Source organism: Pan troglodytes, chromosome 20, assembly GCF_028858775.2.
Source record: "Pan troglodytes isolate AG18354 chromosome 20, NHGRI_mPanTro3-v2.0_pri, whole genome shotgun sequence".
Lineage (NCBI taxonomy): Eukaryota > Metazoa > Chordata > Mammalia > Primates > Hominidae > Pan > Pan troglodytes.
The window spans coordinates 46281058-46351869 of NC_072418.2; the positions used below are offsets into that span (position 1 = coordinate 46281058).

Genomic DNA, 70812 nt, shown 5'->3' on the forward strand with positions numbered 1-70812 from the left:
TGCTTGGGAAGGTGGGATGATGCCCAGCAGGAAGGTGACAGAGGTGGCTCTGGGGGATAGAAAGGAGCTCACTGGGGGATGACTGGGGAGAGACCAGCCCTCTGACTCCAGTGTCACCAGCCTGGCCTCTGACCCAAAGAGACCCAGGCTGGACTCAGGTGGAGCTCCAGCTCCAGGGTGTGGAGGAAGTTGTCCTGTGTGTCCTGGGTAGAGAGGACTGTGGTGGAGGGAGGTGGGTGGCTCTGAGCCCTGCTGTCCTTGGGGAAGGCTTCATGGAGACCCTCCCTTTCTGTGTCTGTTGGCTGAGCTGTGGCTCAGGGCCTGTCCATGTTCTCCCTATGTTCACCCCTTAACCTTGCAGGTGGTTGGGGGGGTGGGAGAGAAAGAAAGACTCTTTGTGTGTGTGTGTGTGTGTGTGTGTGTGTGTGTGTGTGTGTGTGTCCTGTGGCTACCACACCTTCCCCATGGGTGATGCCAGGAGGGAGTGGGGAGCTGCACAAAAACCCTTGGCAGAGCAGGCACCACGAAGGAGCAGGCACATGGCAGGGACCAGAAGGGTCATCTGGGGCAAGGGCTGGAAACCAGGCTCCACCTCTACCTCCTTAGCAAAGCCAGGTTCCTGTCCAGGGGAATCCATTTCCTGAGTGTTATCTGTGTGTGATGTCGCCCCCTGGAGGGCAAGAGGAGACTTGTGGCCTTGTCAGGGGCTGCCCCAGGGACACTGACCAGGGTCTGCATGGTATGAGCTGGCCCGACCCCTGGGCAGAAGTGGGCTCTGACCTCCAGACTGCAGGGTCAGGTCACCCCAGGTCCTGTTCACTGCAGGTCCCCAGGCTGCCCAACTCCATGCGGTGCAAGATGAGCCCAGGGAGAGGACAGGAGTTATCCAGAGAACAGCAGGTCGAGATTCAAAAGAACTGTCCACCAGGAGGATGGGCTGCCTCAGAAGGAGCCACCTGTCCCCAAGGTTTCAAAGGAAGGGCACAGGGAGGTATCTCTGGGGGCTTTACAGAGAGGATGCAGCCTGGGAGGGAGGTGGTCCCCAGAGTGCCCTGTGTTCCTCCATCACAGCACTGGGGGTGCTGCCTCCAGGTCAACTGTGTCCCTGCCTGATGCCCACTGTCACTGCTGTTACTCAATATTTTACTGGAGGCATTGGCCAATGAAATTGGGGTACAGATACGAATGGAGATATAAGACTTAGAAAGAGGGAGAATAAGCTATACCAATTCACAATCAATATGTGATTATGTATCTAGGAAATTCCAGACATAGTGAAAAACTACTACAATCAATGCAAGAATTTAATAGAAAGATGTAAAGTTAACATAAGGAGGTTAATAACTTTTATACACACAATACTCAGAAGGTGTAATATAAGAGCTCTTTTATTATGACAATATAAAGATAAAACACCTGGGCATACCCTTAACAAGAAATTTGTAAAACCTATACGAGAAAACTCTTAAAACACTCCTAAAGGACACAAAATTCATCTTCAAAAGATGAAGAGACACATTTAGTTTCTTTTCCATCACTTTATTATGAAAATGTTCAAGCACACAAACAAATTGAAAAAGTTGTACAGCCAACAATTACATACTCATCATGTAGACTCTGTAATTGTTAATATTTTGTAGTATTTGCTTGATTAAATATTCTTACATCCATGAAAATAAATCCATCCTATTTCTTCATGTATGTCAGAGTGAGTTGCGGATCTCAGTACCCTTAAGCCCTAAATACCCCAGCACTAATGTCATTAACTAGAGTTTAATATTTGTTTCTATCTTAGGTGAAATTTACATAAAGTAAAATGCACAAAGTTGTAGTGTACCTTTTGATGAGTTTTGACAAATAAGTGCATACACCCATGCAACCCCTTCCAAGACACACACAGTTCCTGTTGCCCCAGTGAGTTCCTTCCCAGCCAATCCTCATGCCCAGTCCCACCTCCAGAGGCAACCATCATGCTGAGTTTTCATCATAAATTAATGTTGTCTGTAGAAGAATTCCATATAAATAGAATCATACAATGTGTACGTTTTCCTGTGGGTTAAATTTTCTTTTGCTCAGCAAAATGTTTTTGAGAATGAAGTATTTTGTTGCCTCTATCAGTAGTTTATTACTTTTTTTTTTTTTTTTTTTTGAGACAGAGTCTCGCTCTGTCGCCTAGGCTGGAGTGCAGTGGCACGATCTCTGCTCACTGCAAGCTCCGCCTCCCGGGTTCATGCCATTCTCCTGTCTCAGCCTCCCAAGTAGCTGGGACCACAAGCACCCACCACCACACCTGGCTAAATTTTTTTTTTTTTAATATTTTTAGTAGAGATGGGATTTCACCTTGTTAGCCAGGATGGTCTCAATCTCCTGACCTCGTGGTCCACCCGCCTCGGCCTGCCAAAGTGCTGGGATTACAGGCATAAGCCACCGGGCCCGGCCTTGTTTATTACTTTTTATAGCCACATAATATTCAGCAGTGTGAATATGCCACATCTGGCTTATTCATCCTCCTATTGATGGGTATTTTGTTTTAATATTTCCTCAGTTTTGGACCATTATTATTATGAATAAATCTGCTTTTAAAAATAACTTTGTGTATGTTTTGGATGGGCACAGTGGCTCATGCCTGTAATCCCAGCACTTTGGGAGGCCAAGGAGGCACTGATCCCTTAAGGCCAAGAGTTCAAGACCAGCCTGGGAGACATGATGAAATCTCATCTCTACAAAATAATAATAATAAAACAAAATAACATCTTTGTATGTGTCTTGTTATGATCACATGTTTCATTTATTTTGGGTAAAATACCTAGGAATGAAATTGCTGGGTTATGGAGTAGGTATATGTTTACTTGTATAAGAAATGGACAGACCTTTTCCCAAAGTGGTTGCATCATTTTACATTCTCAACAACAGTATATGAGAGTTCTGGTTGCTCCATATATCCTCATCAACATTTGGGGTCTTGTCAGTCTTTCTACTTTCAGGAATTTGGTTGGTGGGTTGCAACATTTGATTGTGATTTTAATTTGCATTTCCCTGATGACTGAGGATGTGGAGTAGTTTTTTTCTGTGCATATTAGCTATTCGTATATCCTATTTTGTGAAGTTTCCATGAAAATCTTTTAGTCATCATTGCATTCAGAACAAAGGATTAAAAAAATGTATCGCTTGAACCCGCGAGGCGGAGGTTGCAGTGAGCCGAGATCGTGCCACTGCACTCCAGCCTGGGCGACAGAGTGAGACTCCATCTCAAAAAACAAAAACAAACAAACAAACAAACAAAAAATGCATGTGGAACTTTAGCATGAGTTGACTTCACTTTGGGCATGCTGTCTTTAGCAGTCACAAAAAAATGAATAGGGGGGTGAACTATTGTAGAATGTAAGAGATATAATAACCAAATATAAGGCGTAAGTCTTGATTGGATTCCAGTTTTAAAAATACACATGGATAGCCAGGCGTGGTGGCACACACCTATAGTCCCAGCTACTCTAAAGACTGAGGCAGGAAGATCAGTTGAGCCTGGGAGGTGGAGGTTGCAGTAAGCTGAGATCCTGTCACTGCACTCCAGCCTGGATGACAGAACAAGATTCTGTCTCAAAATAAATTAAATAAATAAATACAGATGGAAAAATCATTTTGGAGACCAAAGGGGAAGACTGAAAAAGGACTATATATTAGATACGGTTAGGGAGTTATTGTTTATTTTCTCAGGTGTGATCATGGGATTGTGGGCCAGTCACTCTGGGGAGAGGCACGCTAAAGCACTCAAGGACATAGCGTCACTCAAGGACACAGTGTCTTGATGCCTGTAATTTACTCTGACACCGTTCAGAAAAAAACAAGAGGAAATATGGCAAAATGTTAAACTTGAATATAAGGAGAGGATGCGGGTATTCTTGGTATTATTTTTTCAACTTTTCTGGATGTTTGAAATTTTCATAATAAAAAGTTGAAAACAAAGGATGATGTGTAAGAAAGTAACTTGGTGGCATCAGAGGTCATGGATGGTGGCATTGGCGCAAAGACATCAAGGATGGGATGGGTCTAGTTATACAAAGAGTAGATGAAAGACACCCCAGGCACAGGAACAGCAAGTGCAAAGGCCCTGAGGTAGGAACTAGCCAGCATCACATTGTCAGCCATGTGAGTGACCTTCCTAGAAAGCAGACTCTTCAGGCCCAGTAAAGCTGCAGATGACTGCACCCTGACTGGCTTCTTTACTCCAACCTCATGAGACTCACCAAGTCACAATCACCCAGCTTCATAATAAAAAGCTGAAAACAAACACTCTTCAATTCCTGCCCCACAGAATTTGAGAGGTAACAAATATCTGTTGCTGTTTTAAGTCCTGAAGTCCTGGGGTAATTTGCTAGGCAGCAATGGATAACTAATGCAGCTTCTGTCGCATCTTCTAGGAAACTTCTTAACCTGCTCTCTCAGTACAAAATCCCCTTTCTCCATTTGGTTCCATGTAAACCTCTGTTCATCCTTCAAAATTCACCTAAAGGAGTGTTTCCCAAAATAGGGTTCAGGTGTCAGTGGCTGAGGGCATGTGAGATGATTCTAAGGGGTTACACACGACAGTTGTTAAAAAGCATTACAGGCTATGCTTGTGATTAAGCGCCTATTAGAGAAAAATAATTGAAAATAGCATATTAATCACATGATTGGATAAACATTATTGTTTTAAGATGAGGCCAAAGAAAAACAGTGAGTTGCTTTAAGGAAAATTTTTGAGTAAATAGCAGTGCAAGGGCTATTCAGATCGTTAAAGTGGAACACGACTAAAATTTGGAAGCTCAATGAGGAATAGCAGCAATTCCTCTAGGAAACCTTCCCTGTCGCTCCAGGTGGGCCAGTTTGCCCCTCACTCAGACCCCTAAATACCTAAATATCTCTCCACTTGGCGCTGGTGGAATCTGTCAGGATCCCATCTCTGGCTGATGGAAGTCTGTGAGGCTGTGGGCTCTGCATCTGACCTGAGCTCCAAGTCTGCAGGGCAGGCCCTGGGGAAGGGGAGATGGATGGAAAGCGGGGAGTAAGGACAAGCCAGGAGCCCACACAAGGTGGAAGGTTTCGGGACCCACAGAACCTACCTCTGTTCTTGCTGCCTCATCTTGGTGGTGCAGGGGACCTGCAGGAGTGAACTTTGTCACAGAGCTCAACGCACACCTGGCTCAGGAGGTGGAGAAACTGAAGGAGGATTGGGGTAAAGGTGGAATAGTTTTAGGTCCTGCTGCTGCTCCAGGCTGACCAGCCGAGCTAGCAGATGAGCAACACCTGGACCTGAGCCACGGAAGCTCCTGCCTGGATTTCCCCAGCATGAAATGCACAATGGCGGCTGCTTTGGGCAGGTGTGTCCCGCTCCCACCCTAACAGGAACCTACAGGGAAGGGAGTTCTGAGAGGTGTCGTTCAGCCTAGCCACAGTCATTGTCACCACACCCTCTTATGGGCCTGAGCACCCTGTTCTGTCTGCCCTTCCTGGGAATGAGAAGTCCCTGAGAGCGGGGATGGGTCTCATTCATTTTGGGGTCTTAGTATCATTCAGCATAGGGCTTGGCACAGAGCAGGAGCTCAGGGAGTGCACAGTGAATTAATGAATGATTCTTAAAGAGCCCCTACATTTAAGTAAGAAATCCATCCATTGAATAAGAAATCCATCCATCACAGGTTCTTCCTGTGTCCACCTGGGTGGGGAAAGATGGACTCATCAGTGGCCTGAAAGGGATCAAGTTAAGTCACCCCAAAATGTGCCACGTTGCTATAAGGATTGTTTTGAGCTGAAGGCCATTGAGAATCAACAGATGCCGGAAGAGCACTGCCCTCTCCTTATCTACCTAGAAGCAGGGCATATATTTCCTTTTGGGAAGGTGTTTCCTCCCCAGACCATTAAGAAAAGCAACTCATCCTGCAGATGGCGAGTCCACACTGAGATGAGTATGCATAGACAGACCTCACTAACAGAACCTGCATCTCCATCAGTTCCCCAGGTATTTCCGGGTCACTGTCCCATGATGTATCACCCTTTGAAAAACAAGCCCCTTTCCTTTGTTAAAATGGTATATAAGCCCCACAAGTCTAGCCGTTTCATTTTTTCTTTTCTGTGAACTCCCATGCATGTAATAAAAATTCTCTGCCCTTTCTGTTGTTAATTGGTCTTTTGTTAGTTTAATTCACAGGCCTCCAGATACTGAACCTAAGTGGGTAGAGGAAAAGCATTCCCTCCCTGAAAGGCAGTTTTCCAGACTAACAAACAAATGTCATAAGTATGTACATCTTCCAGAAAACGGAGTTGTCTAGTTACATAGTATGCCCTGGGCAATGGATTAATACATGTAACTTAGGCAATTCATCTGAATTTCAGATTTTTGAAGGCTAAGAGCTACCTTCACAGGACCAAGTGATGGTCTCTGGAGTCTGGGTGTTTTACAGAGCTCCATTGATAGAAATAATCTTTGCAAGAACATTGTAGGATGCTGAATAGGATCTGCTTATATCTCAAGTTGTCTGGGAAGCGGGGACATTTGCTCCTTCTTATCTTGCTGGGATTTCTGTCACCAGCAGTTGGAAGGGACTCCGGTTTTAAGACAAAGGTTTACAGTTTCTTTGGCACCAAGAGCAAAAGAAGCATAAAACTAGGCAGAAAGGGGTATAATATTATCATGTTGAGAAAAGGAATATGGAAAATGTAATCTTTTGCATCTCTGAGTTAATTAATCTGTACTCTGAGAAGGGCAGAAATGAGAACCACCTCCCCATCTCTGCAATAAATTCCCTAGAAGGTTTGGATTTTAGCCAAGAAGTTTCTGCTTTCCTGGAGAATGTCTCTGAATTCAAACGCTAAACCCCAAAGCCAGAAAAGGCAAACTTTACCTTGTCTGGGCTTTAATCCAAGTTTTCAGTGGCTGGAAACACTGTTACCCTCCTGGAGACAAGGTGGCCTTGGACACCCAGGAAGAGCCCTGCTCCCGGGCACACCTGGCCCTGGAGCCAGACCACCTGGGTTTGAACCCCACCTCCACACCTTACCAGCAGAGCTTCCTCTCTGGAAAGTGGAGATGATCGTGATATCACTGACCTCAGACTGTGGTTGTCTCAATTAAATTACTAACCCATGTTATGAACATACAAGCACTGGGCACAGAGCATCGACCCAATTAATACTGATCTGTAATGAATGGGGATTCATGCCAAGTGCTGATGATGTGCGTGACATTAATGCTGACTGCTGTAAGAACTGGAAGCCGTCATGATAATGAACAGTGACTTTCATCACAGTTCAGGGGGTCCTTTGTGAAACATGAGGGGGCATTAAGCAGAAACAGCCAGCCCAGCCCTCTCCACCACCCTTTGAGGAGGTGTATCTATGCCTGGTTTACAGTGTGGAAACTGAGGCTCAGAGACGGGGACTGGATTGTGCACGGTCACCCAGTCACAAAGGCCAAGAAATGATGGATGGGATGCAGGCTGTGTGCTCAGCCCCCTCCCTGCGGAGCAGCTCAGGGGCATGGGGCATCCAGTCGCCCTGAAGATGCTGCTCTTGTCTGTCTGCCTCTCTCTCTTTCCATCACACTGGGTCTCTGTTTCTGGCTCTGTCTCCTCCTGACTGTGTGTCTGTGGCTCACTTTGTGTCTTTTCATCTCTGTGTCTCCCTGTCTGTCTCTGTCTTTGTCTCTCTACCAATGGGTACCTTCTGTCTTTCCTTCCTTCTTTCCTTCCTTCTTTTCATTTCTCTTCTCTTCCTTTCTTCCTTCCTTCCTTTCTTCCTTCCTTCCCTCCTTCCTTTTCTTTCCAGAGTCTCACTCTGTCACCCAGGCTGGAGTGCAGTGTCATGATCTTGGCTCACTGCAACCTCTGCCCCCTGGGTTCAAGTGACTCTCCTGCCTCAGCCTCCTGAGTAGCTGGGATTACAGGTGTGTGCCACCACATCCGGCTAATTTTTGTATTTTTAGTAGAGACAGGGTATCACCATGTTGGCCAGGCTAGTGTCAAACTCCTAATCGCAAATGATCCACCCGTTTCAGCCTCCCAAAGTGCTGGGATTACAGGTGTGCGCCACCACTCCAGCCTCTTCCTTCTGTTTCTGTGTATTTATGAGTGTCCTTCCTCCTGCACACTCTCTGTCTCTCACTCTGTATCTCTCCAGCTCTGTCCGTCTCTTTTTCTGGGTCTCTTTCCCTCTGTGTCTTTCTGTGCCTCCCTCTTTGTCTCTGTTCTGATTTTGTGTGGCCCCATCAGCTTGACTATAGCGGTGTCTCCATGTCCCTCCTCCTCCTCTCAGATGCTCTTTTGGTTCTGCGTTTTCCTTCTGTCTCTGTGTCCCTGTGGGGGTCTCAGGACCAGGACGAGGGTGAGGTAAGTGAGGTGTCTCTGCTGCAAAATCTAAGGAGACACCTAAATCCGGGGTTGCACAAGTGACCCCTTAATTTTTAGTCCTAGGCCCTTTCTCTCTCCCCCCACTCTCTCTCTTTTCTGGATTACAACACCATTGATTTTTAATCAAGAATCCACAAGCCTGGGTCCTCTCTTGTCTCACCCTAGTCCTGCCCTGCATCTCTCTATGGCTCACCTTCTACTTCTCCGGCTCTGGCTTTTGAGTTCTCCCTCTCTCCATGCCTCTCCTCTCCCTCCATCTCTCTACGTTAGTGTCTCTGTCCCCTTCACTCTCTGTCTCTCTCTGTAATTCCCCTCTCCACCCCCGTATTTCTCTGACTCTGTCTCTCTCTGGGTCTTTATCATTTTCTCTTTCTCTCTCCATCCCTGCCCCAACTCTCTCTGTGTGTTTCTCAGTCTCTCTGTTTTCCCCTAAGCCAGGGGCTTCATGTTGTCCATCTGTATTGAGGTCTTGGGTGGCCAGCAGGGTTCTGTGCTTAGTGGGGGCTTCCCCTCAGTGCTTTCCATATGCTGTCCAGACTGGGGGTGCTGCAGCTAGAAAGGGAAGAAGGTTTCCATATTTCCTGAGACTGCAGTCACATCCTCTCACCAATGCACTCACCTGCTGACTAACCAGTGTACTTCTGGGAATTGCAAATGCATGAAATGGCACCCATTCTAGACTAGTCACGGCAGTGTTGGCGATGGCCACAGACCGGGAACGACCCTGACGTTTATCCATAGAGAACTGGGTCACGAGCCATGATCCACACTATGGATACTGTGCAGCTGTGGCAAAGAATGAAGTATCCTTCTGTCTGCACACTTGGAAAGGTTTCCAAGATACACCACACAGTGAGAAAAACAAGAAGCAGAACAATGCACGGTGTGCTACCTCTTGCATTACAAAGGAGGAAATGTAAAATTAATTTACAAGTGGCCAAGAAGCACATATAAAGATGCTCAACATCACTAATCATTAGGAAAATAAAAATCACAAGTACAGTGGGATACCACCTTACATCCATTACGATGGTTGTTCTCAAAAAAAAAAAAAAAAACAGAAAAGAACAAGTGTTGGCGAGGAGGAATAGGAACGCTTGTGTAGTGTTTGTGGGTATGTAATATGGCGCAACCACTGTGGTCATTTCAGAAAAATTAATCATAGACTTACCACAAGATGCAGCAATTCAGCTTCTGGTGTATTCCAAAAAGAACGGAAAGCAGGGGCCCCAGCAGATATTTGCATGTCTTTGTTCATAGCAGCATTATTCACAATAGCTAGAAGTTGGAAACAAGCCCAGTGTCCATCCGTCCGTGAATGAATAAACAAAACGTGGTCTATACGTACAAATGAATGGGATTCAGCCATAAGAAGAAGGGTGGTTCTGATGGTGCTTCAACATGAATGAGCCTTGAGTTCTTTCTGCTAAGTGAAATAATCAGACTCAAAAAGACAAATTTGCATGATTCCACTTAACAGAGGCGCCTAACGTCATGAAATGCATAGACAGAAAATGAAAAGGTGGTTGTCAGTGGCTGGAGGGAGGGGGAAAGAGGAGTTGGTGTTTAATGGGCACAGAATTCCAGTTGGGGAATATGAAAAAGTTCTGGGTGGGGATGGACAGTGGTGGTGGTTGAACAACAACCTAAATGTACTTCCTGCCCCTGGATGTACACTTAAAAGTGGTTAAAATGGGCCGAGCGAGGTGGCTTACGTCTAGTCCCAGTACTTTGGGAGGTTGTGGCGGGCGGATAACGAGGTCAGGAGATCGAGACCATGCTGGCTAACATGACGAAATCCCCTCTCGATCTCTACTAAAAATACAAAAAATTAGCCGGGCGTGGTGGCATGCACCTGTAGTCCCAGCTACTCAGGAGGCTGAAGCAGGAGAATCGGTTGAACCCGGGAGGTGAAGGTTGCAGTGAGCCAAGATCGTGCCATTGCATTCTAGCCTGGGTGACAGAACGAGACCCCTTCTCAAAAAAAAAAAAAAGAAAGAAAGAAAAGAAAAGAAAAAAAGTGGTTAAAATGGTGAATTCTATGTTATATATATTTTACCATAATTTACAATAACTCCTATTGTTTTGCATAAAACAGCTGTAGAAAGCTTTGCCGGTCATGAACAGCACAGCTGGCCACTGGGGCTGGTGTGGGGCTAGGACCTGGGTGCACAGGGAACAGGGATGAGACACAGGCTCTTCATGCCTGCACACACATATGGATACACAAGGATGCAAATTTCTGAGCCATCTAATTACAACACCTATTCAAAAAATCAAACAGAAAAAGGAAATGAATGGAGCTGAAGGATGAGGGCAGGTGGGGCGTCTGCTCAGGAGGACTCTGGAGGCCACTTCACCTAACATTCGAGGTGTCTCTTAAAAGCTGGAGCTCATCCGGGGGACTTAGGAGCTCTGGAAAGAGAAGCAGGAGAGGGCCATAGCTGGAGGAGGCCTGAAAAAGATCATCTCTGACACAGAGAAGAAGCTGGCTCGGATACTGCTGGCCCCTGTGGAGGCAGGGAGACCCGGGGAGACAACTGTATTCATTCAAGGAGGAATGGGTGGTGATGCAAACTTCAGTGGAGGCCACAGGGTGCAGAAGACAGGACACAGCAGAGAGAGATGTAGGACATGGAAGGGACAGAAAGGAGTGACCACCGGACGTAAAGGGGCAAGGAAAGTGGAAGCATGAGAACATCTGCTGGGCATCCAGCTGAGGGGTCAGGTGCCCAGGGTGCCCTTCCCTAAGGGAGAACCCAGGACAGGAGCAGATTCAGAGAAAACCACCCAGCTCACTCCAGCAAGAAGCAGAAAAGGGACTGGTTAAAGGACAGGGTAGGAAGGTCACCAAGCTCCAAGGGCCCTCATGAAGCCGGCTTGGAGGCCACAGGGCCCAGGGCAAGGACCAAACCACAGGTACAGGACAGCTCCGGTCAAGATCTTCTGGCTACTGCAGGAGGCAGAAACCACACCGTGCACCCTGCACTGCTGAGGCTGGCCCTGGGGTCCAGAAGCTTCTACACCAGAAGCTTCTGTCCCCCATCCCCACTCAAAAAATTAAAACAAAAACAAAAAGCAAATCGGTGCCATGCACCCTCTGCTTCCTGGTGCTGTTCGGGATCCTGAGACTTTCACGGGAGCACCTGATGGGGAAAGCCTGGACCCGTGTCGGTGTCCCTCCTGCAAAGAGTGCTGGGAAAATGAACTTTCCGGCTTCCTCCTTGGGAAGGCAGAACATTCCCCATGTGTACTGGTGGCATTTAAAAACTGCAGGGCAGCCAGAGAACATGCACCGTGTTCCACCAGGAGAGTTCCTGGAGGGATGTCCCGGTGCAGATGCCCAGCCCAAAGTGGGTATTTGAGCTGAGGAACTGAGAAGCCGGTTTCTGCCTAGAGTTAGAGATCCGAGAGGCATCAGCACATGGAAGGGAGGGAAGCTACGATGCCTCGAGGGTGGGAGACCAGATGAACCAGGAGAGGCAGGGCCCGGGAGGAACCCCGGGGAGCAGCCTCCTTTAAAGCCTGGGGGAAGTAGCTTCAGAGAAGGTGGGGTAGCTTGGGTGGGGGGTGCTGGAAAAATATAATTAAGAAACAAATTTCTGCTCAGCCCAGAAACCCCCGTCATATCCGTAGAAGTAAAAGAAACCTGTCTTATGATTGAGTAAGCATTAAGCCAAAATGTGATGCAATCTGCTAAGAGATGACAAAGACAGAAAGAAATCCCACCTTTGTATCCAGCCAAGCAGGTGCAACCCATTACACACGTCGTCTCCAGATAGACGGTGACTCGTTCCCAGTTGAGAGGACTCAACGGCACCATTTGTCACACATAGTTCATCCTAAATTCACCCAGTAACTGTGTTGATTCTCTGTGTGGTTAATTGGCTTTATCCACAGGAAAAACAAACCTCTCATCTATGACAGGAGGTAGTTTTGCAACTGGGAGTGAGATGCCCCCAGAACTGAGGTTCCTTCCTTCTCACAGAAACTGGGAGGCAGGGGCGCTTTCTGCCCGGATGCCTGCCTTTCAAAGAGAGGGCTCCTATGGCCTTGAGGAGGACAGTTCTGGGTTGTGAGGCAGGCAAGATGCTTATGTATGCTTTAGAAAGCTTTACATACATCTTCAAGGGACAGAGAAAGAATTTTCAATTACACCTCTTCTAAAAAATAAATGCTCTCAAAGTCCAGCCTAGGCAACATAGCAAGATCCAATCTCCACACACACAATAATAATAATCAATTTGCTGGGCACAGTGGGATGTGCGTGTAGTCCCAGCTACTCAGGAGGCTAAGGAGGGAGGATCACCTGAGCCCAGGAGGTTAAGGCTGCAGTAAGCTTGGATGGCACCACTGCACTCCAGCCTGGGTGACAGAGGGAGACTCTATCAATGAATGAATGAATGAATGAATAAATGAATGAAGAGAAAATGATCTGAGTGAAAAGAGGAGAGTCTCTTTATCTTTTTGCAACAGGCTAAACAAAATTTTTTAAAATGTATATTTGCCTCACAGAGATTATTCCAGGAAAAGAAGTGGCCCTCAGTGTCAAAGGATGCAAAACTAACCTGTGAGTTCCTGGCAGGTTTAGCAATAAAGCAGGATGTTGTTGATCTCAGTACAAGCAATGTTAGAGAAAGGGGAAGATGGAAGTGGACATGGACGAGTGAGTGGAAGGTGACAAATGGAAGCAAAGAAACGTATCCAGACCATTGAAGATGCTTGACCGAGAAAAAAGAGGTGGTGGAGGGAATGGAAGCCCGAGGAAGTCATTTGTTGCAATAAGAGGCCTCAGAGCACGTGTAGGGTGCGGCGCAGAGCCCATGCAGAGGGGCTGTGGAAGGCTGGTAGGGTGCAGGTGGCCCCACTTTCCGTCACCCTGAGGAGTATGTGGTCAGAGTTAAAGCTCAGTCTGTTTCTGGGATCAGGTAAGAGGTCAGCGTCCGGAGAAGAGAGGTGGCTCTTCAGATCCTGCAGACCTCCACCGCGCCGCGCCCTCTGTCCTTCTTGACTGCTTCTTCTCCATCTCTGTTGTCTGGCTCACATTCCTGTCACATCTTCCTTTCTCCCTACCCCTCTTTTCTCTTTTCTCCTCTCTTTTTCTTAACGCTTGTACCTTTGGAATTCCCACTAATAGAATTTAAACAGCTTTTCAAGTTGGTTTTTTGTTCCCTGAAATTGACTTTAGACTCTCCATGAATAATGTGGAAATCAAACGAGTATAAGCTGGTTCATGTCTCTGCAATTAAACAAATAAAATCAACATTCCAATGCTTTCTTCTTCCAGAGTAGCCCACATTTGATTTTTTTTTTTTTTAATTACTGTCACTTGCAATAGATTTTTAAATCTTGTAACCTGGTTACACAAATACCATGGGGCAAAAGCCTTACTTCCTGTAAGAGGAAATCAGGCTTGACTAGCCTCATGCTGGCTTTGAAGAAGTAAAATCAGGGGTTGATAAATTTGCATAGGATAAATATCAAAAGTCGAAAGTCAACAATAGGTGGTAGAGGGAATACCCCAAATTATAAAAGAACAAACTGTTTAAGCCACAATAGAATTATCGTAGAAATAAACCACGGTCCTTCCCACTAAAATATTCCACTTAGAATTGTAAAATATTTTCCTCAATAACTCCTGGAAGGGCCTATTAAGACATTAACGAGGCTGGGCGTGGTGGCTCACACCCCTAATTCCAGCACTTTGGAAGGCCGAGATGGGCGGATCACTTGAAGTTAGGAGTTTGAGACCAGTCTGGCCAATATGGTGAAACCCCATCTCTGCTAAAAATACAAAAATTACCCAGGCGTGGTGGCAGGCGCCTGTAATCCCAGCTACTCGGGAGGCTGAGGCAGGAGAATCACTTGAACCTGGGAGGCAGAAGTTACAGTGAGCCAAGATTGTGCCATTGCACTCCAGCCTGGGGGACAAGAGCAAGACTTCATCTCAAAAAAAAAAAGAGTCAAACTTGAGCCAGGCATGGTGGCTCACGCCTTTAATCTCAGCACTTTGGGAAGCTGATGAAGTCAGGAGTTCGAGACCAGCCTGGGCAACATGCTAATACCCTGTCTCTACCAAAAATTAAAAAATTAGCTGGGTATGGTGGCTCATGCCTGTAATCCCAGCTATTTGGGAGGCTGAGGCACAAGGATGGCTTGAACCCGGGAGGTGGAGCTTGCATTGAGCCAAGATTGTGCCATTCCACTCCAGTCTGGAGTGAAAAAAAAATACATCTCAAAAAAATCACAAAAAGAATAAATATGGGGCCTCATGACTGTATATTACTGGGCTTCTGACCTAGACTGAAAGATCAGGGAAGACTTTCCTGAAGAGAAAGTGAGCTATGATGGGCCCACTGTACTCTAGCCTGGGCAACGTAGTGAGGCTCTGTCTCAATAAAAACACGCAGAATAAAACCACAATAAGAAAATAAGACAATAAAACCACTACAGAACTATTAGAATGGCTAAGACTAAAAGAGTGACCATGCCAAGTGTTGGCAAGGATGTGGAGGCACTGGAACGCTCACGCTGCTGGTGGGAATGTAAGATGGTACAACCACTATGGAAAGCAGTCTGGCAGCTTCTAAAAATTTCAGCATACACCCACCATGCCACTCGGCAATTCCATTCCATTCCCACATGATTTTTACTTAAAGGAAAATCAAGTGGAATGATCTTTAAAGCATTTTTGCCTGACGAATAGATGAAATGTGGGTACGCCCAACACTCCCTGGTCAGTCTTCACAGGGCATATGTGGCCTTGTGGCCCCCAGGAAATACGGCTCTTTCCACAAGTGCTATGTCCACTCTCTTCACCAATCCTAAGATGTTAGTTCCACAGCACTGCTAGCATTGGGCTTTGTCTATTTCTTTCTTTCTTTGTCTTTTTTGAGAGGGGTTCTTGCTCTCTCATCCAGGCTGAAGTGCAGTGATGCAATTTTGGCTCACTGCAACCTCCACTTCCCAGGCTCAAGAGATCATTCCACCTCAGCCTCCCAAGTACCTGGGACTACAGGTGCACACCACCATGCCTGGCTACTTTTTTATATTTTTGGTAGGGACAGGGTTTCTCTATGTTGCCCAGGCTGTCCTGGAACTCCTGAGCTCATGCGATCCGCCCGCCTCAGCCTCCCAGAGTGTTGGGACAGCAGGCGTGAGCCACTGCTCCTGGAGTGGGCTTTGTTTATTTCTATTTCTATTTCCTTTCCCTGTACGGTGAAGAGATTGAAAAACATGCCTTATTTTGCAGGAAGAGATGGAAGGCTAGAAAGAGGAAGTAAATTGTTCAGGTCATAGTGAAACGTTAGCAGGTCTAGAATATCAGCCTCTTTACTCAAAGCCCACAATTTCCAAATATCACAACTTCCTTTCTCTTTACACACTTTAGGGATTTTATTTATTTATTTATTTATTATTTTTTGCCAAAGTGGAACTCCAGGTCAAAGGACTTTGTTGGTCTAGTGTCAAATTAGCTTCCAAGGTGTTGATCTAATCCATGGGGCCACCAGCACTCAAGGATATAGGCGCACAGCAATGCCAGCCTCGTGTTGTAATCCTTTTGCTCATTTTTGCTCCTCTGGTCAGTACACGAAGGCCTGTAAAGATCTTTTCTTTTATTTTTGAGATGGAGTCTCACTCTGTCGCCCAGGCTGGAGTGCAATGGCACAATCTTGGCTCACTGCAACCTCCGCCCCCCGGGTTCAAGCCATTCTCCTGCCCCAGCCAAGTAGCTGGGATTAGAGACACATGCCATCATGCCCGGCTAATTTTTGTATTTTTAGTAGAGACAGCGTTTCACCATGTTGGCCAGGCTGGTCTCGAACTCCTGACCTCGGGTGATCCACCTGCCTCTGCCTCCCAAAGTGCTGGGATTACAGGCATGAGACACCACACCCAGCCAGGCCTATGAAAATCTTTTAGTGTAACTTTTCATGAAGTGCCATAGATCCCTCCTCTTTATAACATAAAGTCCTGTAAACTGCAGGCAGATCAGTTTGCCATAGGAATAATTTGTCTTTGCTGGAACATGCTGGGTGCTTGGCAGATGAGGAGATTGGAAGTGAACCACTGAGATGACTGATGAGCGTCCTCGGCAGGCTGTGTTGCAGGGGGAAGAGTGCAGGTTGTTTATAAGGCCTGGGTCATGCCCCTGGCCACCATTTCCTGGCTTTGTGACTCCAGCTTTACTTCTCCTTCCCAGGGCTCAGTTTTCCTCTCCTTGAAGGGGATGAATGGAACCAGCTCTGGACGCTGAGCTGCCTGGGTGTAAAGGCTTCCTGTAATGGGCAGAAGAGTGGATAGGAGGGCAGCAGGGGAGCTGGACCAAAAGCATCATGTGATTTGCCGTGATCACAGAGGAGTTTCTGGAAGTAGCTTGGGCACAATGTGTGCAAGGAGACAGAAGGGTCTGTGGTGGGGAATAGGACATTCACACGGCCTCCTCCATGGCTTACCTCACACAGCAGTTGTTGATTAGCCAAGAATTTGACAAACAGGCATTAAAGGCCTTCTGAATGTGACACACCACACCCAGCTAGAAGAATATTGCCAAAAATCATTAAAACTACTCTAATCATAGTCTGAGTCAGGCACATCCAGGTGGTGGAAGACTTTACAAAAAAAAAAAAAGTGAACCGTTGCTTTCAATGACATTAAAGAAAATGAAAGGCAGTTGAGGAGCACTCCTAGATTAAAGGGGAGTCCAGAGATGAGATGTAAACCAAAAGGTATCTGAGACAGGTCTCCATCAACTTAGAAGCTTATTTTGCCAAGGTTAAGGACATAGAAAAAGCCATGCAATCATAGAAACAGTCTGTGGTCTGTGCCTTTTTCCAAAGATAATTTTGAGGGCTTCAATATTTAGGGTGGAAAAGCTGGCTGGCGGTGAAAGAAGGAGGGTGTGGTCGCATTACTGAACCCACATGGTGTAAGAGAAGGCAGGAGGTAGGGGAATAATCAATCATGTATTCATCTCACGCTCGGTAAATTGGCACCTTGAGAAAGACAAGGTGAATATGGCCGGGCGTGGTGGCTCACACCTGTAATCCCAGCACTTTGAAAGGCTGAGGTGGGAGGATCTCATGAGCCCAGGAACTTGAGACCAGCATGGACAACATGGCAAAACCCATCTCTACAAAACCACAAAAATTAGCTGGGCGTGGTGGTGGGTGCCTGTAGTCCCAGCTACTCGGGAGGCTGAGGTGAGAGAATGACTTGAGCCCGGGAGACAGAGGTTGCAGTGAGCCAAGATTGTGCCACTGCGCCCCAGCTTGGGAGACAAAGTATGACACTGTCTCAAAAATAAATAAATAAATAGTAAAAAAAATTTTTTTTTTTTTTGAGACGGAGTCTCGCTCTGTCGCCCAGGCTGGAGTGCAGTGGCGCGATCTCGGCTCACTGCAAGCTCCGCCTCCCGGGTTCACGCCATTCTCCTGCCTCAGCCTCCCGAGTAGCTGGGACTACAGGCGCCCGCTACCACGCCCGGCTAATTTTTTGTATTTTTAGTAGAGACGGGGTTTCACCATGTTAGCCAGGATGGTCTCGATCTCCTGACCTCGTGATCCGCCCGCCTCGGCCTCCCAAAGTGCTGGGATTACAGGCGTGAGCCACCGCGCCCGGCCGTAAAAATTTTTTTAAAGAAAGATAAGATGAACATAGAGTAGCTACCTACAGAGATACTTCACCTTTTCTCTGTAGCTGTCTGCTTAGGAACAAAAGGAAAGGCAGTTTCTTGCATGACTCAGCTTCCAGTTTTTTTTTTCCTTCTGTCACAGTGAATTGGGGTCCTGAGTTTTTGTTTCTCTTTCATAAAGACAACGCAGTGCAGTTCATGCTTGACCCCGGATGTTCTCCTGATCAGAAAGCAAAAACGCAATGAGAGATGTCACTGGGACAACAGAGGAAAACTGGAAATGGGCTTCCTATTAGACAACAGTGCATCTGTGTAAACTACACGGGTCTGATCCTGGTCTGTGATTATGTAGGACAAAGCCCTTAAGAATAATCTATATAGGCTGGGCGTGGTGGCTCACACCTGTAATCCTAGCACTTTGGGAGGCCGAGGCAGGTGGATCACCTGAGGTCAAGAGCTCAGGACCAGCCTGGTCAACATGGTGAAACCCTGTCTCTACTATAAATACAAAAATTAGCCGGACGTGGTGGCAGGCACCTGTAATCCCAGCTACTCGGGAGGCAGGGACAGGAGAATTGCTTGAACCTGGAGGGCGGAGGTTGAAGTGAGCAGAGATCACGACACCACTCCAGCTTGGGTGAGAGAGCAAAACTGCATCTAAAAAAAGAGAGAGAGAGAGGAAAAAAAAAGAATAATATATGCTTTTTAAAAATTTTTTTATTTATTTATTTTTTGTGATGGAGCCTGGCTCTGTCACCCAGGTTGGAGTGCAGTGGTGTGATCTAGGCTCACTGCTGCAACCTCCACCACCAGCTTCAAGTGATTCTCCTGCCTCAGCCTCCCAAGTAGCTGGGATTACAGTTGTGTGTCACCATGTCCAGCTAATTTTTATATTTTTAGTAGAGATGGGGTTTCACCATGTTGGCCAGGCTGGTCTTGAATTCCTGACTTAAAGTGATCCTTCCAAAGTGCTGGGATTATAGGCGTGAGTCACTGTGCCCAGCCCCCTTAAGAATAATCTTAAGAAGGTTTTTGCTGAAGCACTTAGTGGTGAGAGTTACAATGTCTACTCCTTGTTTTTAAAATTTAAGAATATTTTAAAAGCATGTGTCGTGTGCGTATAAACAAATACAGTAAAATGTGAAGAGCGGGTGAATCCAGTGAAGGGGATACTTGTGTTTACTGCACTATCCTTGTAGCTTTTCTGCAGGTTTGAAATTTTTCTTTCTTTTTTTTTGAGACGGAGTCTTACTCTGTCGCCCAGGCTGGAGTGCAGTGGCGTGATCTCGGCTCACTGCAACCTCTGCCCCTTGGGTTCAAGCGATTCTCCTGTCTCAGCCTCCGGAGTAGCTGGGACTACAGGTGGCTGCCACTACACCGGGCTAATTTTTGTATTTTTTTTTTTTTAAGTAGAGATAGGGTTTCACCATGTTGTCCAGGTTGGTTTCAAACTCCTGACTTCAATAGATCCACCCGCCTTGGCCTCCCAAAGTGCTAGGATTACTGGCGTGAGTCACCGCGCCCAGCCTGAAAGTTTTCAAAATGAAAACACCGCAGGTCAGGAGTTTGAGACCAGCCTGAACAACATGGTGAAACCCTGTCTCTATTGAAAATACAAAAATTAACCAGACATGGTGGCGTGCACCTGTAGTCCCAGTTACTCGGGAGGCTGAGGTGGGAGAGTTGCTTGAGTCCAGGAGATGGAGGCTGTAGTGACCTGCAGTGAGCTACAACTGCACCACTGTACTCCAGCATAGGTGAGAGCAAAACTCTGTTTCTAAAAAAAAAAAAAAAAAAAAAAAAAATTACTGGGCATGTACTATATGCCATGTAGGTGGTGGAGACATAGCAGGAGATCAGACAAACACTTCCCTGTCTGTGTGGCAAATATTAAACTTGCAATACACTTGCAAAGACAAATAAAGATAAAATTTACAGAGATGTCAAAAATAAGCATATAATTGCAAGTCACATTCATTTCTCTTTCTCTGCTATTCCTGCTCTCGCCTTCCCTCTTCTGCTTCTCCTCTCTCCGTCACAGACACCCCCAACGTCCCTCTGCAGTCACTGACAGATACCCTAGGTTCCTTCCTGTCTTCCTCCTCCCCAGTGTGTTACAGCTGATTTGTACAGCCCTGGACAGGCCCATGGTTAAATAGCTAGGGATTTCATCAGCCTGGTTGGCAAACTGTTGGTAGCTTAAAATCAGACATGCTATGAGTATTTATACCAGAGAAATAGGCCAACACTACGAGGCAGGATTTGTGGGTACTGTTTTTCAGAAAACTTGGTTTTTCAGCACAGCACTGCTCTCCCATCGGCTTCCAGCAAATAAATGTTGCATTTTTCAGATATATCCTAATTCTTTCATAGATATTCAGTCTCTACTCCACCTCTGGCCAAGCCTTTCCTGGTGGTAGGAAACTGGGGACTTGAGTCCTATGTTGTACTGTGAGGGTAGAGAATAGCAGAGAAAGCATGAGAGAAAAGCATGAAAAGAAGAATCAAAAGAAAAGCAATATAAGAAGGAAAGAGAAAGAACAGAGAAGTGGGAAGACAGTGGAGGGTAGAAACTAGGACCGGAAGACATGGGGACAAGCCGATGCCCACTGCACAACGTCCTCATGGGTAGTTGGGCCATTTCCCCATCTGGGGTACAGAGGTGGCCAGGGAGCCCATGAGAAATGAGGAAACTGCCTTCCCAAACTACTGGAGAAAGAGGGTGGGGGTGGTGATCCACATAGCTGGGGTCAGGAGGAAAGAGGGCTGGGAGTCTGGACCAGGGGAACCTAGGGTCAAGATGCCACAGTTTCTAACTATGGAGGGCCTGGGGGCCTGGACTCCTGGGTCTGAGGGAGGAGGGCCTGGGGCCTGGACTCCTGGGTCTGAGAGAGGGAGGCCTGGGACCTGGACTCCTGGGTCGGAGGGAGGAGGGCCTCGGGGCCTGGACTCCTGGGTCTGAGGGAGGAGGGACTGGGGGCCTGGACTCCTGGGTCTGAGGGAGGAGGGACTGGAGGCCTGGACTCCTGGGTTGAAGGAGGAGAGACTGGGGGTCTGGACTCCTGGGTCTGAGGGAGGAGGGGCTGGGGGCCCGGACTCCTGGGTCTGAGGGAGGAGGGACTGGGGGCCTGGACTCCTGGGTTGAAGGAGGAGAGACTGGGGGTCTGGACTCCTGGGTCTGAGGGAGGAGGGACTGGGGGCCCGGACTCCTGGGTCTGAGGGAGGAGGGACTGGGGGCCTGGACTCCTGGGTTGAAGGAGGAGAGACTGGGGGTCTGGACTCCTGGGTCTGAGGGAGGAGGGGCTGGGCGCCTGGACTCCTGGGTCTGAGGGAGGAGTGCCTGGGGGCTGGACTCCTGGGTCTGAGAGAGGAGGGACTGGGGGTCTGGACTCCTGGGTCTGAGGGAGGAGGGGCTGGGGGGGCTGGACTCCTGGGTCTGAGGGAGGAGGGACTGGGGGCCTGGACTCCTGGGTCTGAGGGAGGAGGGTCTGGGGGCCTGGACTCCTGGGTCTGAGGGAGGAGGGGCTGGGGGTCTGGACTCCTGGTTCTGAAGGAGGAGGGGCTGAGGGACTGGGGGTCCTGGACCCTCCATCTGAGGGAGGAGGGGCTGGACTCCTGGACCCGAAGGTCTGAGGAAGAAAGGGGGTCCCTGATAGGCCACTGGGGCCATTGAGACTTGGGGTGGGGCCCAAGCCTCCATTTTGCAAGGCCCTCCCCTCCCCACCCTTTTCTGGGCTGGCTGCTTAAGGGCTGGTATAAAGGACTTGTTTCCTGCTGAAAAAGCAGAAGAGATTACCAGCCACAGACGGGTCATGAGCCCGGTGTTACTGCTGGCCCTCCTGGGGGTCACCCTCCCACTGCCAGGTGACTGATGAGCCCAGCCTGGAGGAGATTCCCTGGAGGCCGGGCAAGGGAACCCTGCTGACATGGATTTGCTCTTGCCACTCCAGGAGTGCAGGCGCTGTTCTGCCAGTTGGGGACAAATCACCGTGTGTGGAAGGTGTCCGACCTGCCCCGGCAATGGACCCCTAAGAACACCAGCTGCGACAGTGGCTTGGGGTGCCAGGACACGTTGATGCTCATTGAGAGCGGTGAGAAGGCCCTGGCGTGCAGAGACCCCGCCCTGTCCCCTCAGTCCCTTGATCCCTGTGCAGGGACTCGGGAGCCACCCCTCCGGGGGGATCGACTCCTAGGGTCCCGGTGATCCCCTTTCCAGCCTCTCAGCCTACGCCATGTAGCAGCGTCTCCCTCCAGGACCCTGGAGGCCTGACCTCCAACCTCGCTTGCCTCCCTCTTTCGGTCCAGGACCCCAAGTGAGCATGGTGCTCTCCAAGGGCTGCACGGAGGCCAAGGACCAGGAACCCCGCGTCACTGAGCACCGGATGGGCCCCGGCCTCTCCCTGATCTCCTACACCTTCGTGTGCCGCCAGGAGGACTTCTGCAACAACCTCGTTAACTCCCTCCCGCTTTGGGCCCCGCAGCCCCCAGCAGGTGCCTGCGGGAGGGTCGGGAGGAGAGGGAGGGGCTGCCAGAAGGGGTTCCACTGAGCACAGAGGGGCTGTTATGGAGTCCCTCCCACCCTCGCTCGCTATGCCGACCCTCGCTCTCTCCATCCCTCCCCTGACTGCTCCCTGACCATCGCCCCGCCCCCCTCCCTTTCCATCCCTCCCCACTCACTCCCGATGCCTCCCACCGACCTGCCACCCGGGAATCCCCGCACCCCTCCTATTCTAAGAGCAAACAGGACGGATTTCTGATATGAAATCACCATTAACTGGGTTATCCTGCATTCTTTTTTTATTCTGTTGCGTTTGGTTCAAGAAGTTCTCCTGCAGGGTTTTTGCTATTTCCTCTTCCTAAGGAAGACTGAACTGTAATTTTCCACTTTCCTTGTCTGGTGTTATAAAGAGTCTAGGGAGATATTTTGCGCTTCTTTTATTGGAACAGCTTGTGAACACAGAAGTCTCCTGTTCTTGGAGCTTTAGTAGCACTTGCAGGTGAAGGCACTGGCTCCTTCCAGGGCACCCCCTCGTTCCCTTGACCAATGAGTCTGCTTCTGTGTCTCCCCTCGGAAGGCCAGACTTTGTTGAAAGGTTCAGACTTGACCATGTCTGAGTCTACATTTGGCCTCAGCAGGACCCTCCTCCACCCTGCCCACCCCCCACCCCCACTTGCCCCCCAAGACCCCTCCCTTTTTTTTTTCTGAGAAAGCGTCTCGCTGTGTCGACCAGGCTGGAGTGCAGTGGCGCAATCTCGGCTCACTGCAACCTCCGACTCCCAGGTTCAAGTGATTCTCCTGCCTCAGCGTCCCAAGTAGCTGGAACTGGAGGAGCCCACCACCACGCCCGGCTAATTTTTGTATTTTTAGTAGAGACAGAGTTTCACTATGTTGGCCAGGCTGGTCTTGAACTCCTGACCTCGTGATCCATCTGCCTCAGCCTCCCAAAGTGCTGGGATTACAGGTGTGAGCCACCACGCCCAGCCAAGACCACTTTCTGTACCCAGCCCTGGGTGCCTCTACCCAGACCTGCTGTTCACTCTCCCTTCCTCTTTTATGGATTACACTTCTTTATTTTCCCACATCCAGATCCCATGATGGGAGCTGCAGAAGGCCCCTTTGGGAAGGCTGAGCAGGTTGACTCCTGAGGCCAGCAAAAGTGGGGTGCAGAGAAGGTATCTGATCAAATCCAGTGCCCTCTCAGTGCCCCCTCACTCTGTCTGTCACTTCCCTAGACCCAGGATCCTTGAGGTGCCCAGTCTGCTTGTCTATGGAAGGCTGTCTGGAGGGGACAACAGAAGAGATCTGCCCCAAGGGGACCACACACTGTTATGATGGCCTCCTCAGGCTCAGGGGAGGTAAGCCTGGGACATCGGGGTCCCTGCGGGGACTGAACTGGAAGGTCTGGGGACTGAGATCTTAGTCTTTGGGGAGTGAGGGTGAGCTGAGGCACGGCATGAGACCCAGAGGAGGGTGAGCCTGGCTTCCTGGAGCTATGCCTGCCTCTGAGGGTTGGGTGGTCCTGGAGGCAGCATCACTGACTCTCCCTCGCTCCCCCTTTCTGCAGGAGGCATCTTCTCCAATCTGAGAGTCCAGGGATGCATGCCCCAGCCAGGTTGCAATCTGCTCAATGGGACACAGGAAATTGGGCCCGTGGGTATGACTGAGAACTGCAATAGGAAAGGTGAGTCCCGCCCCTAGGCTGTGCCCTGGACTGCAGCCTCGGGGCACGATGCCACATGGGGCATCCAGAGCCATCACACCAAAGCCAGCAGGAGGAAGGTCAAGGGTGCAGGGTGGGTTGCTTGGCATGTGGCTTTAGGCAACAGTGAGAGCTGGCGCCCCTGCTGGCTCTCAAGCTGCTGAGAGTGACTAGTTGCTTCAATTTTTGTGTCTCCACACCCCTGGCCTTGGGTAACCCTAGGTCTCCCACTTCCCTAGACCACCATAGCCTCTCTAGCACCCTCACCAGCCCCCGCCCCGCTCATGATGCTGGAGTGCCCCAGCAGCCTTGCCTGCACAGGACAGAACATCTGAGAGAAAATCAAGGGCACATCAGGTGTGACAGAGAAAGCAAGAGTTAAAGGAGGACACTGAGAGGGTCCCCACTTACCCATTTAGGTGCTGCCATGGAAGAGAGTGCCAGGGAATGTCTCCATAAGGAGGGCTCCAAAGCAACAGGAAGCCATGGTGGGGAGGTGGGGATCTTATAGGAATCCCAGCTTCCCTCCTAGAATCAAAGTCTTCCATGCCCCTGCCTCAGTTTCCTTTTCTGCCCACATCACACTAACCCTTAGAGCTTAGAAGAGAGAGTTGTGTGAGTTTTGCACACATTCCTCTGTGTATTTGGCTGTTTCTCCCTAGCTAGGCTGGGAGCCTGAGGCCAGGGGCTTGGTACCACTGGCACCAGGGTTTCCAGCCTTGGTTACCTCAGGAGACGGCTCAGGAAGGGTACCAGGAGGTGTTTGCTCAAGTGAGGACATGCAGGGCTCACTTGAGCAAAGCTCCCTCATGAGTCAGACCCTGTTTCTACCTGAAGGGCCTCCAGGACAAGGAGGGGGAGGTGCTACAGACACAGATGGTCACAGCTTAAGGTGATCAGGGCTGTGGCAAACAGGGATGTGAGGCCTGGGGCAGCTCAGAGGAGGAAAATACTGATGTTGTTGGGGTAGAGAGTCAAGGAGGGCTTTACAGAGGAGGTGGCCTGTGAACCGTGTGTTAAAGATGACCTACAGCTTATTGGTAGAAGAGGAAGAGGACATTGGTGGCAGAGGGAACAGTGTGTAGCAGCTGCATAGGCCTGGAGGTGGGAGTGAGCCTGCTGTTTTCAAGAAGAGTCCCTCACTCCACCTGAGAAGGACTCATCAAGATGAGGGGGTACAGCTGGGATTAGGGGTGATTAGAACTTTTCCAGGTGGACAAGGTGGGTGTGGGGTCGAAGAGGGAGCTGCTCCAAGCCAAAGGCACAGCAGGTGTGAGGCTGAGGAGGAAATGAACTGGCATGCCTTCAGAATGGATACTGGTGGGGGAGGAAGAGTTAAGTGGGGAGCCTGGTGGTCACTCAAGTACCTGAAAACCCAGGCTGAGGGGTGGACCCTCTCCTGAAGGCAGGGGAGCCATGGAAGATTGTGGAGCAGGGAGGGCAGGGTCTGAGCCATTTATCTTTCCTTTTGACTGATGCTGCTGTTAAGGATCTGGCCCTGGTCTCTGGGACCAGATGACACTGATAACCCAGAAGGTATTTCAGAAACAAATCAGACGCAACACATGCCACACACACAGCCCACAATAAGCACAGCAGACACGAATGCGTCACACCATGACACATACACACCACACATCACATACCACACACACACTCCCCCATACCCCTGACATACCACCTATGGAACACAAATCACACACAGAGCACACAATATGCACAACACACACAAATGCATCACACAAGTGCACAATTACTACGTGTACATGTAGTGTGTATGCCACATAGTACACGTCAGGCACCACACACACCCTCCCTCTCAACATATCAGACATGCAATACATACCACACACAACACACAATACACACAACACATCTGGCATGCCACACACACCACATGCAAGCAAAACACAGATACACAGAACACACACCACACCAAACACACAAAACAAACACATACCACATATATCACACACAGTATGTCTACACATGCACGCACCACATAAACATACCATGAACACACCACACACCCCATACCACCACACCCCCCACATGTATACTACACACTCACACACAGCACACATACCTGCACACATCACGCATGTGCACACACTACACAAACACACCACATAAAACACAGCGATTATGCACGAATCAGTGCTGTTCATAGAGATTCATCTTCTGCTTTCAACACTGGAGCCAGATCTTGCAGGCTGTTTTGCCTCCCTGGTGAAGTGCAGTTCAGCAGTTTAGCAGACAGTGAGCATCACAAGACCAGGCATCAGAAACTGGGGGAACAACAAGACGCTGGGGACCAAGTGCAGGAGAGAAGAGGCTTCAGGGTGATGGAACCGCTTATAAGAAGCCACAGCAGTGGGAGGGCTGGGTGCAAGGATGCAGGTTACTAAAAGGGACCATGGCAGCAGCCCCTTGTGAAGAACCAAGGGGCCCAGGCAGATAAGGCCCTGGCTGCGCCTAGAGGAGCTGGGCAGCGGTCCCAGTGAGAGAGCAGGGAAGAGCCCGTGTCTGAATCAGGGACACGTGGGTCCCAGGCCCTGCTCTGCTGCTGAAACAGCTTTCCAGCCTCAGCTTCCCACGAGGATCAAAAGTCTCCATATCTCATGGAGCCTCTTTCCCTGGATTTGGGGAAGAGGAGGGGATGGTTGCAGACATGGGGCGGAAGCAATGCAAAGGCCGTGAGGTAGGTGAGTGCCTGCCAGAAGCACCTGTGCGGAGCAGAGTGATGGAGGGAGCAGGGAGGCGGCCGCGTCTTATCAGGCCTCCCGGGCCATTGGAAGGGCTTAGAATTTTATTCTCCAGAATGGGGACCTCCTGGAGTCTTCGGAGCAGAGGAGTGACATGAACTGACTTAGGTTTACCCAGCCTCCCTCTGCCTGCTGGGTGGAGAATGGAGCGAGAGGAACAGTGACGGACGGGCACAGGGATTGCCCCAGGAGTCAGGTGGGAGCCAAGGTGGGGGGCTTGGAAGCAGCAGAGGTGGTAACGTGGGGTTGGGTTTTGAAGGTTTTCTGCAGCTCAAGCCAGTAGGATTACTTGAGGAACACAACGTGGGAGGGAAAGGGAGTAGTCAAGGACAACACCAATCAGCTAGGCCAGCAGAAACGAGCCGCCACAGGTATAAGTAGGGGAGATGGGAGTGGGGAGAGAAGGGTGGGAGAAGGGAGCAGGAGCCATGATTTTGATTTTGTCATCTGTGAAGTATGCAAATGAGCAGCCCTCCAGGGTGGCATCCGTTCTGCAGGTCGCATGTGTTGGTGGAAGCTGGGGGCTCAGTCTAAGAGTCCCTGCATCATGGGACCGATCCCCCCTGCTCTGTGATGGCCGTGAGGGGAGGCCAGGGGCTGTGGTTTCACACTAGAGCCTTGAGGGCCTCCAGGCCAAGGTAGCCAAGGATGGTCTTCAGTACCTGTCTCCCTCCTGCTCCCAACCCGAACCCTGAGGGTCCAGAGTCCCTGGGTTCCCAGCCTACCTCTGCCACTCACAAGCTGTGTGGCATGGGCAGCTACTGAGCAATCCTGCCTCTGTTTCCCTTGTTGCAAATGAGGGTGTTGATTGTGATCACACCACCTACTGTTGGGGTGCTGTGGGGAAATGAGGCATCCCAGATAAGCTGAGTTCCCTGGGACCTTAGATGGGTGGATCTGTGGGAAGCAATGAGGTCAGCCAGGTGCAGAGACAGTGCTCAGCGGCAGTGCTCAGCCCACCCTGTCCCTTCGCATCTTTTGTTTGGAACATAGGGCTTTGCAACTGAAAGGTATGAGAAAGGTCTCAGGCTGCCTTCCTTATTATTGAAATGAGGACCTTAAAGCTCAGATGGGGAAGCAGAGATGGGCAGAGGATAAGGAAGAGCTTCCATTGCTCTCACAGCTAAAGCAAGGAATGGCTGTTCTCACAGGGCTGTGAGAGGACATCCCTGCGGGTGTTCAAGCAGAAACAGGGAACAATGGGGGTGGGGTTTCGACTCCCAAGTCCCTTCTGAATCCGTGGTTGAGGGACTCCATGGCCAGGTCACCTGGAGTGTGACTCAAGAGCATGATCACCTTCCCTAGCCCAGGACGTGGAGGGACAGACATGGTGGGTTCCTGGCTTACACAGATCCTGGGATTCCTCTCCCCAGATTTTCTGACCTGTCATCGGGGGATCACCTTTATGACACACACAAACTTGGCTCAAGAACCCACTGACTGGACCACATCGAATACCGAGATGTGCGAGGCGGGGCAGGTGTGTCAGGAGACGCTGCTGCTGGTAGATGTAGGTGCGTGGACTGAGGTAGAAGACGAACACCTGTCCCAAGTCCCTGGCAGCTCCCTCCACCCCACTGGATTCTTTCCCCTGAATTTCCTGCTCAGCTCCCTTCACATCTGCAATTTTCAATCCGACTCTTCTTCTCTCTGCATCTTGGGTTCCCCTTATGAAAACTGGGGGTGAAGCAGTGGGAATGACAGTGTCTGCCTTTCTGGGTAGGGGTGACAATGTATGCGGTAATCCCTGCCCAGGGTGGAGAACCATGCCAACACCAGGAATCTCAGTGGCTTCATACATTCTGGAAATGTTTATCCAGCATTTGTTTTAGGCGCTGCAGATCCAATCCCATCTGTATTCCTGCAGCTTTATATGCCTTGAGAAACAGGAAACAAACAAAAAGCAGCAAAGTATGGGGAATGGAGATCCCAGCTCTGCAGAGAAATCTGGCAAGGAAAAGGAGATAGGAAAAGTGAGGGGAAGGCTGCAATTTTAAGCTCAGTGCTCAGGGGAGACTCATGGAGAAGGTGACGTTTGAGCAAGAACTGGGAGGAGGCAGAGCTTCGGGGAGGACCCAGGCCCCAGCCTCCGTCTTTGCCCCACACTAAACATGACCCATACAATTGTGATCAGGGCATTCACCCTCTGCCTGGGGGGTATTGTGAAGGGCAGTGAGTCCAGCTCTGGAGCCCCTGCTGCCCTGGGAGCTGCCCAGTCCCCAGCCCAGCTTTCCCTCTCACCCTCAGGACTCACATCAACCCTGGTGGGGACAAAAGGCTGCAGCGCTGTTGGGGCTCAAAATTCCCAGAAGACCACCATCCACTCAGCCCCTCCTGGGGTGCTTGTGGCCTCCTATACCCACTTCTGCTCCTCGGACCTGTGCAATAGTGCCAGCAGCAGCAGCGTCCTGCTGAACTCCCTCCCTCCTCAAGGTATGGGATCCAGGGTCGTGGAGAAATGAGGCCCAGACACACAGAGACTCTGGCCCAAGGTGGGCGGCTGCTCTGAGCACAAAGTCATGTACCCCTACCTTCCCTCTGCTCCCCAGCTGCCCCTGTCCCAGGAGACCGGCAGTGTCCTACCTGTGTGCAGCCCCTTGGAACCTGTTCAAGTGGCTCCCCCCGAATGACCTGCCCCAGGGGCGCCACTCATTGTTATGATGGGTACATTCATCTCTCAGGAGGTGAGGGCTGCAAGCAGGGCCCCAAGGATGAAGGCGCTGGTGGCCTGGACTCCTGGGTCTGAAGGAGGAGGGGCTGGGGGCCTGGACTCCCGGTCCGAGGGAGGAGGGGCTGGGGGCCTGGTCTCCCGGTCCGAGGGTGGAGGGGCTGGGGGCCAGGGCTCCTGGGTCTGAGGAGCTGAGGCTCTGGACTCCTGGGTCTGAGGGAGAAGGGACTGGGGGCCTGGACTCCTGGGTCTGAGGGAGGAGGGGCTGGGGACTTGGGCTCCTGGGTCTGAGGGAGGAGGGGCTGGGGGCCTGGACCCCTGGGTCTGAGGAGCTGGGGCTGGGGGTCAGGGCTCCTCGGTCTGAGGGAGGAGGGTCTGGGGCCTGGACTCCTGGGTTTACAACTTGGCTGGGCTGTACTCTGTGTCCTTTCTGACTTGGTCTTCTCCCTCTAGGTGGGCTGACCTCCACAATGAGCATTCAGGGCTGCGTGGCCCAACCTTCCAGCTTCTTGTTGAACCACACCAGACAAATCGGGATCTTCTCTGCACATGAGAAGCGTGGTGTGCAGCCTCCTGCCTCTCAGCCTGAGGGAGGTGGGGCTGAGGGCCTGGAGTCTCTCACTTGGGGGGTGGGGCTGGCACTGGCCCCGGCGCTGTGGTGGGGGGCGGTTTGCCCTTCCTGCTAACTCCATTTCCCCCACGATTCTTCACCCCTGCTGACCACCCACACTCAACCGTCCCTCTGACCTCATAACCTAATGGCCTTGGACACCAGATTCTTTCCCATTCTGTCCATGAATCATCTTCCCCACACACAATAGCAACACTGGGGAGAGCCCGGAGCAGCCAGGGTTGCCTATGGGAGAGGGGACGCTGGATGAGTGGCTGCATGTATCTCATAATACAGACCCTGTCCTTTCTCCGAGTGCTGGGATTTCTCCATGTGAGGGGACAGCAGGACACCCAGGGATCTAGCGTGGGGGAGGAGAGGAACCTAATGAGAAAATGACCATCCAAACCCTGCCCTTCATTGGTCTGGTTCACGTCTCCAAACCAGCTTGGATGGTAGCAGACTTCAGGGTGCTCCAGCCAAACGTATTTGGGCATCACCATGACCTGGGAGGGGAAGATGCACTGAGACGTATGAGGCTTCCAGCCTAGCAGCCAGGGCCCTAGCACAAACAGGGGGCTGGCCCCATCTGAGCAACTGCAGGAGAGGTTAGTACAGTCATGCATTGCTTAACGACAGGGACGTGTCGTTAGAAATGTGTCGTTAGGTGATTTTATGACCATAGGAACATTGTAGAGTGCACTTACACCAACCCAGATGGTACAGCCCAATGCACACCCAGGGTGGACGGTAGAGTCGACTGCTCCTAGGCTACAAGCCTGCAGTGCATGTTATGGTGTGAATACTGCAGGCAATCGTAACACCACGGCAAGTATTTGTGCATCTATACACATCTAAACATAGAAAAGGTACAGCATAAATACACTATTGTCATCTCAGGAGACCACCGTTCTATACGCAATTCGTCACTGACCCAAACGTTGCTATGTAGCGTCTGCCTATCGTGGGATAATTGACATAAGGGCTTGAGAGAACTCCAGAAAAAAATGGGTTAGCATTTTCCCAGAGCTGTTACCATTGGGTCTCTCTTACCACCATAGCCCAAAAAGGGTGAGGAGAAGATCCACTGCTGGAATCTGCAGACAGAGAGAGAGAGAGAGAGACATAGACAGAAAGAGACAGAGAGAGCTGAAGAGAGAGCCGGAGACAGAAAGAGAGAGATATTCAGAGAGGGTTGCCTAACAAGAGCTCCTATCTCAAGCTGAAAAACGCGTCCAGCACACAATGGTACTGGGGAGGGAGGTGGGGAACTAAAATTCCAAACTGATGTACTCACTCTGGTCTCCAGTTGAGGTTCCCCATTGACTGAACCCCCTAGAGGCCACAGAAGCAGGAGACTCCACTGGCCCAGCCCCCATAGATCTGCCATTCACAGTAGAGAACAGAGGAGAGGGGAGGGAAGAGGAGAAGAGAGTGAATCTGGAGAAGGAAACAGAACATGTCTAGTACCGTTCACTCCCTTGCCCCTCGGCATCCACCCTTTCCCTTTGTCCAGATGAAAATCAGAGTCCAGGACGGGCTCGGTGGCTCACGCCTATAATGCCAGCACTTTGGGAAGCCGAGGCGGGAGGATCACTTGAGCCCAGGAGTTTGAGACCAGCCTGGGCAACATAGTGAAACCGCTTCTCTACAAAAAAATACAAACAATAAGCCAGGTGTGGTGGTGCGCGCCTGTGGTCCCAGTTACTCAGAAGGCAGAGGGAGGAGGATCACCTGAATCCAGGAGGTCAAGGCTGCAGTGAGCCAAGACTGCACCACTGCACTCCAGCCTGGGCGACACAGCGAGACCCTGTCTCAAGGGGGAAAAAAAAATAATCAGAGTCCTCTGTACAGATGACACACAATTCCAGTCCTTCCCTCTGTCACAGTAACAGTGTGTGATGGTGACAGTGATGTCCTCCTCCCATTGTGCTGGGCACCAGTTCTTCGCCCACAATGAGAGGAAGATGGGGAGAAGATGGCTTCCAATAGCACTGCTGAGGTCCTGGGGGCGGGGCTGCTGGTGCTCAGAGCTGCTTTCTTCCAGTACATTCCACATTGTCTTCCCACTTCCAAAACCTCCTTTGGATGTTATTTGTTACCTGCAATGTAACCCAAATCTTGATTCCTATGGAGAATGAGTCTTGGATGGCCTTGTCTTTAGCGGGTTTCTATAGTTTTCCATGGAACAGGGCCCTGGCCAAGGAAATGTTACCGCCATGAGTTGCCTGCCTTCGAAAATAGCCTCCTTGTCCCAGCCACCCGACCTCCCTCTGTAATCAGATGCCATTCCCCCGACTGCAGAGTGACCTCTCCTTTGCCTGCTGTTTTGGCAGCACAAGGGGCACAGGATGGCTGGAGGGCTGTCATGGCTTCCTGCAGATCAGAACTAGGAAGAGATTCCTCATCCACAGCAGCCCAGGGCCACGGGGACAAAGAGCAAGCATTCTCTCAGTGGGCTGGCAGGTGCAATCATGGGAGGGACCTGCCCTTATTCTTCCTGTCTTTCCTGGATCTTTGCATCTGGCCCTGGGGAAAGTGACTCGATAGCCTGGTTGCTGGTTTATAAGATGTGTGGCATCTCCTGTGGGTGGTGGGGTACGGTCTCCCTCCTGGTGCCCTGATAAGCCACACACGAGCCATTGCACCAATCTGAGAAGCAGCTGTCTCTGTATAGTGGGGCACCTGAGACGGTCAGTGGGTGTGAGTTAATTACCCCCCATTCTTTGCGTTAACATGTGTCCCCAGTGGAAGCAATCCTGCACAGGTTCCAGAGCCACAGGGAAGGCGCTATTCACAGAAGCACTGAGCAGGGTCCAGGGAAGGCCAACTGGAACCCCCAGTTGGGAAGCCCTGTGACCTCATACAGAGGAGGAAAGTGCAGACCAGGCTTATGGATGGGTCCTCACAGTGAGCTGGCACCCAGCAGAAGTGGACGGCAGCTGCCTTAGTGCCCACTTCAGGTGGTCCTGAGGAGTGATGAAGGGAAATCCTTCAGATGGGCAGAACCTCAGGGTTTCTGCAAGGAGGGATGGACTTGGGTCCATTGCATGAACCCAGAGCGGGCCACATGGTCAAGGACTTGAAGAGAATAAAAGAGTAAACTTAAGACAGGGAGGACACATGGATGTTCCTCTGGGGATGGGCACAAAGTGTGAGCTATGCCGTCCCCACCCTTAAGCCCAGAACCTGTGCTGTGAGGATGAGGTTCTTGGTGTTTGGTGGATGGTGTCAGGCAGACTCTGTCCCTCAGAGCTTGTTCAGGGGGTCCAGGTGCAGATGGCCACATGGATAGGGAGGACGGCGACGTACCTTACCACAAGTGGACTGAATCTCTCAGCACTGGCCTGGCTGCACACTGTACCCAGCCCTGCCCAGTGTAGGCAGAGCCCGGGGCTAAGCCCCTGGAAGGCATCATTTTACAGGAGGACTACCCGGCCACTGCAGATAGGCTGGCCACACAGGACACGTCCCATCCTGGAAGGGACTGGGCTTTGTCCTCACACGGATACACACACACTGGGGGTTCCAGTTGGCCTTCCCTGGACCCTGCTCAGTGCTTCCGTGAACAGGGCCTTTCCTGTGGCTCTGGAACCTATGCAGGATTGCTTCCACTGGGGACACATGTTAACGCAAAGAATGGGGGGTAATTAACTGACACCCATGGAACCCACTGACCGTCTCAGGTGCCCCACTATACAGAGACAGCTGCTTCTCAGATTGGCGCAATGGCTCATGTGCGGCTTATCAGGGCACCAGGAGGGAGACTGTACCCCGCCACCCCACAAGAGATGCCACACATCTTATAAACCAGCAACCAAGCTATCGGGTCACTTTCCCCAGGGCCAGATGCAAAGATCCAGGAAAGACAGGAAGAATAAGAGCGGGTCCCTCCCATGATTGCACCTGCCAGCCCACTGAGAGAATGCTTGCTCTTTGTCCCCGTGGCCCTGGGCTGCTGTGGATGAGGAATCTCTTCCTAGTTCTGATCTGCAGGAAGCCATGACAGCCCTCCAGCCATCCTGTGCCCCTTGTGCTGCCAAAACAGCAGGCAAAGGAGAGGTCACTCTGCAGTCGGGGGAATGGCATCTGATTACAGAGGGAGGTCGGGTGGCTGGGACAAGGAGGCTATTTTCGAAGGCAGGCAACTCATGGCGGTAACATTTCCTTGGCCAGGGCCCTGTTCCATGGAAAACTATAGAAACCCGCTAAAGACAAGGCCATCCAAGACTCATTCTCCATAGGAATCAAGATTTGGGTTACATTGCAGATAACAAATAACATCCAAAGGAGGTTTTGGAGGTGGGAAGACAATGTGGAATGTACTGGAAGAAAGCAGCTCTGAGCACCAGCAGCCCCGCCCCCAGGACCTCAGCAGTGCTATTGGAAGCCATCTCCTCCCCATCTTCCTCTCATTGTGGGCGAAGAACTGGTGCCCAGCACAATGGGAGGAGGACATCACTGTCACCATCACACACTCTTACTGTGACAGAGGGAAGGACTGGAATTGTGTGTCATCTGTACGGAGGACTCTGATTTTTTTTTCCCCCTTGAGACAGGGTCTTGCTGTGTCGCCCAGGCTGGAGTGCAGTGGTGCAGTCTTGGCTCACTGCAGCCTTGACCTCTTGGACTCAGCCTTCTGAGTAGCTGGGACCACAGGCGCGCACCACCACACCCGGCTAATTTTTTGTATTCTTAGTGGAGACGGGATTTCACGGTATTAGCCAGGATGGTCTCAATCTCCTGACCTCGTGATGTGCCCGCCTCGGCCTCCCAAAGTACTGGGACTACAGACAGGCACGCACCACCACACCCGGCTAATTTTTTGTATTTTTTGTAGAGAAGCAGTTTCACTATGTTGCCCAGGCTGGTCTCAAACTCCTGGGCTCAAGTGATCCTCCCACCTCAGCTTCCCAAAGTGCTGGCATTACAGGCGTGAGCCACCGAGCCCGTCCTGGACTCTGATTTTCATCTGGACAAAGGGAAAGGGTGGATGCCGAGGGGCAAGGGAGTGAACGGTACTAGACGTGTTCTGTTTCCTTCTCCAGATTCACTCTCTTCTCTTCCCTCTCCTCTCCTCTGTTCTCTACTGTGAATGGCAGATCTATGGGGGCTGGGCCAGTGGAGTCTCCTGCTTCTGTGGCCTCTAGGGGGTTCAGTCAATGGGGAACCTCAACTGGAGACCAGAGTGAGTACATCAGTTTGGAATTTTAGTTCCCCACCTCCCTCCCCAGTATCATTGTGGGCTGGACGCGTTTTTCAGCCTGAGATGGGAGCTCTTGTTAGGCAACCCTCTCTGAATATCTCTCTCTTTCTGTCTCCGGCTCTCTCCAGCTCTCTCTGTCTCTTTCTGTCTATGTCTCTCTCTCTCTCTCTCTCTGTCTGCAGATTCCAGCAGTGGCTCTTCTCCTCACCCTTTGTGGGCTATGGTGGTAAGAGAGACCCAATGGTAACAGCTCTAGGAAAATGCTAACCCATTTTTTTCTGGAGTTCTCTTTAGCCCTTATGTCAATTATCCCACGATAGGCAGATGCTACATAGCAACGTTTGGGTCAGTGACGAATTGCGTATAGAACAGTGGTCCCTGAGATGACAATACTGTATTTATGCCGTACCTTTTCTATGTTTAGATGTGTATAGATGCGCAAATACTTGCCGTGGTGTTACGATGCCTGCAGTATTCACACCATAACATGCACTGCAGGCTTGTAGCCTAAGAGCAGTCAACTCTACCATCCATCCTGGGTGTGTATTGGGCTGTACCATCTGGGTTGGTGTAAGTGCACTCTACAATGTTCCTTTCGTGATAAAATCACCTAACGACACATTTCTAACGACACGTCCCTGTCGTTAAGCAATGCATGACTGTACTAACCTCTCCTGCAGTTGCTCAGATGGGGCCAGCCCCCTGTTTGTGCTAGGGCCCTGGCTGCTAGGCTGGAAGCCTCATACGTCTCAGTGCATCTTCCCCTCCCAGGTCATGGTGATGCCCAAATACATTTGGCTGGAGCACCCTGAAGTCTCTGCTACCATCCAAGCTGGTTTGGAGACATGAACCAGACCAATGAAGGGCAGGCTTTGGATGGCCATTTTCTCATTAGGTTCCTCTCCTCCACCACGCTAGATCCCTGGACGTCCTGCTGTCCCCTTACATGGAGAAATCCCAGCACTGGGAGAAAGCACAGGGTCTTTATTATCAGACACATGCAGCCACTCCTCCAGTGTCCCCTCTCCCACAGGGCAAGTCCGGCTGCTCCAGGCTCTCCCCAGTGTTGCTATTAGGTGAGTAGATATGAATGATTGTGTGTGGGGAAGATGATTCATGGACAGGATGGGGAAATAATCTGGTGTCCAGGGCCATTAGGTTACAAGCACAAGGGACGGTTGAGTGTGGTGGTGAGCAGCGGTGAAGAATCGTGGGGGAAATGGAGTTAGCAGGAAGGGCAAACTGCTCCCCACCACAGCGCTAGGGCCAGTGCTAGCCCCACCCCGCAAGTGAGACACTCCAGGCCCCCAGCCTACCTCCCTCAGGCTGAGGGGCAGGAGGCGGCTCATCACCCTTCTCACACACAGAGAAGATCCCGATTTGTCTGGTGTGGTTCAACAAGGAGCTGGAAGGTTGGGCCACATAGCCCTGAATGCTCATTCTGGTGATCAGCCCACCTAGAGGGAGAAGACCAAGTCAGAAAGGACACAGAGTACAGCCCAGCCAAATTCATAAACCCAGGAGTCCAGGCCCCAGACCCTCCTCCCTCAAACGCAGGAGCTCAGACCCCCAGCCCCTCCTACCTCAGACCCAGGAGTCCAGGCCTCCAGCCCCTCCCTGCTCAGACCCAGGAGTACAGGCCCCCAGCCCCTTCTCCCTCAGTCCCAGGAGCCCAGGACACCAGCGCCTTCATACTTGGGGCCCTGCTTGCAGCACTCACCTCCTGAGAGATGAATGTACCCATCATAACAATGAGTGGCGCCCCTGGGGCAGGTCATTCGGGGGGAGCCACTTGAGCAGGTTCCAAGGGGCTGCACACAGGTAGGACACTGCCGGTCTCCTGGGACAGGGGCAGCTGGGGAGCAGAGGAAAGGTGGGGGTACATGACTTTGTGCTCAGAGCAGCCGCCCACCTTGGGCCAGAGTCTCTGTGTGTCTGGGCCTCATTTCTCCACGGCCCCGGATCCCATACCTTGAGGAGGGAGGGAGTTCAGCCGAACGCTGCTGCTGCTGGCACTATTGCACAGGTCCGAGGAGCAGAAGTGGGTATAGGAGGCCACAAGCACCCCAGGAGGGGCTGAGTGGATGGTGGTCTTCTGGGAATTTTGAGCCCCAACAGCGCTGCAGCTTTTGGTCGACTCCAGGGTTGATGTGAGTCCTGAGGGTGAGAGGGAAAGCTGGGCTGGGGACTGGGCAGCTCCCAGGGCAGCAGGGGCTCCAGAACTGGACTCACTGCCCTTCACAATACCCCCCAGGCAGAGGGTGAATGCCCTGATCACAACTGCATGGGTCATGTTTAGTGTGGGGCAAAGACGGAGGCTGGGGCCTGGGTCCTCCCCGAAGCTCTGCTTCCTCCCAGTTCTCGCTCAAACGTCACCTTCTCCATGATCTCCCCTGAGCACTGAGCTTAAAATTGCAGCCTTCCCCTCACTTTTCCTATCTCCTTTTCCTTGCCAGATTTCTCTCCAGAGTTGGGATCTCCATTCCCCATACTTTGCTGCTTTTTGTTTGTTTGTTTCCTGTTTCTCAAGGCATATAAAGCTGCAGGAATACAGATGGGATTGGATCTGCGGCGCCTAAAACAAATGCTGGGTAAATATTTCCAGAATGTATGAAGTCACTGAGATTCCTGGTGTTGGCATGGTTCTCCACCCTGGGCAGGGATTACCGCATACATTGTCACCCCTACCCAGAAAGGCAGACACTGTCATTCCCACTGCTTCACCCCCAGTTTTCATAAGGGGAGCCCAAGATGCAGAGAGAAGAAGAGTCGGATTGAAAATTGCAGATGTGAAGGGAGCTGAGCAGGAAATTCAGGGGAAAGAATCCAGTGGGGTGGAGGGAGCTGCCAGGGACTTGGGACAGGTGTTCGTCTTCTACCTCAGTCCACGCACCTACATCTACCAGCAGCAGCGTCTCCTGACACACCTGCCCCGCCTCGCACATCTCGGTATTCGATGTGGTCCAGTCAGTGGGTTCTTGAGCCAAGTTTGTGTGTGTCATAAAGGTGATCCCCCGATGACAGGTCAGAAAATCTGGGGAGAGGAATCCCAGGATCTGTGTAAGCCAGGAACCCACCATGTCTGTCCCTCCACTTCCTGGGCTAGGGAAGGTGATCATGCTCTTGAGTCACACTCCAGGTGACCTGGCCATGGAGTCCCTCAACCACGGATTCAGAAAGGACTTGGAATTCCAAACCCCACCCCCATTGTTCCCCGTTTCTGCTTGAACACCCGCAGGGACGTCCTCTCACAGCCCTGTGAGAACAGCCATTCCTTGCTTTAGCTGTGAGAGCAATGGAAGCTCTTCCTGAGCCTCTGCCCATCTCTGCTTCCCCATCTGAGCTTTAAGGTCCTCATTTCAATAATAAGGAAGGCAGCCTGAGACCTTTCTCATACCTTTCAGTTGCAAAGCCCTATGTTCCAAACAAAAGATGCGAAGGGACAGGGTGGGCTGAGCACTGCCGCTGAGCACTGTCTCTGCACCTGGCTGACCTCATTGCTTCCCACAGATCCACCCATCTAAGGTTCCAGGGAACTCAGCTTATCTGGGATGCCTCATTTCCCCACAGCACCCCAACAGTAGGTGGTGTGATCACAATCAACACCCTCATTTGCAACAAGGGAAACAGAGGCAGGATTGCTCAGTAGCTGCCCATGCCACACAGCTTGTGAGCGGCAGAGGTAGGCTGGGAACCCAGGGACTCTGGACCCTCAGGGTCGGGGTTGGGAGCAGGAGGGAGACAGTACTGAAGACCATCCTCGGCTACCTTGGCCCCAAGGCCCTCAAGGCTCTAGTGTGAAACCACAGCCCCTGGCCTTCCCTCATGGCCATCACAGAGCAGGGGGGATCGGTCCCATGATGCAGGGACTCTTAGACTGAGCCCCCAGCTTCCACCAACACATGCGACCTGCAGAACGGATGCCACCCTGGAGGGCTGCTCATTTGCATACCTCACAGATGACAAAATCAAAATCATGGCCCCTGCTCCCTTCTCCCACCCTTCTCTCCCCACTCCCATCTCCCCTACTTATACCTGTGGCGGCTCGTTTCTGCCAGTCTAGCTGAAAACGTTGGTGTTGTCCTTGACCACGCTCTTTCTCTCCCACGTTGTGTTCCTCAAGAAATCCTACTGGCTTGAGCTGCAGAAAATCTTCAAAACCCAATCCCACGTCACCACCTCTGCTGCTTCCAAGCCCCCCGCTTCACTCCCACCTGACTCTTGGGGCTCTCCCTGCACCCGCCCGTCACTGTTCCTCTCGCTCCATTCTCCACCCAGCAGGCAGAGGGAGGCTGGGTAAACCTAAGTCAGTTCATGTCACTCCTCTGCTCCGAAGACTCCAGGAGGTCCCCATTCTGGAGAATAAAATTCTAAGCCCTTCCAATGGCCCGGGAGGCCTGATAAGACGCGGCCGCCTCCCTGCTCCCTCCATCACTCTGCTCCGCACAGGTGCTTCTGGCAGGCACTCACCTACCTCACGGCCTTTGCATTGCTTCCGCCCCATGTCTGCAACCATCCCCTCCTCTTCCCCAAATCCAGGGAAAGAGGCTCCATGAGATATGGAGACTTTTGATCCTCGTGGGAAGCTGAGGCTGGAAAGCTGTTTCAGCAGCAGAGCAGGGCCTGGGACCCACGTGTCCCTGATTCGGACGCGGGCTCTTCCCTGCTCTCTCACTGGGACCGCTGCCCAGCTCCTCTAGGGGCAGCCAGGGCCTTATCTGCCCGGGCCCCTTGGTTCTTCACAAGGGGCTGCTGCCATGGTCCCTTTTAGTAACCTGCATCCTTGCACCCAGCCCTCCCACTGCTGTGGCTTCTTATAAGCGGTTCCATCACCCTGAAGCCTCTTCTCTCCTGCACTTGGTCCCCAGCGTCTTGTTGTTCCCCCAGTTTCTGATGCCTGGTCTTGTGATGCTCACTGTCTGCTAAACTGCTGAACTGCACTTCACCAGGGAGGCAAAACAGCCTGCAAGATCTGGCTCCAGTGTTGAAAGCAGAAGATGAATCTCTATGAACAGCACTGATTCGTGCATAATCACTGTGTTTTATGTGGTGTGTTTGTGTAGTGTGTGCACATGTGTGATGTGTGCAGGTATGTGTGCTGTGTGTGAGTGTGTAGTATACATGTGGGGGGTGTGGTGGTATGGGGTGTGTGGTGTGTTCATGGTATGTTTATGTGGTGCGTGCATGTGTAGACATACTGTGTGTGATATATGTGGTATGTGTTTGTTTTGTGTGTTTGGTGTGGTGTGTGTTCTGTGTATCTGTGTTTTGCTTGCATGTGGTGTGTGTGGCATGCCAGATGTGTTGTGTGTGGTATGTATTGCATGTCTGATATGTTGAGAGGGAGAGTGTGTGTGGTGCCTGACGTGTACTATGTGGCATACACACTACATGTACACGTAGTAATTGTGCACTTGTGTGATGCATTTGTGTGTGTTGTGCATATTGTGTGCTCTGTGTGTGATTTGTGTTCCATAGGTGGTATGTCAGGGGTATGGGGGAGTGTGTGTGTGGTATGTGATGTGTGGTGTGTATGTGTCATGGTGTGACGCATTCGTGTCTGCTGTGCTTATTGTGGGCTGTGTGTGTGGCATGTGTTGCGTCTGATTTGTTTCTGAAATACCTTCTGGGTTATCAGTGTCATCTGGTCCCAGAGACCAGGGCCAGATCCTTAACAGCAGCATCAGTCAAAAGGAAAGATAAATGGCTCAGACCCTGCCCTCCCTGCTCCACAATCTTCCATGGCTCCCCTGCCTTCAGGAGAGGGTCCACCCCTCAGCCTGGGTTTTCAGGTACTTGAGTGACCACCAGGTTCCCCACTTAACTCTTCCTCCCCCACCAGTATCCATTCTGAAGGCATGCCAGTTCATTTCCTCCTCAGCCTCACACCTGCTGTGCCTTTGGCTTGGAGCAGCTCCCTCTTCGACCCCACACCCACCTTGTCCACCTGGAAAAGTTCTAATCACCTCTAATCCCAGCTGTACCCCCTCATCTTGATGAGTCCTTCTCAGGTGGAGTGAGGGACTCTTCTTGAAAACAGCAGGCTCACTCCCACCTCCAGGCCTATGCAGCTGCTACACACTGTTCCCTCTGCCACCAATGTCCTCTTCCTCTTCTACCAATAAGCTGTAGGTCATCTTTAACACACGGTTCACAGGCCACCTCCTCTGTAAAGCCCTCCTTGACTCTCTACCCCAACAACATCAGTATTTTCCTCCTCTGAGCTGCCCCAGGCCTCACATCCCTGTTTGCCACAGCCCTGATCACCTTAAGCTGTGACCATCTGTGTCTGTAGCACCTCCCCCTCCTTGTCCTGGAGGCCCTTCAGGTAGAAACAGGGTCTGACTCATGAGGGAGCTTTGCTCAAGTGAGCCCTGCATGTCCTCACTTGAGCAAACACCTCCTGGTACCCTTCCTGAGCCGTCTCCTGAGCTGCCCAAGGCTGGAAACCCTGGTGCCAGTGGTACCAAGCCCCTGGCCTCAGGCTCCCAGGCTAGCTAAGGAGAAACAGCCAAATACACAGAGGAATGTGTGCAAAACTCACACAACTCTCTCTTCTAAGCTCTAAGGGTTAGCGTGATGTGGGCAGACAAGGAAACTGAGACACGGGCAGGGAAGACTTTGCTCCTAGGAGGGAAGCTGGGATTCCTATAAGATCCCCACCTCCCCACCATGGCTTCCTGTTGCTTTGGAGCCCTCCTTATGGAGACATTCCCTGGCACTCTCTTCCATGGCAGCACCTAAATGGGTAAGTGGGGACCCTCTCAGTGTCCTCCTTTAACTCTTGCTTTCTCTGTCACACCTGATGTGCCCTTGATTTTCTCTCAGATGTTCTGTCCTGTGCAGGCAAGGCTGCTGGGGCACTCCAGCACCATGAGCGGGGCGGGGGCTGGTGAGGGTGCTAGAGAGGCTACAGTGGCCTAGGAAAGTGGGAGACCTAGGGTTACCCAAGGCCAGGGGTGTGGAGACACAGAAATTGAAGCAACTAGTCACTCTCAGCAGCTTGAGAGCCAGCAGGGGCCCCAGCACTCACTGTTGCCTAAAGCCACATGCCAAGCAACCCACCCTGCACCCTTGACCTTCCTCCTGCTGGCTTTGGTGTGATGGCTCTGGATGCCCCATGTGGCATCGTGCCCCGAGGCTGCAGTGCAGGGCACAGCCTAGGGACAGGACTCACCTTTCGTATCGCAGTTCTCAGTCATACCCACGGGCCCAATTTCCTGTGTCCCATTGAGCAGGTTGCAACCTGGCTGGGGCATGCATCCCTGGACTCTCAGATTGGAGAAGATGCCTCCTGCAGAAAGGGGGAGCGAGGGAGAGTCAGTGATGCTGCCTCCAGGACCACCCAACCCTCAGAGGCAGGCATAGCTCCAGGAAGCCAGGCCCCCACCCTCCTCTGGGTCTCATGCCGTGCCTCAGCTCACCCTCACTCCCCAAAGCCTAAGATCTCAGTCCCCAGACCTTCCAGTTCAGTCCCTGCAGGGACCCCGATGTCCCAGGCTTACGTCCCCTGAGCCTGAGGAGGCCATCATAACAGTGTGTGGTCCCCTTGGGGCAGATCTCTTCTGTTGTCCCCTCCAGACAGCCTTCCATAGACAAGCAGACTGGGCACCTCAAGGATCCTGGGTCTAGGGAAGTGACAGAGTGAGGGGGCACTGAGAGGGCACTGGATTTGATCAGATACCTTCTCTGCACCCCACTTTTGTTGGCCTCAGGAGTCAACCTGCTCAGCCTTCCCAAAGGGGCCTTCTGCAGCTCCCATCATGGGATCTGGATGTGGGAAAATAAGCGTAACCCATGAAAGAGGAAGGCAGAGAGATCAGGAGGTCTGGGTAGAGGCACCCAGGGCTGGGTACAGAAAGTGGTCTTGGCTGGGCGTGGTGGCTCACACCTGTAATCCCAGCACTTTGGGAGGCTTAGGCAGATGGATCACGAGGTCAGGAGTTCAAGACCAGCCTGGCCAACATAGTGAAACTCTGTCTCTACTAAAAATACAAAAATTAGCCGGGCGTGGTGGTGGGCTCCTCCAGTTCCAGCTACTTGGGACGCTGAGGCAGGAGAATCACTTGAACCTGGGAGTCGGAGGTTGCAGTGAGCCGAGATTGCGCCACTGCACTCCAGCCTGGTCGACACAGCGAGACGCTTTCTCAGAAAAAAAAAAGGGAGGGGTCTTGGGGGGCAAGTGGGGGTGGGGGGTGGGCAGGGTGGAGGAGGGTCCTGCTGAGGCCAAATGTAGACTCAGACATGGTCAAGTCTGAACCTTTCAACAAAGTCTGGCCTTCCGAGGGGAGACACAGAAGCAGACTCATTGGTCAAGGGAACGAGGGGGTGCCCTGGAAGGAGCCAGTGCCTTCACCTGCAAGTGCTACTAAAGCTCCAAGAACAGGAGACTTCTGTGTTCACAAGCTGTTCCAATAAAAGAAGCGCAAAATAGCTCCCTAGACTCTTTATAACACCAGACAAGGAAAGTGGAAAGTTACAGTTCAATCTTCCTTAGGAAGAGGAAATAGCAAAAACCCTGCAGGAGAACTTCTTGAACCAAACGCAACAGAATAGAAAAGGAATGCAGGATAACCCAGTTAATGGTAATTTCATATCAGAAATCCGTCCTGTTTGCTCTTAGAAGAGGAGGGGTGCGGGGATTCCCGGGTGGCCGAGGTCGGTGGGAGGGATCGGGAGTGAGTGGGGAGGGATGGAAAGGAAGGGGGGCGGGGCGGCTGCCAGGGAGCAGTCAAGGGAGGGATGGAGCGAGCGAGGGGCACGATAGCGAGCGAGGGTGGGAGGGAGCTGAAGAGGTAAAGAGGGTGCTGTCCCTGTGGCAAGGGGCTCCCATTGTTCAAGGGCAATTCTCTAGAGAAGGGGCACCTGTGAGATGTTTTCAGCCAACACCAGCTGGCCAAGGGGATGTGGGTAGGATATGCCTTATCCACTCCAGAGCTGGAGACACATTGGATTCCAGGGACCAGTTCCTAACCACTACACCATGCCTGGATGCATGTGTGTCACTTAATTTCATAACGTGAACAGAGTAAAAACAATGATAAACACAACTGTTATTACTGATGCCACAGAGCGCCCCAGTTAACAGCTCCAAGGCATTCACCTGCAGCACTACCGGTACTGGGTTTTCTTTTTTTTTTTTTCTTCTCTTTTCTTTGCTGTTAGGTGCAACAATCGCAGAAATTCCTTCCTCATCTTGGTCTTGTAGAAGAGGATGCAGGAGCTGAGAGAGGGGAATGAGCTTGACCAAGACCTCTGAGTCAAGCTGTGGTCAAGCTAGAATCAAGTCTGGGCCCCTCAGCCCCCTGCTTGCGGGGAGAGAGGGGTTGGGAGGGACAAGAACCTCTGATCCCATGTGTCCTCAAAGCAGTCCAAGGGCTCTCTGTTTCTTTTTGTTCCTTTTGTTTCTCCTTCTTGAACAGCCAACGTGTTCCCCAAGTTTGAGAAGCCCAGAGAATGCCAGAATTTGCTTCCAATGTTTACCTACCAAGGACAAAGCCAGATTCTGGAGCACCTGGGTGGGGCTTTTTCCATGGAGATAAAGACTCCCCTGTTGAGTACAGATATTTCCTCCATGAAGATACTCTTGAAAACACACTCTCCCCACTGAGACTTCTCTTCATGATATCCGAAACGAGTATTTCCCCTGGGGGTTTCCCCAGCTCTGATCCTTACCTCTGTCTCTGTCCTACTAATCACCTGGGCTGTGACTGTCTCCGTCTGTCTCTCAATCTCAAATTCCTGAACAGGACCTCACACAGGGTCTGGTCCACACAGGAGGGTCAGGGAGGGTCAAGGACCTCCTATCCTACCTAACTTCAAAGCATTCCACCAGCTTTCTATTTCTTTTTATTCCCTAAATTTTTTTTTAAGGCGGAGTCTTGTTCTGTCACCCAGGCTGGAGTGCAGTGGCATGATCTCAGCTCACTGCAACCTCTGCCTGCTGGGTTCAAGAGATTCCCCTGCCTCACCCTCCTGAGTAGCCGGGATTACAGGCATGCGCCACCATGCCCAGCTAATTTTTGTATTCTCAATAGAGACAGGGTTTCATCATGTTGTTCAGGCTGGTCTCAAATTCCTAACCTACGGTGTTTTCATTTTGAAAACTTTCAGGCTGAGCGCGGTGACTCACGCCAGTAATCCTAGCACTTTGGGAGGCCAAGGCGGGTGGATCTATTGAAGTCAGGAGTTTGAAACCAACCTGGACAACATGGTGAAACCCCATCTCTAATTAAAAAAAAAAAAAATACAAAAATTAGCCCGGTGTAGTGGCAGCCACCTGTAGTCCCAGCTACTCCGGAGGCTGAGACAGGAGAATCGCTTGAACCCAAGAGGCAGAGGTTGCAGTGAGCCGAGATCGCGCCATTGCACTCCAGCCTGGGTGACAGAGTAAGACTCCGTCTCAAAAAAAAAGAAAGAAAAATTTCAAACCTGCAGAAAAGCTGCAAGGATAGTGCAGTAAACACAAGTATCCCCTTCACTGGATTCACCCACTCTTCACATTTTACTGTATTTGTTTATATGCACATGACACATGCTTTTAAAATATTCTTAAATTTTAAAAACAAGGAGTAGACATTGTAACTCTCACCACTAAGTGCTTCAGCAAAAACCTTCTTAAGATTATTCTTAAGGGGGCTGGGCACAGTGACTCACACCTGTAATCCCAGCACTTTGGAAGGATCACTTTAAGTCAGGAATTCAAGACCAGCCTGGCCAACATGGTGAAACCCCATCTCTACTAAAAATATAAAAATTAGCTGGACATGGTGACACACAACTGTAATCCCAGCTACTTGGGAGGCTGAGGCAGGAGAATCACTTGAAGCTGGTGGTGGAGGTTGCAGCAGTGAGCCTAGATCACACCACTGCACTCCAACCTGGGTGACAGAGCCAGGCTCCATCACAAAAAATAAATAAATAAAATTTTTTTTAAAGTGTAGATTATTCTTTTTTTCCCTCTCCCTCTTTTTTTTAGATGCAGTTTCGCTCTCTCACCCAAGCTGGAGTGAAGTGTCGTGATCTCTGCTCACTGCAACCTCCGCCCCCTGGGTTCAATCAGTTCTCCGGTCCCAGCCTCCCGAGTAGCTGGGATTACAGGCGCCTACCACCACGTCCGGCTAATTTTCGTATTTATAGTAGAGACAGGGTTTCACCATGTTGACCAGGCTGGTCCTGAGCTCTTGACCTCAGGTGATCCACCTGCCTCGGCCTCCCAAAGTGCTAGGATTACAGGTGTGAGCCACCACGCCCAGCCTATATACATTATTCTTAAGGACTTTGTCCTACGTAACCACAGACCAGGATCAGACCCGTGTAGTTTACACAGATGCACTGTTGTCTAATAGGAAGCCCATTTCCAGTTTTCCTCTGTTGTCCCAATAACATCTCTCATTGCTTTTTTGCTTTCTGATCAGGAGAACATCCGGGGTCAAGCATGAACTGCACTGCGTTGTCTTTATGAAAGAGAAACAAAAACTAAGGACCCCAATTCACTGGGACAGAAGGAAAAAAAAAACCTGGAAGCTGAGTCATGCAAGAAACTGCCTTTCCTTTTGTTCCTAAGCAGACAGCTACAGAGAAAGGGTAAGTATTTCCTTAGGTAGCTACTCCATGTTCACCTTATCTTTTTTAAAAAATTTTTTTACTTATTTCTTTTTTTTTTTTTTGAGACAGTGTCGTACTTTGTCTCCCAGGCTGGGGCGCAGTGGCACAATCTTGGCTCACTGCAACCTCTGTCTCCCGGGCTCAAGTCATTCTCTCACCTCAGCCTCCCGTGTAGCTGGGACTACAGGCACCCACCACCACGCCCAGCTAATTTTTGTGGTTTTGTAGAGATGGGTTTTGCCATGTTGTCCATGCTGGTCTCAAGTTCCTGGGCTCATGAGATCCTCCCACCTCAGCCTTTCAAAGTGCTGGGATTACAGGTGTGAGCCACCACGCCCGGCCATATTCACCTTGTCTTTCTCAAGGTGCCAATTTACCGAGCGTGAGATGAATACGTGATTGATTATTCCCCTACCTCCTGCCTTCTCTTACACCATGTGGGTTCAGTAATGCGACCGCACCCTCCTTCTTTCACCGCCAGCCAGCTTTTCCACCCTAAATATTGAAGCCCTCAAAATTATCTTTGGAAAAAGGCACAGACCACAGACTGTTTCTATGATTGCATGGCTTTTTCTATGTCCTTAACCTTGGCAAAATAAGCTTCTAAGTTGATGGAGACCTGTCTCAGATACCTTTTGGTTTACATCTCATCTCTGGACTCCCCTTTAATCTAGGAGTGCTCCCCAACTGCCTTTCATTTTCTTTAATGTCATTGAAAGCAACGGTTCACTTTTTTTTTTTTTGTAAAGTCTTCCACCACCTGGATGTGCCTGACTCAGACTATGATTAGAGTAGTTTTAATGATTTTTGGCAATATTCTTCTAGCTGGGTGTGGTGTGTCACATTCAGAAGGCCTTTAATGCCTGTTTGTCAAATTCTTGGCTAATCAACAACTGCTGTGTGAGGTAAGCCATGGAGGAGGCCGTGTGAATGTCCTATTCCCCACCACAGACCCTTCTGTCTCCTTGCACACATTGTGCCCAAGCTACTTCCAGAAACTCCTCTGTGATCACGGCAAATCACATGATGCTTTTGGTCCAGCTCCCCTGCTGCCCTCCTATCCACTCTTCTGCCCATTACAGGAAGCCTTTACACCCAGGCAGCTCAGCGTCCAGAGCTGGTTCCATTCATCCCCTTCAAGGAGAGGAAAACTGAGCCCTGGGAAGGAGAAGTAAAGCTGGAGTCACAAAGCCAGGAAATGGTGGCCAGGGGCACGACCCAGGCCTTATAAACAACCTGCACTCTTCCCCCTGCAACATAGCCTGCAGAGGACACTCATCAGTCATCTCAGTGGTTCACTTCCAATCTCCTCATCTGCCAAGCACCCAGCATGTTCCAGCAAAGACAAATTATTCCTATGGCAAACTGATCTGCCTGCAGTTTACAGGACTTTATGTTATAAAGAGGAGGGATCTATGGCACTTCATGAAAAGTTACACTTAAAGATTTTCATAGGCCTGGCTGGGTGTGGTGTCTCATGCCTGTAATCCCAGCACTTTGGGAGGCAGAGGCAGGTGGATCACCTGAGGTCAGGAGTTCGAGACCAGCCTGGCCAACATGGTGAAACCCTGTCTCTACTAAAAATACAAAACTTAGCCGGGCATGATGGCATGTGCCTGTAATCCCAGCTACTCGGCTGGGGCAGGAGAATGGCTTGAACCCGGGAGGCGGAGGTTGCAGTGAGCCGAGATTGTGCCATTGCACTCCAGCCTGGGCGACAGAGTGAGACTCCATCTCAAAAATAAAAGAAAAGATCTTTACAGGCCTTCATGTACTGACCAGAGGAGCAAAAATAAATAAAAGGATTACAACATGAGGCTGGCATTGCTGTGCGCCTATATCCTTGAGTGCTGGTGGCCCCATGGATTAGATCAACACCTTGGCAGCTAATTTGACACTAGACCAACAAAGTCCTTTGACCTGGAGTTCCACTTTGGCAAAAAATAATAATAAATAAATAAATAAAATCCCTAAAGTGTATAAAGAGAAAGGAAGTTGTGATATTTGGAAATTGTGGGCTTTGAGTAAAGAGGCTGATATTCTAGACCTGCTAACGTTTCACTATGACCTGAACAATTTACTTCCTCTTTCTAGCCTTCCATCTCTTCCTGCAAAATAAGGCATGTTTTTCAATCTCTTCACCATACAGGAAAAGGAAATAGAAATAGAAATAAATAAAGCCCACTCCGGGAGCAGTGGCTCATGCCTGCCGTCCCAACATTCTGGGAGGCCGAGGCGGGTGGATCGCTTGAGCTCAGGAGTTCCAGGACAGCCTGGGCAACATAGAGAAACCCCGTCCCTACCAAAAATACAAAAAAGTAGCCGGGCATGGTGGTGTGCACCTGTAGTCCCAGGTACTTGGAAGGCTGAGGTGGAATGATCTCTTGAGCCTGGGAAGTGGAGGTTGCAGTGAGCCAAAATTGCATCACTGCACTTCAGCCTGGATGATAGAGCAAGACCCCCTCTCAAAAAAGACAAAGAAAGAAAGAAATAGACAAAGCCCAATGCTAGCAGTGCTGTGGAGCTAACATCTTAGGATTGGTGAAGAGAGTGGACATAGCACTTGTGGAAAGAGCCATATTTCCTGGGGGCCATGAGGCCACATATGCCCTGTGAAGACTGACCAGAGAGTGTTGTGCTGCTACCCACATTTCATCTATTCGTCAGGCAAAAATGCTTTAAAGATCATTCCACTTGATTTTCCTTTAAATAAAAATCATGTGGGAATGGAATGGAATTGCCGAGTGGCATGGTGGGTGTATGCTGAAATTTTTAGAAGCTGCCAGACTGCTTTCCATAGCAGTTGTACAATCTTACATTCCCACCAGCAGCATGAACATTCCAGTGCCTCCACGTCCTTGCCAACACTTGGCGTGGTCACTCTTTTTAATCTTAGCCATTCTAATAGTTCTGTAGTGGTATCTTATTATGGTTTTATTCTGCGTGTTTTTCTTGAGACAGAGCCTCATTATGTTGCCCAGGCTGGAGTACAGTGGGCCCATCATAGCTCACTTTCTCTTCAGGAAAGTCTTCCCTGATCTTTCAGTCTAGGTCAGAAGCCCAGTAATATACAGTCATGAGGCCCCATATTTATTCTTTTTGTGCTTTTTTTGAGACGGATTTTTTTTTTTTTTTTTTTTTTTGCACTCCAGACTGGAGTGCAATGGCACAATCTTGGCTCACTGCAAGCTCCATCTTCCAGGTTCACGCCATCCTTGTGCCTCAGCCTCCCAAATAGCTGGGATTACAGGCATGAGCCACCATACCCAGCTAATTTTTAAATTTTTGGTAGAGACAGGGTATTAGCATGTTGCCCAGGCTGGTCTCGAACTCTTGACTTCATCGGTTTCCCAAAGTGCTGAGATTACAGGCGTGAGCCACGATGCCTGGCTCAAGGTTGACTCTTTCTTCTTTTTTTTTTGAGATGAAGTCTCGCTCTTGTCCCCCAGGCTGGAGTGCAATGGCACAATCTCGGCTCACTGCAACTTCTGCCTCCCAGGTTCAAGTGATTCTCCTGCCTCAGCCTCCCGAGTAGCTGGGATTACAGGCGACTGCCACCACGCCTGGGCAATTTTTGTATTTTTAGTAGAGACGGGGTTTCACCATATTGGCCAGGCTGGTCTCAAACTCCTAAACTCAAGTGATCTGCCTGTCTCGGCCTTCCAAAGTGCTGGAATTAGAGGTGTGAGCCACCACGCCCAGCCTCTTTAATTTCTTAATAGGCTCTTCCAGAAGTTATTGAGAAGAATATTTTACAATTCTAAGTGGAATATTTTAGCAGGAAGGACCATGGTTTATTTCTACGATAATTCTATTGCGGCTTAAATGATTTGTTTTTTTAAAATTTGGGGTATTCCCTCTATCACCTATTGTTGACTTTCGACCTTTGATATTTACCCTATGTAAATTTATCAACCCCTGATTTTACTTCTTCAAAGCCAGCATGAGGCTAGTCAAGCCTGGTTTCCTCTCACAGGAAGTAAGGCTTTTGCCCCATGGTATTTGTGTAACCAGGTTACAAGATTTAAAAATCTATTGCAAGTGACAGTAATTAAAAAAAAAAAAATGTGGGCTACTCTGGAAGAAGAAACATTGGAATGTAGATTTTATTTGTTTATTTGCAAAGACATGAACCAGCTTATACTCGTTTAGATTTCCACATTATTCATGGAGAGTCTAAAGTCAATTTCTGGGAACAAAAAACCAACTTGAAAAGCTGTTTAAATTCTATCAGTGAGACTTCCAAAGGTACAAGGGTTAAGAAAAAGAAAGGAGAAAAGAGAAAAGAGGGGTAGGGAGAAAGGAAGACGTGACACGAATGTGAGCCAGACAATGGAGATGGAGAAAAAGCAGTCGAGAGGGACAGAGGGCGCGGTGGAGGTCTGCAGGATCTGAAGATCCGCCTGTCTTCTCCGGACGCTGACCTCTTACCTGATCCCAGAAACAGACTGAGCTTTAACTCTGACCACATACTCCTCAGGGTGCCAGAGAGTGGGGCCACCTGCACCCTGCCAGCCTTCCACAGCCCCTCTTCATGGGCTCTGTGCCGCACCCTACACATGCTCTGAGGCCTCTTATTGCAACAAATGACTTCCTCGGGCTTCCATTCCCTCCACCGCCCCTTTCCTCTCAGTCAAGCATCTTCAATGGTCTGGATACGTTTCTTTGCTTCCATTTGTCGCCTTCCACTCACTCGTCCATGTCCACTTCCATCTTCCCCTTTCTCTAACATTGCTTGTACTGAGATCAGCAACATCCTGCTTTATTGCTAAACCTGCCAGGAACTCACAGGTTAGTTTTGCATCCTTTGACACTGAGGGCCACTTCTTTTCCTGGAATAATCTCTGTGAGGCAAATATACATTTTTAAAAATTTTGTTTAGCCTGTTGCAAAAAGATAAAGAGACTCTCCTCTTTTCGCTCAGAGCATTTTCTATTCATTCATTCATTCATTCATTCATTCATTCATTGATAGAGTCTCCCTCTGTCACCCAGGCTGGAGTGCAGTGGTGCCATCCAAGCTTACTGCAGCCTTAACCTCCTGGGCTCAGGTGATCCTCCCTCCTTAGCCTCCTGAGTAGCTGGGACTACACGCATACCCCACTATGCCCAGCAAATTGATTATTGTTATTGTGTGTGTGGAGATAGGATCTTGCTATGTTGCCTAGGCTGGACTTTGAGAGCATTTATTTTTTAGAAGAGGTGTAATTGAAAATTCTTTCTCTGTCCCTTGAAGATGTATGTAAAGCTTTCTAAAGCATACATAAGCATCTTGCCTGCCTCACAACCCAGAACTGTCCTCCTCAAGGCCATAGGAGCCCTCTCTTTGAAAGGCAGGCATCCGGGCAGAAAGCGCCCCTGCCTCCCAGTTTCTGTGAGAAGGAAGGAACCTCAGTTCTGGGGGCATCTCACTCCCAGTTGCAAAACTACCTCCTGTCATAGATAAGAGAGGTTTGTTTTTCCTGTGGATAAAGCCAATTAACCACACAGAGAATCAACCCAGTTACTGGGTGAATTTAGGATGAACTATGTGTGACAAATGGTGCCGTTGAGTCCTCTCAACTGGGAACTAGTCACCGTGTATCTGGAGACCATGTGTGTAACGGGTTGCACCTGCTTGGCTGGATACAAAGGTGGGATTTCTTTCTGTCTTTGTCATCTCTTAGCAGATTGTATCACATTTTGGCTTAATGCTTACTCAGTCATAAGACAAGTTTCTTTTACTTCTACGGATGTGAGGGGGGTTTCTGGGCTGAGCAGAAATTTGTTTCTTAATTATATTTTTCCAGCAACCCCCACCCAAGCTACCCCACCTTCTCTGAAGCTACTTCCCCCAGGCTTTAAAGGAGGCTGCTCCCCGGGGTTCCTCCCGGGCCCTGCCTCTCCTGGTTCATCTGATCTCCCACCCTCGAGGCATCGTAGCTTCCCTCCCTTCCATGTGCTGATGCCTCTCGGATCTCTAACTCTAGGCAGAAACCGGCTTCTCAGTTCCTCAGCTCAAATACCCACCTTGGGCCGGGCATCTGCACCGGGACATCCCTCCAGGAACTCTCCTGGTGGAACACGGTCCATGTTCTCTGGCTGCCCTGCAGTTTTTAAATGCCACCAGTACACATGGGGAATGTTCTGCCTTCCCAAGGAGGAAGCCGGAAAGTTCATTTTCCCAGCACTCTTTGCAGGAGGGACACCGACACGGGTCCAGGCTTTCCCCATCAGGTGCTCCCGTGAAAGACTCAGGATCCCGAACAGCACCAGTAAGCAGAGGGTGCATGGCACCGATTTGCTTTTTGTTTTTGTTTTAATTTTTTGAGTGGGGATCGGGGACAGAAGCTTCTGGACTCCAGGGCCAGCCTCAGCAGTGCAGGGTGCAGGGTGTGGTTTCTGCCTCCTGCAGTAGCCAGAAGATCTTGACCGGAGCTGTCCTGTGCCTGTGGTTTGGTCCTTGCCCTGGGCCCTGTGGCCTCCAAGCTGGCTTCATGAGGGCCCTTGGAGCTTGGTGACCTTCCTACCCTGTCCTTTAACCAGTCCCTTTTCTGCTTCTTGCTGGAGTGAGCTGGGCGGTTTTCTCTGAATCTGTTCCTGTCCTGGGTTCTCCCTTAGGGAAGGGCACCCTGGGCACCCAACCCCTCAGCCGGATGCCCAGCAGATGTTCTCATGCTTCCACTTCCTTGCCCCTTTATGTCCAGTGGTCACTCCTTTCTGTCCCTTCCATGTCCTACATCTCTCTCTGCTGTGTCCTGTCTTCTGCACCCTGTGGCCTCCACCTAAGTTTGCATCACCACCCATTCCTCCTTGAATGAATACAGTTGTCTCCCCGGGTCTCCCTGTCTCCACTGGGGCCAGCAGCATCTGAGCCAGCTTCTGCTCTGTGGCAGAGATGATTTTTTTCAGGCCTCCTCCGGCCGTGGCCCTCTCCTGCTCTTGTTTCCAGAGCTCCCAAGTCCCCCGGATGAGCTCCAGCTGCTAAGAGAGGCCTCAAAGGTTGGGCGATGTGGCCTCCACTGTCCTCCTGAGCAACCGCCCCACCTACCCTCATCCTTCAGCTCCATTACATTTCCTTTTTCTGTTTAATTTTTTGAATAGGTGTTGTATTTAGATGGCTCAGAAATTTGCATCCGTGTGTATCTGTGTATGTGTGCAGGCATGAAGAGCCTGTGTCTCATCCCTGTTCCCTATGCACCCAGGTCTTGGCCCCACGCCAGCCCCAGTAGCCAGCTGTGCTGTTCATGACCTGCAAAGCTTTCTACAGCTGTTTTATGCAAAACAATAGGAATTATTGTAAATTATGGTAAAATATATATAACATAGAATTCACCATTTTAACGACTTTTTTCTTTTCTTCTCTTTTCTTTTCTTTTTTTTTTTTTTTTTTTTTTTTTTTTTTTTTTTTTTTGAGAAGAGGTCTCACTCTCTCACCCATGCTGGAATGCAATGGCGTGATCTCGGCTCACTGCAACCTTCACCTCCCGGGTTCAACCGATTCTCCTGCCTCAGCCTCCTGAGTAGCTGAGACTACAGGTGCATGCCACCACGCCCGGCTAATTTTTTGTAGTTTTAGCAGAGAGGGGATTTCATCATGTTAGCCAGGATTGTCTCGATCTCCTGACCTCGTGATCCACCCGCCTGGACCTCCCAAAGTGCTGGGATTAGACGTGAGCCACCTCGCCCGGCCCATTTTAACCACTTTTAACTGTACATCCAGTGGCAGGAAGTACATTTAGGTTGTTGTTCAACGACCACCACTGTCCATCCCCACCCAGAACTTTTTCATATTCCCCAACTGGAATTCTTTACCAATTAAACACCAACTCCTCTTTCCCCCTCCCTCCAGCCACTGACAACCACCTTTTCATTTTCTGTCTATGCATTTCACGACCTTAGGCGCCTCTGTTAAGTGGAATCATGCAAATTTGTCTTTTTGAGTCTGATTATTTCACTTAGCAGAAAGAACTCAAGGCTTATTCATGTTGAAGCACCATCAGAACCACCCTTCTTGTTACGACTGAATCCCATTTGTTTGTAGGTATAGACCACGTTTTGCTTATTCATTCACGGATGGATGGACACTGGGCTTGTTTCCAACTTCTAGCTATTGTGAATAATGCTGCTATGAACAAAGACATGCAAATATCTGCTGGGGCCCCTGCTTTCCGTTCTTTTCGGAATATACCAGAAGCCAAATTGCTGCATCTTGTGGTAAGTCTATGATTAATTTTTTGAGAAACGACCACAGTGGTTGCGCCATATTACAAACCCACAAACACTACACAAGCGTTCCAATTCCTCCTTGCCAACACTTGTTCTTTTCTGTTTTTCTTTTTTTTTTTTTTTTGAGAACAACCATCGTAATGGATGTAAGGTGGTATCCCACTGTACTTGTGATTTTTATTTTCCTAATGATTAGTGACGTTGAGCATCTTTTCATGTGCTTATTGGCCATTTGTAAATTAATTTTACATTTCCTCCTTTGTAATGTAAGAGCTAGTACACCGTGCATTGTTCTGCTTCTTGTTTTTCTCACTGTGCGGTGTATCTTGGAAACCTTCCCCAGTGCACAGGCAGAAGGATACCTCATTCATTGCCACAGCTGCACAGTATCCATGATGTGGATCATGGCTCATGACCCAGTTCTCTATGGATAAACGTCAGGGTCGTTCCCGGTCTGTGGCCATCGCCAACACTGCCGTGACTAGTCTAGAATGGGTGCCATTTCATGCATTTGCAATTCCCAGAAGTACACTGGTTAGTCAGCAGGTGAGTGCATTGGTGAGAGGATGTGACTGCAGTCTCAGGAAATATGGAAAACTTCTTCCCTTTCTAGCTGCAGCACCCCCAGTCTGGACAGCATATGGAAAGCACTGAGGGGAAGCCCCCACTAAGCACAGAACCCTGCTGGCCACCCAAGACCTCAATACAGATGGACAACATGAAGCCCCTGGCTTAGGGGAAAACAGAGAGACTGAGAAACACACAGAGAGAGTTGGGGCAGGGATGGAGAGAGAAAGAGAAAATGATAAAGACCCAGAGAGAGACAGAGTCAGAGAAATACAGGGGTGGAGAGGGGAGATACAGAGAGAGACAGAGAGCAAAGGGGACAGAGACATTAACACAGAGAGATGGAGGGAGAGGAGAGGCATGGAGAGAGGGAGAACTCAAAGAGCCAGAGCCAGAGAAGTAGAAGGTGAGCCATAGAGAGATGCAGGGCAGGACTAGGGTGAGACAAGAGAGGACCCAGGCTTGTGGATTCTTGATTAAAAATCAATGGTATTATAATCCAGAAAAGAGAGAGTGGGGGGAGAGAGAAAGGGCCTAGTACCAAAAATTAAGGGGTCACTTGCGCAACCCCAGATTTAGGTGTCTCCTTAGATTTTGCAGCAGAGACACCTCACTTACCTCACCCTCATCGTCGTCCTGAGACCCCCACAGGGACACAGAGACACAAGGAAAACACACAGAACCAAAAGAGCACCCAAGAGGAGGAGGAGGGACATGGAGACACCACTATAGTCAAGCTGATGGGGCCACACAAAATCAGAACAGAGACAAAGAGGGAGGCACAGAGAGACACAGAGGGAAAGAGACCCAGAAAAAGAGACGGACAGAGCTGGAGAGATACAGAGTGAGAGACAGAGAGTGTGCAGGAGGTTAGACACTCATAAATACACAGAAACAGAAGGAAGAGGCTGGAGTGGTGGCTGACACCTGTAATCCCAGCATTTTGGGAGGCTGAGACGGGTGGATCATTTGAGATTAGGAGTTTGAGACCAGCCTGGCCAACATGGTGAAACCCTGTCTCTACTAAAAATACAAAAATTAGCTGGGTGTGGTGGCACACCTGTAATCCCAGCTACTCAGGAGGCTGAGGCAGGAGAGTCACTTGAACCCAGGAGGCAGAGGTTTCAGTGAGCCAAGATTGTGCCACTGCACTCCAGCCTGGGTGACAGAGCGAGACTCTGGAAAGAAAAGAAAGAAAGAAGGAAAGGGAAGGAAGGAAGGAAGGAAGGAAGGAAGGAAGGAAGGAAGGAAGGAAGGAAGGAAGGAAGGAAAGACAGAAGGTACCCATTGGTAGAGAGACAAAGACAGAGACAGACAGGGAGACACAGAGATGAAAAGACACAAAGTGAGCCACAGACACACAGTGAGGAGGAGACAGAGCCAGAAACAGAGACCCAGTGTGATGGAAAGAGAGAGAGGCAGACAGACAAGAGCAGCATCTTCAGGGCGACCCAATGCCCAGTGCCCCTGAGCTGCTCCACGGGGAGGGGGCTGAGCGCACAGCCTGCATCCCATCCATCATTTCCTGGCCTTCATGAGTGGGTGACCATGCGCAATCCAGTCCCCGTCTCTGAGCCTCAGTTTCCACACTGTAAACCAGGCATAGATACACCACCTCAAGGGTGGTGGAGAGGGCTGGGCTGGCTGTTTCTGCTTAATGCCCCCTCATGTTTCACAAAGGACCCCATGAACTGTGATGAGAGTCACTGTTCATTATCATGACGGCTTCCAGTACTTACAGCACTCAGCACTAATGTCATGCACATCATCAGCACTTGGCATGAATCCCCATTCATTACAGATCAGCATTAATTGGGTGGATGCTCTGTGCCCGATACTTGTACACTCATAACATGGATTGTTAATTTAATTGAGACAACCACAGTCTGAGGTCAGTGATATCACGATCATCTCCACTTTCCAGAGAGGAAGCTCTGCTGGTAAGGTGCGGAGCTGGGGTTCAAACCCAGGTGGTCTGGCTCCAGAGCCAGGTGTGCCCGGGAGCAGGGCTCTTCCTGGATGTCCAAGGCCACCTTGTCTCCAGGACTGTAACCGTGTTTCCAGCCACTGAAAACTTGGATTAAAGCCCAAAGTAAACTTTGCCTTTTCTGGCTTTGGGGTGTGGTGTTTAAATTCAGAGACATTCTCCAGGAAAGCAGAAACTTCTCGGCTAAAATCCAAACCTAGGGAATTTATTGCAGAGATGGGGAGGTGGTTCTCATTTCTGCCCTTCTCAGAGTACAGATTAATTAACTCAGAAGATTCAAAAGATTATATTTTCCATATTCCTTGCTGAACATAATATTATACCCTTTTCTCTCCAGTTTTATGCTTCTTTTTTTCTTGGTGCTAAAGAAATTGTAAACCTTTGTCTTAAAACTGGAGTCCCTTCCAACTGCTGGTGACAGAAATCCCAGCAAGATAAGAAGGAGCAAATGTCCCCGCTCCCCAGACAACTTGAGATATAAGCAGATCCTATTCAGCATCCTACAATGTTCTTGCAAAGATTATTTCTGTCAGTGGCGCTCTGTAAAACACCCAGACTCCAGAGACCATCACTTGGTCCTGTGAAGGTAGCTCTTAGCCTTCAAAAATCTGAAATTCAGATGAATTGCCTTACTTACTTTCTTTTTTTTTTTTTTTTTTTTTGCAACAGAGTCTCACTCTGTCGCCCAGGCTGGAGTACAATGGCGTGATCTCGGCTCACTGCAACCTCTGCCTCCCAGGTTCAAGCGATTCTCCTGCCTCGGCCTCCGGAGTAGCTGGGACTACAAGCACGTGCCACCACACCCAGCCAATTTTTTGTATTTTTAGTAGAGACGGGGTTTCACCGGCTTAGCCAGGATGGTCTGGATCTCTTGACCTCATGATCCGCCTGCCTCGATCTCCCAACGTGCTAGGATTACAGGCGTGAGCCACTGCACCCGGCCTTACTTACATTTATTAATTCAATGCCCAGGACATAATGTGTAAATGGACAAACTCTGTTGTCTAGAATTTATGCAAATACTTGTGATGTTTGTTTGTTAATCTGGAAAATGGCTTTTCAGGGAGGAAAAGCTTTTCCTCTACCCACTTAGGTTCAGTATCTGGGGTCATGTGAATTTTACTAAAAAAAGATCAATTTTAAAAAGGCACACAATTTTCATTAATATTTACATGCATGGGAGTTCACAGAAAAGAAGTGAAACTCAAAGAAATGGTTAGACTTGTGGGGCTTATATACCATTTTAACAAAGGAAAGGGGTTTGTTCTTCAAGGGAAGGTCCATCATGGGGAAGTGACCTGGAAATGCCTGGGAAACTGATGGAGATGCAGGGTCTTTTAGTGAGGTCTGTCTATGCACACTCATCTCAGTCTCCAGGATGAGCTGCCTTTCTTTATCATCTGGGTAGAAAACACCTTCAGAAAAGGAAATTTATGCTCTCTGCTTTTAGGTAGATAAGGGGAGGGCAGACCTCTTCCCGTATCTGTTGATTCTCAATGGCCTTAAGCTCAAAATAATTCTTATACAAATGTGGCGAATTTTGGGGTGACTTAACTTGATCCCTTTCAGGCCACTGATGAGTCCATCTTTCCCCACCCAGGTGGAGGTAAGAAAAACCTGTGATGTGGCTGCATGGATTTCTTATTTAAATGTAAAGTGTCACTAAGAACCATTTATTAATTCATTGGGCACTCCCTGAGCCCCTGCTCTGTTCCAAGCCCTATGCTGAATGATACTGAGACCACAAAATGAATGAGACTCATCCATGCTCTCAAGGACCTCCCATTCCCAGGAACGGCACAGACAGGACAGGGTGCTCAGACCCGTAAGAGGGGGTGGTGACTCTGAACTCAGCTAGGCTGAACGATGCCTCTCAGAACTCCCTTCCCTGTAGGTTCCTGTTAGGGTGGGAGCAGGACACACCTGCCCCAAGCAGCCGCCATTGTGCATTTCATGCTGGGGAAATCCAGGCAGGAGCTTCCGTGGCTCAGGTCCAGGTGTTGCTTATCTGCTAGCTCGGCTGGTCAGCCTGGAGCAGCAGCAGGACCTGAAACTGCTCCACCTTTACGCCAATCCTCCTTCAGCTTCTCCAGCTCCTGAGCCAGGTATGCATTGAGCTCTGTGACAAAGTTCACTCCTGCAGGTCCCCTGCACCACCAAGATGAGGCAGCAAGAACAGAGGTAGGTTCTGTGGGTCCCGAAACCTTCCACCTTGTGTAAACTCGCGGCTTGCCCTTACTCCCCGCTTTCCATCCATCTCCCCTTCCCCAGGGCCTGCCCTGCAGACTTGGAGCTCAGGTCAGATGCAGAGCCCACAGCCTCACAGACTTCCCTCAGCCAGAGATGGGATCCTGACACATTCCACCAGCACCAAGTGGAGAGATATTTGGGGGTCTGAGTGAGGGGCAAACTGGCCCGCCTGGGGCGGCAGGGAAGGTTTCCTAGAGGAATTCCTGCTATTCCTCATTGCGCTTCCAAATTTTAGTCGTGTTCCACTTTTACGATCTGAATAGCCCTTGCACTATTATTTACTCAAAAATTTTCCTTAAAACAACTCACTGTTTTTCTGTAGCCTCATCTTAAAACAATAATGTTTATCTAATCGTGGGATTAATATGATATTTCCAATTCTTTTACTCTAATAGGCGCTTAATCACAAGCATAGCCTGTAACGCTTTTTAACAATTGTCATGTGTAACCCCTTAGAATCATCTCACATGCCTTCCACCACTGACACCTGAACCCTATTTTGGGAAACACTCCTTTAGGTGAATCCTGAAGGAGGAACAGAGGTTTACATGGAAGCAAATGGAGGAAGGGAGTTTTGTGCTGAGCGAGCAGGTTAAGGAGTTTCCTAGAAGATGTGAGGGAAGCTGCATTAGTTATCCATTGCTGCCTAGCAAATTACCGCACGGCTTCGGGGCTTAAAACAGCAACAGATATTTGTTATCTCTCAAATTCTGTGGGGCAGGAATTGAAGAGTGTTTTCAGCTTTTTTTTTTTTTTTTTTTTTTTTGAGATGGAGTCTCGCTCTGTCGCCCAGGCTGGAGTGCAGTGGCGCGATCTCCACTCACTGCACGTTCCACCTTCCGGGTTCAGGGCACTCTCCTGCCTCAGCCTCCTGAGTAGCTGGGACTACAGGCACCCGCCACCACACCCGGCTAATTTTTTGTATTTTTATTTCACCATGTTAGCCAGGATGGTCTCAGTCTCCTGACCTCGTGATCCGCCCGTCTCGGCCTCCCAAAGTGCTGGGATTACAGGCGTGAGCCACTGCACCCGGCCTGTTTTCAGCTTTTTATTATGAAGCTGGGTGATTGTGACTTGGTGAGTCTCATGAGGTTGGAGTGAAGACGCTAGCCAGGTGCAGTCATCTGCAGCTTTACTGGGCCTGAAGGGTCTGCTTTCTAGAAAGGTCACTCACATGGCTGACAATGTGGTGCTGGCTAGTTCCTACCTCAGGGCCTTTGCACTTGCTGTCCTGTGCCTGGGGTGTCTTTCATCTACTCTGTAAAACTGGACCCATCCCATCCTTGATGTCTTTGCACCATTGCCACCATCCATGACCTCTGATGCCACCAAGTTACTTTCTTACACATCATCCTTTGTTTTCAACTTTTTAATATGAAAGATTTCAAACATCCAGAAAAGTTGAAAACATAATACCAAGAACACCCATATCCTCCTCTCCTTATATTCAAGTTTAACATTTTGTCATATTTCCTCTGGTTTTTTTCTGAACCGTGTCAGGGTAAATTGCAGACATCAAGACACTGTGTCCTTGAGTACTTTAGCATGCCTCTCCCCAGAATGACCGGCCCACAATACCATGATCATGTCTGAGAAAATCAACAATAACTCCCTAACAGTATCTAATACATAGTCCATTTTCAATCTTCACCATTGTTCTGCAAAATATATTTTCCATGTATATATATTTTTATATATTTATATATAAAAATATATAATATATAAAATATATACTATATAAAAATATACAATATATAATATATATTATATATTATATATTATATAAAATATAATATATATTATATATAATATATATTATATATATAATATATAATATATAAATATATAATATATGTAAATATATATTTTATATATAATATATAATATATAAATGTATATTTATATATAAATGTATATATTTAAAATATATATATAAAATATATAATATATAAAAATATATATTTATATATACTTTTTTTTGAGACAGAGTCTCGCTCTGTTGCCAGGCTGGAGTGCAGTGGTGCAATCTTCGCTCACTGCAACCTCCACCTCCTGGATTCAAGTGATTCTCCTACCTCAGCATCCTGAGTAGCTGAGACTACAGGCATGCACCACCATGCCCAGCTAATTTTTGTATTTTTAGTAGAGACAGGGTTTCACCATGTTGGCCAGGATGGTCTCGATCTCTCGACCTCATGATCTACCTAAATGCTGGGATTATAGGCGTGAGCCATCATGCCCAGCCCCATGTATATTTTTAAATGGAGATCCAATCAAGACTAATGCTTTGTATTTGGTTATTAAGTATCTTTCATTCTACAACAGTCCCCCTCCACTACCCATTTTTTTCATGACTGCTAAAGAAAAGACAGAAGGCCCAAAGTGGAGTCAACTTATGCTAAAGTTGCACATCATCAAACTGAAACCTGCATTGTTTACTAGTAAGATACGTCCTTCCAGAAATCATGAGAGAGATTATAGCCAAATTCCATTAAGCCAATAAGATTTTGCTAAAATCCCTATAAAGGGAAGTAACTTTGAGATGACAGATTGGCTATTTTTTCCTTGTTCCTGCTTTCTTTGGCTTTTTTCTGCCCATAAAACTCACCAAATCCCTTTAGCTCAATAGAGCTCCATTCTGTTTTATAGATTGAATGCCGCCTAGTTCATGAATTGCTAATAAAAGCCAATTCGATATTTTACTCTATTTGCTGAAATTTTTTTCTTTGACATGACATAGACTGTGAGGAGAGCAGACATATTGTCTTATAGAATGCCCACATTCTGAATTTGTTTCCTCATGGTGTCATTTCACTGACTTCACTCTAAGCCCTCTATTCTCTATAAATCTCAAAGTGAATCCCAAAGCTTGAGTAAATTCTGGTTGCATTTTTTTTTAGGCAAGAATACTTCATGAGTGATGCTATCTGCATTATATTGGATTATATCAAGTTGCAATAGTTATATAGCTATTATTCCTGTGTGGTATTTCGCTGACTTAAAGATTGATCCATGGGTTCAGGTGTTGTCAGCCTGATTCGTGTGTTGTCAAGTTGCCCATCAACTTTTTGCTTGATGGTTTTAGAATGATCTAGGCAATGATGATCATTGCCTAGATCAGTCATTTCATTAAGCATTCCAAAATGGCAATTATCTAATTTTTAAATTCCTCCTGCATTTTTAAAAGCTAGACTTATTTTTCTCTAATGAAGAAAACTTCCTCACTCGTGATTTGGTTACCTTGAAGTGTTGTCTGTTTAGGAAGGTACTGTGATACTTGATTATTTTCCTTCATATACTAGGTTTGTGAGCTAGTTCCCTAGCAACCTCCAAAGTAAACTGATGAAATTTTAAAAGTATTATTATGAAATATAGATTTTTGTATATTTTAAGTGTTTCAATCCATTGCATCCACACTTTCTTTTGATGCTCGAAATGTCCCACCTTTGTTTGAAACAGCCCCTCCAAGTTGGCTCCTATGTCCTATTTTTTTTTTATTTTTTTTTATTATACTTTAAGTTTTAGGGTACATGTGCACATTGTGCAGGTTAGTTACATATGTATACATGTGCCATGCTGGTGCGCTGCACCCACTAACTCGTCATCTAGCATTAGGTATATCTCCCGATGCTATCCCTCCCCCCTACCCCCACCCCACAACAGTCCCCAGAGTGTGATATTCCCCTTCCTGTGTCCATGTGATCTCATTGTTCAATTCCCACCTATGAGTGAGAATATGCGGTGTTTGGTTTTTTGTACTTGCGATAGTTTACTGAGAATGATGATTTCCAATTTCATCCATGTCCCTACAAAGGACATGAACTCATCATTTTTTATGGCTGCATAGTATTCCATGGTGTATATGTGCCACATTTTCTTAAACCAGTCTATCATTGTTGGACATTTGGGTTGGTTCCAAGTCTTTGCTATTGTGAATAATGCTGCAATAAACATACGTGTGCATGTGTCTTTATAGCAGCATGATTTATAGTCCTTTGGGTATATACCCAGTAATGGGATGGCTGGGTCAAATGGTATTTCCAGTTCTAGATCCCTGAGGAATCGCCACACTGACTTCCACAATGGTTGAACCAGTTTACAGTCCCACCAACAGTGTAAAAGTGTTCCTATTTCTCCACATCCTCTCCAGCACCTGTTGTTTCCTGACTTTTTAATGATTGCCATTCTAACTGGTGTGAGATGGTATCTCATTGTGGTTTTGATTTGCATTTCTCTGATGGCCAGTGATGATGAGCATTTTTTCATGTGTTTTTTGGCTGCATAAATGTCTTCTTTTGAGAAGTGTCTGTTCATGTCCTTTGCCCACTTTTTGATGGGGTTGTTTGTTTTTTTCTTGTAAATTCGTTTGAGTTCATTGTAGATTCTGGATATTAGCCCTTTGTCAGATGAGTAGGTTGCGAAAATTTTCTCCCATTTTGTGGGTTGCCTGTTCACTCTGATGGTAGTTTCTTTTGCTGTGCAGAAGCTCTTTAGTTTAATTAGATCCCATTTGTCAATTTTGTCTTTTGTTGCCATTGCTTTTGAGGACATATTTCAAAATAATAAGAGCTATCTATGACAAACCCACAGCCAATATCATACTGAATGGGCAAAAACTGGAAGCATTCCCTTTGAAAACTGGCACAAGACAGGGATGCCCTCTCTCACCACTCCTATTCAACATAGTGTTGGAATTTCTGGCCAGGGCAATTAGGCAGGAGAAGGAAATAAAGGGTATTCAATTAGGAAAAGAGGAAGTCAAATTGTCCCTCTTTGCAGACGACATGATTGTATATCTAGAAAACCCCATTGTCTCAGCCCAAAATCTCCTTAAGCTGATAAGCAACTTCAGCAAAGTCTCAGGATACAAAATCAATGTACAAAAATCACAAGCATTCTTGTACACCAGCAACAGACAAACAGAGAGCCAAATCATGAGTGAACTCCCATTCACAATTGCTTCAAAGAGAATAAAATACCTAGGAATCCAACTTACAAGGGATGTGAAGGACCTCTTCAAGGAGAACTACAAACCACTGCTCAAGGAAATAAAAGAGGACACAAACAAATGGAAGAACATTCCATGCTCATGGGTAGGAAGAATCAATATCGTGAAAATGGCCATACTGCCCAAGGTAATTTACAGATTCAATGCCATCCCCATCAAGCTAGCAATGCCTTTCTTCACAGAATTGGAAAAAACTACTTTAAAGTTCATATGGAACCAAAAAAGAGCGCACATCACCAAGTCAATCCTAAGCCAAAAGAACAAAGCTGGAGGCATCACACTACCTGACTTCAAACTATACTACAAGGCTACAGTAACCAAAACAGCATGGTACTGGTACCAAAACAGAGATATAGATCAATGGAACAGAACAGAGCCCTCAGAAATAATGCCACATATCTACAACTATCTGATCTTTGACAAACCTGAGAAAAACAAGCAATGGGGAAAGGATTCCCTATTTAATAAATGGTGCTAGGAAAACTGGCTAGCTATATGTAGAAAGCTGAAACTGGATCCCTTCCTTACACCTTATACAAAAATCAATTCAAGATGGATTAAAGACTTAAACATTAGACCTAAAACCATAAAAACCCTGGAAGAAAACCTAGGCATTACCATTCAGGACATAGGCAAGGGCAAGGACTTCATGTATTTTTTTTTTTTTTAAAGACGAAGTTTCACTCTTGTCAGCCAGGCTGGAGTGCTGGAGTGCAATGGTGTGATCTCAGGTCACACAACCTCCACCTCCCAGGTTCAAGCAATTCTCCTGCCTCAGCCTCCTGAGTAGCTGGGATTACAGGTACGAGCCACCATACCCAGCAAATTTTTGCATTTTTAGTAAAGACAGGGTTTCACCATGTTGGCCAGGCTGGTCTCGAACTCCTGACCTCAGGTGATCTACCCGCCTCAGCCTCCCAAAGTGCTGGGATTACAGGCGTGAGCCACCAAGCCCGGCCTCCTATGTCCTCTTGACATGACCCTTGTAGTATATGATAATTTCCTGCTTTGGCATGGAAAATATCCCAGGCTCATCTTACATAATTCTTACTTCATATCTGAAATCAGGCATGTCTCCAAGGAGTCTTGGAGAAGATTCATTTTTGTGGGGAGTGGTATTTTTAGAGACTACAATTTAAATACTAAGGGTGCTGTTTGCTACTGTTAGCAGATACAGCTAGAAAAAGACATACTTTTTAGAAAAAGAAATGCTTTTCCTGAGTTCACACTAGTATTTCCCATGCAAATGAAAGATTCTTGGGTTTTCATTTAAATGCATTGGTTTCATATTTGTATCTCTTTTCTCTGGCCCTGATGCATAATTACTTATTTGCTATTTGTTTCAAAATAGTCATGCAACTGTTTGCACTAAGAATAACAGTACTGAATGCAGTTTAGATTTCTTTCATTTATTTCAATCAGCAGGATCTATCTCACTAGAGTTGTCCAGTCATTGTACACAGGTAAAGTAGCTGGAAATAATTTTCCTCTGTGTTACTATGCCACCAGCTTTCCACCCAGATTCATTTCCACCAGTTTAGTTTTCACTTTTAGGGATGGCTTAGCTCTTGTGTTTTAAATTTTATTTTGTTTTTAATAAGGTAAAATATTTACCCAGTTACACAATCAAACTATTAAGCAAAAGGCTTAATGGTTTATGTTCCATCTCAGGCCCCTTTTTGTTCCCTCCCTCCTCCTGTAGGTGAATCAGTTTGGTTTTGTTGTTTATTCTTCCACTGCTTCTTTCAAAAAGCATAGGCAAATATGTTTTTTTAAATATTTTAAAAGTTTATTTGTCTTTTAACTAGCCCACAGACCCAATTCTTTGAGGGCTGAGCTGATTTCTGCCACATGTTCTATAGGCCCTCCTCTTGGAAACTTACTTTCTATCCCCTTCCAAAAGAGTCTGCACCTTCCATCATGATGCACATTTTAAGTTAAAATTGCCAATCCAAGCCTCAAAATGCAAGTTTATTGAATAAAGCTGAGAAGAGCATTAAACAGACAAAAAAATGCATCCACCTAAATAAAAAAATTCACATATTTACATAATTCAGTAACTGTTAAAAGTTTTCACACGCAGAGGTTAATGCACAGGAAAATGCTGGTAATAGCATCTAGGTGTCTTGAAATGCTGAAAGCAATGTATAGACACACAAACACATTTAGGTTTAGGTATAGGTCAATTAACAAACCTATACAGTCCTCACAGAGTCACACACTCTAGTTCCAATTCCTCCTTTTAGGCACAAGCAAGTTGTCACATTCTTTGTAATGGTTCACTTTGACCATTAATGGTATTGAACAACAGTAGCAAGTTTAAATACCCTTTCATTTACAGAACCCTCCATCCCATCAGGGAAATATGCAACATGCTTCAAAGAATAAGAAGAGAACTTTGGGCCAGGTGCATGGCTGAGGGCCGGGAGCGGTGGCTTGCGCCTATAATCCCAGAATTTTGGGAGGCCAAGGCAGGCAGATCTGAGGTTGGGAGTTCGAGACCAACCTGACCAACATGGAGAAACCCTGTCTCTACTAAAAATACAAAATCAGCCAGGTGTGGTAGCAAATGCCTGTAATCCCAGCTACTCGGGAGGCTGAGGCAGGAGAATCGGTTGAACCCGGGAGGTGGTAAGCTGGAGATTGTGCCATTGCACTCCAGCCTGGGCAACAACAGCAAAACTCTGTCTCAAAAAAAAAAAGAGAGAACTTAAAAGCCCAGATTCTACTCATAAAAATACGAATGGAGAAAAGCAAGTAGTGTCTGTGCAACACAGTGCAGTATATTGTACAGAATATTTTTAAGGCCACGGCAGTCTATAAATTAAAACTGGTATTCATTAAAAGAACTTACTGTAGACTAAACTCTGAGTGCTCAACACGTTTGGAAATGCAGTCTACATAAGTGCTGCTTAACAAAAGAAAAAATCACACGCAGTGTGAGGCAACACATAAGCGGGTGTCCCATAGGGTTTAAGCTACTACAGTGGTCTATATGAATAATAATTTACAACTGAACCAGTATGAATATGTCCCTTTATGTATACAGAAGTCACTAAACTACAAAACATGTTCATTTGAAGTTTTTAGACATCTCTGTATCATAGAAGCAAACGAAGAGCATCAGTTCCTCAGTTCTCTGTGTGACTGATTATTAACCTGTAGATGTTGAACATGATTACATTAGATTAAGCAGGCAGGTCTAGAATTGTCACAATAATCAAGATGTCTAATGGCACCAGTCAAAAGAGTGCCAAACCTTACATCAATAAAAGAGAAAAATAAAATTTTTTATTTGTTTATAAGTATCTTTTGTGCTGAAAGTCAACTTTATGGCTGGATGTAAAAAGTCGGGAATTAGAGTGTCATGCAGCAGCACTGGTTTAATGACTGGAGATAGAACAAACAGATGTTTGAACTAAATCTGACTTTTTTTTTTTTTTTGAGATGGAGTCTCACTCTGTCGCCCAGGCTGGACTGCAGTGGCACAATCTCGGTTCACTGCAAGCTCCGCCTCCTGGGTTCACACCATTCTCCTGCCTCAGCCTCCTGAGTAGCTGGGACTACAGGCGCCCGCCACCACATCCGGCTAATTTTTTTGTATTTTTTAGTAGAGACGGGGTTTCACCGTGTTAGCCAGGATGGTCTCGATCTCCTGACCTCGTGATCCACCTGCCTTGGCCTCCCAAAGTGCTTGGATTACAGGTATGAGCCACCGCGTCCAGCCTAAATCTGACATTCTTAACAGTTTTTATTATATTGGGTGGAATGCTCTAAATTCATGAAAGCTTTTGAGAAAATCTTCAATTCTTAACCCCTTAAAAAAGTATGCTGAACCAGGAAGAAAAAACAAAAGATAGAAATAATGGTCTGGACAGATGCAAAACAGCATGCGTTAGTTCCTCCCATATCCCAACTGCCATCTGGCGATAAAGAGTTCTCAGAAAGCAGAATGTCTTTAATATCCCTCAGGTAGGATCTCACCAGTGTAAAGAATCAACATTGATCTGGTGCCTCCACTCACTCTCTGTGGACCATATTGGATTCCTAAGATGTAATTATACATTTCACATGCATTTGTGAGATAAGATAAACATTATGTTTACATATATCCCACCTGAGTCATTCAGGCTTAAAGGCTTTCTAAATACTGTGTGCGGCACTAGAAACTTCATGCTGTATCAGTGAATTATCACAAGGACAGAAAACCAAACACCACATGTTCTCACCCATAGGTGGGAATTGAACAATGAGAACACTTGGACACCGGGGCCTGTCTTGGAGTTGGGGGCTGGGGGAGGGATAGCATTAGGAGAAATACCTAATGTAAATGACAAGCTCATGGGTGCAGCAAACCAGCATGGCACATGTATACCTATGTATCAAACCTGCACGTTGTGCACATGTACCCTAGAACTTAAAGTATAATAATAATTTAAAAAAGGAAATACCAATATTATTAGCCTTTAACCCTAATTCAGAATAAACTAAATGTTCTAATTGATTTTTTTAAAAAAAGGAAAAAGAAACTTCATGCTGTATCAAGTCAATGTCAGTATTAAGCTACTGGACTCTATGAAATATTATAGATACACATTTACTGAAAACCAATATAAAAATCTGGCCCACAAAGACCAGAATGGAAATATCCAATTTTCTTGATTTAAGATGGTCAAAACCATCCTGGCTAACACAATGAAACCCTGTCTTTACTAAAAATGCAAAAAATTAGCCGGGCATGGTGGCGGGCACCTGTAGTCCCAGCTACTCGGGAGGCTGAGGCAGGAGAATGGCATAAAGCCAGGAGGTGGAGCATGCAGTGAGCCAAGATCATGCCACTGCACTCCAGCCTGGGCAGCAGAGACTCCGACTCAAAAAAAAAAAAAAAAAAAAAAAAAGATGGTCAAAAGTGTGTGGGTTTTTTTTTTTTTTTTTTGGAAAAAAAAAAAGCTCTACACATGATTTAAGACAGGTATGTATAAGGAGCCTTTTTGTGTGTGCTGGCTTTATCACGACAACTCTGGCTGATTCTTTATGAAGGATTAGGGATACTCATCTTCAGCAGTGCACATGAGAAGTAAATTCTGAAAAAGGCAATTTCTTGGGTTTAGGAAGGACTGTATTCTGGGAATTACTTCAGAGGAATGGGCAATAATTCTAGGATTATACCCAAGAAGGACTGGAAGCCTTCAGGAGATGCTTCAGCTTCTTCTAGATTTTGAATGCTCAATAAGCCACTGAAATGTGATATCTATATTATATTAAATATGTTTATGTATTAGCATTTCACCCCTCTTTGGAAAGGGATAGCATTTTAATATATAATCTACTACAATTTGTTTGTTATCTTCCAACCTTTTATTTTGAAACTTTTCAAGCCCATAGAAAAGGTGGAAGAATTGTACAATGAACCCCTTATATCTTTCACCAAGATTCACCAATTGTTAACATTTTGCCACATTTGCTTGATTGATTTTTTAATTTTTTTCTATCAATCTAGATACATGTGTATGTATGTGTGTGCATGTATCCTAATTATTTGCCTGTGTATACACAGAAAGAAAGAATGAAAAATATACATAATAATAAATTATATATATGTTAGATGAATATATAAATATATATACTTAAGTTGTGTGCACTTTACTCTCTGTTTTTTATGTCACAATTTAAAATTTTTAAATATATAAGAAATAAATAAGCCTGAAACAAAGGTATTTTC

General features: G+C 48.4%; 2 protein-coding genes and 1 long non-coding RNA gene across 3 annotated transcripts; 1 reads left to right on the plus strand and 2 right to left on the minus strand.

Annotated features, from left to right (window-relative positions):
• The first annotated feature begins 21780 nt into the window (after window positions 1-21780).
• LOC742336 (CD177 antigen) lies at window positions 21781-30568 on the plus strand. The gene is made up of 9 exons (XM_024351420.3): window positions 21781-21879; window positions 21966-22106; window positions 22321-22506; window positions 23749-23871; window positions 24081-24197; window positions 28354-28494; window positions 29228-29413; window positions 29530-29664; window positions 30102-30568. Exons 1-9 carry the CDS (start codon window positions 21828-21830, stop codon window positions 30332-30334), a joined length of 1314 nt encoding a protein of 437 aa, XP_024207188.2. The 5' UTR covers window positions 21781-21827; the 3' UTR covers window positions 30335-30568.
• A 27-nt stretch (window positions 30569-30595) lies between these two features.
• On the minus strand, window positions 30596-32075 carry LOC134809050 (uncharacterized). The gene is made up of 3 exons (XR_010153587.1): window positions 31993-32075; window positions 31556-31641; window positions 30596-31112 (listed from the first exon to the last, which is right to left on the minus strand). It is a non-coding gene; the product is annotated as an uncharacterized LOC134809050 (long non-coding RNA).
• A 1074-nt stretch (window positions 32076-33149) lies between these two features.
• Window positions 33150-38660, minus strand: LOC742388 (CD177 antigen-like). The gene is made up of 6 exons (XM_054672928.1): window positions 38358-38660; window positions 37436-37621; window positions 37185-37319; window positions 36781-36921; window positions 33763-33872; window positions 33150-33227 (listed from the first exon to the last, which is right to left on the minus strand). Exons 1-6 carry the CDS (start codon window positions 38581-38583, stop codon window positions 33150-33152), a joined length of 876 nt encoding a protein of 291 aa, XP_054528903.1. The 5' UTR covers window positions 38584-38660.
• Between the last annotated feature and the right edge of the window lie 32152 nt (window positions 38661-70812).

Bases quoted from the DNA above. Each gene is read 5' to 3' on its own strand.
- LOC742336 (XM_024351420.3), top strand. From the start codon at position 21,828: ATGAGCCCGGTGTTACTGCTGGCCCTCCTGGGGGTCACCCTCCCACTG. The intron at 23,872-24,080 runs GTAAGCCTGGGA...CCCTTTCTGCAG, and splicing joins CCTCCTCAGGCTCAGGGGAG to GAGGCATCTTCTCCAATCTG. The intron at 24,198-28,353 runs GTGAGTCCCGCC...TCCTCTCCCCAG, and splicing joins TGAGAACTGCAATAGGAAAG to ATTTTCTGACCTGTCATCGG.
- LOC742388 (XM_054672928.1), bottom strand. From the start codon at position 38,583: ATGATCACCTTCCCTAGCCCAGGAAGTGGAGGGACAGACATGGTGGGT. The intron at 37,622-38,357 runs GTGCGTGGACTG...TCTCACCCTCAG, and splicing joins GCTGCTGCTGGTAGATGTAG to GACTCACATCAACCCTGGAG. The intron at 33,228-33,762 runs GTGAGGACAAAG...ATCACTCCTCAG, and splicing joins CCCAGTGTGTGTGTATCCGT to GACCACCTGAAGTGGGCACT.